The 71,080-nt window shown below is 44.2% G+C and overlaps 1 protein-coding gene across 3 annotated transcripts; it reads left to right on the plus strand.

Moving 5' to 3' along the window:
- Positions 1-4,290: 4,290 nt before the first annotated feature.
- On the plus strand, positions 4,291-48,070 carry PUM3 (pumilio RNA binding family member 3). Of its 3 annotated transcripts, none has more exons than XM_049633017.1 (18): positions 4,291-4,369; positions 10,207-10,298; positions 11,610-11,828; positions 14,565-14,700; positions 15,304-15,379; positions 16,619-16,712; positions 16,976-17,042; positions 18,256-18,430; positions 19,354-19,457; positions 20,474-20,552; positions 22,470-22,568; positions 23,451-23,504; positions 27,429-27,509; positions 32,642-32,784; positions 39,754-39,976; positions 41,474-41,561; positions 44,340-44,430; positions 47,782-48,070. In XM_049633017.1, the coding sequence occupies exons 2-18, from the start codon at positions 10,217-10,219 to the stop codon at positions 47,912-47,914; spliced, it is 1,944 nt and encodes a 647-aa protein (XP_049488974.1). In that variant the 5' UTR covers positions 4,291-4,369; positions 10,207-10,216; the 3' UTR covers positions 47,915-48,070. The 3 variants fall into 3 exon arrangements, with proteins under 3 accessions (XP_049488974.1, XP_049488990.1, XP_049488982.1); XM_049633025.1 differs by lacking the exon at positions 4,291-4,369 and adding an exon at positions 4,410-8,355; XM_049633033.1 differs by lacking the exons at positions 32,642-32,784; positions 39,754-39,976.
- Positions 48,071-71,080: the final 23,010 nt, after the last annotated feature.

Raw genomic sequence — 71,080 nt, forward strand, 5'->3', positions numbered from 1 at the left:
TTTTTTTCCTTTCTTTTCAAGGGAGGAGGAAATCGGGGTGGCTAGAAGGAGGGCATCACGGTAACGCCTGATGTGTACTTCCTATTGTTTTTAAATTTTTTTTTTAACGTTTATTTATTTTTGAGACAGAGAGAGACAGAGCATGAAGGGGGGAGGGGCAGAGAGAGAGGGAGACACAGAATCTGAAACAGGCTCCAGGCTCTGAGCTGTCAGCACAGAGCCCGACGCGGGACTTGAACTCACGGACCGCGAGATCATGACCTGAGCCGAAGTCGGACGCTTAACCGACTGAGCCACCCAGGTGCCCCATTAAAAGTTAAATGAGAATATTGGGAAAATGTAGAATTACTAATATGCTTGGTTATCAAGTCTTTATTGCTCACAAATCCAGGAAATCGGACGTTAAAACCAGTCACTGCTTTCCAAAGGGAACACCTCTTATCGAGCCTATAAAGAAAATTTAAACAAAAGTATATTACATATAAATGGTAACTCGTGGGCTTTATGTGATATTAATTAGTTTTGGTTTTTATGTCTCCATCACCTGCTGACAGGATCTTTCATTAAAAGTGATACTTTATACTACAGTCAGATAAACTTTTATTTTGGTCATGTCTTTTTCATGCTGCCCTTAAGCGTGTAACCAAAGAAAGTAAATTAGGACAAAATCGGTTTTCTGCTTCTAAGATAGCAACCAGGACATTAGGAGTGCACGATTAATGTTTGGACTATATTAGTGTACTTTTAAGCAAATCTATGGTATTGAAAAACATAATCTACTCTACTCAGAAGCAGTGCTTTTTTACTAAAGGAAAATGTGTTGGCAACTGTTCCGTTTCCATGGATTTGTGATTCTAATAGGCCCTGAAAATAAAACTCAATCTTTGCCAAAATCTCACTTATGCTTTATATCAATAACATGCCCTTTATCCCTGCTTACACATTTGGGAAGCAGAGAAACAACACCAATTAGTTAAAAATCCATTAATTAGAACTCTAAAGAACTGATTTTAGGAAAGGGGAGATGTGTGGGAGCAAACACCTAACACTTTATTTTTATGAAAAAGAGAAAAATTGCACAAAATCATGAGGAATTGAAAAAAAAAAGCAAACATCTTTCAGAATACATTTAACAGTAGATATTTCAAATTTAAGCCATTTTCAACATATAATAATATTAAATAACTAATGGCGACCTCAAGCAGCAAGGAGGATACAGTTATGCCCAAGACATTCTACTTCCAGAAACAAATGTATTATACATTTAATTCTTTAATTCTGATCATGCAAAAGGAAGGACCAGAAGATTAAAGGGTTTAATCCTCAGTTAACTAGGAAATCAAATCAACAACTAGAAATCCATTCTTTAAACGAGTGGCTCTTAATTTAGCTACATGGTAGCCCGATCTGGGGAATTTTCAAAATCCTCAATGCCTAGGTCCTACTTTGGACTAATTAAATCAGCATTACTGGTTTGTTTTGTTTTGCTTTTTTGACTCCACAGGTGATTCTGATGTGTGGCCAAGATTGAGATCCACCACCTTGAATACTACAATTATTTTAATTTTTAGCTTACTACAGTTATTTTAAGTCTTAAACCAGATTAGTTTACATTGTAGATTAAATCTCTACTGCTGGATGGAAGCATATTTGCCAAGTGACCTTTAATTTTACTAGAGTACTGGAAAAATAATTACATCCAAATGCCATGATTAACATTATGTTTGATGGTCTTCCAGTCCTGAGGGTGGCCGTGTAACCCAGTTCTGGGCTCTGAAATAGAAGGTAAATGCTGCTCGTTTTTTTTCCTTCTGGGATAGAAAGACAGAGTCCTATTTGGGTGGAAAAGTAGATTTCATCCCTTTCCCCATTCTCCTAGTCCTAAACTCTAATATATATCCTGAAACTGAGTACATCTGGCTTCAGAAAGCAACAGTGAAATAAGTCAGAGAAAAACAAATATGGTATGCTTTCACTTTTGTGTGGAATCTAAAAAATCCAAGGTCATAGAAACAGAGAACAGATTGGTGGTTGCCAGAGTGGGGGAGGGGGCACTCAGGGGGAGAATGGCTGAGGGTGAACAAAGGACGGGGGTGGAGGGAGAAAATAAATAAAAGCAACAAGTGAGAACATTAGAAGTCAACACACTAAGGGTGGCGGAGCCCAGAAATTGAAAGAGCTTGGGTCTTTGATGACACTTGTATCACTGAACTAGAAAACTACCTTTAGAATTTTTGTTGTGAAGAAAATTACCGCTTAAGCCACTATTAGCGGAAATTTCCATTCCTTGCCCCCAAGAGCATTTCTAATGGATACAGCTTGGTTCTCTCTCTGTGTCTTTCTCCTAGATCAAGGTATGAATCACTCAACATTTACTACTGGCTAATAACTTTACAGTTATTTCTTGAGTCATGTAAGCAACCTCAAAAGATAAATACTACTTTTCTCATTTTATGTAAGCAGAAACCGAGGCCCGTACAAATTAACTGTCTTGTCCATGGCCCTATGGACCTTGGATTCTAAGCCAGATTCATTTGATTCCAGTACCAAGCATCTTAATTACAGTGCTATAAAACCTCTTAGATGTGTACAAGTCTGATGGTTCTGATTAAGTTACATGCTCTATCATTTAACAAGAGCATTTTATGCTTGTAGGAATACACATATTCTTAATGCTCGACATTTAGATTATTAGATATTTGAAGAATTAATGGGCTTAATTTGGTTCATTGCAAGGTTATAGACAAGCTTTTTTGTTGTTGTTGTTGCTGTTCTGCAAAGACAGGAGACGCTTTAGACTCATTCCAAACAAAATTGACTCAAGTCAATTCATTTTTTGGTAGCACAAAGGACTTGATAAATAGCATTATTAGTAATAATCTAGGACTTTGGTATGTGATCATTATTTTTCCTCCCTAGTGAAAATACAAATGAATAGTAAGTAGGGTTTTGATGTCTATGTTTAAGGTATTTACATGGACGTGTTTGAGAGGATATGCGGTGCCACTGTCTGTGGCCTTACAAAGAAAAATGTATCCGTTCCTGGTATTGTGTGGTAGGGTGTATCTCTGCTTTTGAGCATTTACTAGAGAACCAATGGATTAGGGAAAGCAGTCCAGGGGCAGTCATGTTGAGTTTGGAGTCAGGCTCACCCGATCAACTTTACTGTGTTTCCCCTTGTTTCCGTAAAATGAAGGGAGAGGCCTTACTGCAGTTGTTCTTATGAGACTTAAGTGAGCTGAAATGTAAACACACTTATAATACTTAGGGCAAACAGTAAGTACTTCCTAAACAGCTATGTGCTGAGTAGTGGGATGTGTGCGTGAATAATGACAGTCCTGCCCTCAGGAAGTCTAGAAAATTACCAGTCTTAAGCCTAATGCCTTAAGGGACAAGAGATGGTGTCGTTTGCAAGACAGTAAAATCTGACGCTTCACACACTTGGAATCATGTCCTAATTCCTCAACTTTCCGGGTCGTCAAAAGGTGTGTTATGTCCCAAACCCCAGAACCTGTTAAAGGGACTTTATTTGGGAAAAGAAGATCTTTGCCGTATCACTTAAGTCAGGACCTTCGGATGAGACCGTCCTGTATTATCTCAAAGGGTCTTAAATCCAATGACAAGTATCATAACCAAATATGTGGTGTTAGTTTCTCCAGCTGAAAAGTGGGGATAATATCCTAATTATAGTCTCATTTCCTAGAGTGGAAAATGGGATAATGCAGCCTGGAGACACGAGGAGGCGTTAAAAATGACATTTAATGAGCGCTTACCAGGTTCATTCACTGTGCTAAGCGCTATGTATGATTTATTGATCTCTATTTTATCGAGCTGGTAACAAACATTCAGAGACATAATTTGCCAAAGCCACAAAGCGAAAAAACCCGGGATTAAAATTCAAACCGACTTCCGAGAACACCCTTTTATCCTTCAGGCTAGACTACCAGAGATGGTGCAAATGAAAGCACTCTTAAAAAAAAAAAAAAAATCAATTATTTTGGTATCAGCTCAGTCGCCACCCCAGGACTCCGTTTCAACAGACGCGTGGGCGAGAAGCTGCCTTCCTTTCTCGGGCCTGGGAACGACAGGGTTAACGACGTCACTTTCAGGCGCCGGCGATACGCGATCGCCCTACGGATCCTGTCAAGGGCCAATACCCGCGCACGGCGCAGCCGTGGCGCCTCCAGAGGAAGTGCTGGAAGCGGACCAATAGAAATGCCGAATTTCCGTTTTCCTGGCTAAGGCCTCTCCTTTAACCCCAGCTCCGTTGCGCTAGAAGGAAAAGGCGGGCCTGGGGGCGGGGCAAGTCGAGGAAGCGGAAGCGGCGCCGCGGAGCGTGGCCCCCGCCCGCCTCGGCCCCACGTGTGCGGTGAGTAAGGCGGCCTCGGCGGCCGCCCCTGGAGGGGTTCGTTCGCCCCCTTCCCCGAGCTGCAGGGGGTGGGTCTGTCCGAGCCGCCAGAGGGTAGAGGTGCTCGCGCCTGTCACCCGCTGGATAGTCTTCTGTGGCCTTTTCTGTTCTGGGAGAGTCGGGGGAGACGGGAGACTGGCGACCGGGGCGGGTTCACGACTTGTCTTCCTCTTACTTTGCCCTGAGAGGGCTGCTGGGTTGGCCCGAGCTTCCTTCCCTCTAGGATCCCGGCCCGTGCCCGTGGCGGTCAGCCTTTCTGTAGTGTGTGGCAAACATCCACTCGACCCTGTGCACGCTGGGGGCCGAGGGTACAGGCTGAACGTAGTTGCACGTTATCAGCGCTAGGAAGGAAACGAGCTTGGTGCCGTGGTGGAGGATAGGGGAGTCTGAAGGGGTCTCTAAGCTGATACCTAAAGCGTAAGAGGCAACTCTGAAATCTGGAAGCCCAGGGAAAACTACTTTAAGCAGAGGCAGTAACTTGGGCTAAGTCCCTGCGGTGGCAGCTAGAGAAAGGGGACCAATGTGAGCTCGGAGTGCAGCGATACAAGATAAAGTTAGAGGGGTAGCGTGGCCGCGGTTCTGTAAGGCTTTAAAGGCCGTGATGAGTGGTTGAGATTCGATTTCTATACAGTGGGGAAACCCGTTTCTGTTCTCATTTGCAGAAAACATTGGAGGCTTGTAAGGAAGAAACCTGGTTGACCCAGGTTCTCTTTAGGAATTGTCTACAATTTCGATTATTATTGAGTATATCATTGAAAAGTATTGGTGTTTTCCATTAGGTGGGTGGTAGTGGAGGTGGAAGTTGACGAGTTGGAAGTATTTTTAAAAGCGGTGTCAAAAGAATTTATGGAAGGATTGAACATAGCAAACCAGGGAGAGCAAAATGTCAAGGGTAACTCTTAGGTTCTCCTGAGATGATGTGTGGCTGGCTGAGATGGCAAAAATAGGGTGGGGTGGATTAGATGAGGATGTTTTTCTTTGGGGGTGTTTTGCAGTGGAGTTATAGTTGAAGAATTTATTTTGGACTTATTAAGGCTGAAGTGCCTGTAAGACACGTAAACCAAGGTGTCAGGGAGGCAGTTAGATACACAAGTCTGGAACCCAAGGAGCAGTTCTGAGTGGGAAGTAATTTGGGAGTTCTCAGCATAGAAAGCCATGGGATTGGATGAGATCACTTAGGGAGGAACGTGGAGAGAGAGGGGGACACTTGAGAAATACCACTATTTGGAGGTTGCATATTGAAGGTTTACCTCTTTCATAGTTCCGTGCTAAGCTTGTTGAGAGGGTGGGATCAGTCACTTGCCCTTCTGGGAAAATCTTTGCTGTTTCATTCCACAAGGCAAAATTGGCCTCTTAGCTCTGTGGCTTTTTGAACGCTTTATATGTGATTCAGTTGTAACAGTTATGTTGTGTTTTATTATTTTTTTTTTAAAAAAACCTTTTAATGTTTTACTTATTTTTGAGAGAGAGAGTGTGTGAGCAGGGGAGGGGCAGAGATAGAGGGAGACACAGAATCCCAAGCAAGCTCCAGGCTCTGAGCTGCCAGCCCTGAGCCCGACGTGGGGCTCAAACCCACGAACCCACAAGATCATGACCTGAGCTGAAGTCGGATGCTTAACCAACTGAGCCACCCAGGCGCCCCGATTATGTTGTGTTTTAATTTTGTTTGCTTCTACTCCACCACTTTGAATTTCTTTTTCATCTATTTTATTCAACGCAGTAGTTTTCTAGCACAGAGTGTATAGGTATGCAGTATGTTTCAAGTCCAAGGTGTGAAATTGTAAGAAGGCCATCAAAATGTGCCAGAAAGATTAAGAATGAGAATCATTTGGGAAAGAAGGTAGGCGTGTGGAGAAGAAATAATAAATTCATTTAAGGACATATGGGTGGCTCATTCAGTTAAGCGTCCAACTCTTGAGTTTTGGCTCAGGTCGTAACCCCCCTGTTCGTGAGTTTGAGACCTGTGTTGGGCCCTGCGCTGACTGCCCTGAGCGTGCTTAGGATTTTCTCTCCCCCTTTCTCTATCCCTCCCGTGCTTGCTCTTTCTCTTGTGCGAGTGCGTGCTCTCTCTCTCTCTCTCTCTCTCTTGCTCTCCCTCTCTCTCAAAAATGAATAAACCAAAAAAAAAAAAAAGTTGTCATTTAAGCTGGATTTGAAGGGTGGGTAGGGTTAATATTTGATAGAATGGCTTTAAAGTTTGAAGACATTTGGCTTGGGTGTGTTGTTTGTGATGAGGGTATGTTAAGACTAAATTTTGGATGACGGTTTGAAGTATTTCGTGTTGTCAGTTAGGAAACTTTTGAAGCTGTTGGAGCAGCGAGGTGGTACGAAATTGGTGACTTTGTAGATCAGGCAGCGGAGAGTGGATCACAGCAGCTGGGATCCAACAGCAAAAACCAAGGTGAGCAAGAGATACAGAGCCTGAATGGGGAATAGCAGAAGGGGAAAAAGAGGAGACAGTTCCGAAAGCCAAAGAAAGGTGCTGATTAGATGTGATGGTACAGGCTCCCCAAGCAAATGCATCCTGCCAAGTGAAAGAAGTAAGACCCAAAAGGCTATCTACATGCAGCTTGACTTTGTTTATACGACCTGTTTGAAAAGAGGTGCAACCAGAGGGACGGAAAACAGATCAGTGATTGCCACGAGAGCCAGGAGGGGACGATGGCAGAGGGGCTCCCCTGGGGACTTTCTGGAGTTAAAACAGTACCCTAATGCACTTTGGGGGAGGAGACAGGACTCTGCATTTGTCAGAATCAGCGCCCTCCACCAAAGAGTGAGCTTGACTGCGGGTGCAAGAAAGTCAGCCGTCGTGTCTGGAAATGGAATGCAGACCGCGAAAACTAAATCTAACTTGTACAAACCTATAAAATGACCTCACTGAAGGGAGTGGTGGGGGAAGTTGACCTAAGTAATTTTGAAAAACAGTACTGTAAATGGATACTGTTGGGGGTGGGGGGGAAGAAAGTTGTCAATAAACTGTGGTGGAGTTGGGAAGTTCGTTTCCCATGGGCATACGGTGTGGCATTCTGAAACTACATGTGCTACGCAGATCACTGGTGGCAAGTTTCTCCCTGTCAAGAGAAAAAAGTGACAAGGCAAGAGGGGAAGACCAGAATGAACCCTGTGGCGCTTGATTAGAGTTGGAGACGTTAGTGCGAACTTACTTACCAGATAGACAAAGAAATGCAGGCTCCCGCGTCCACAGACGCTGGTATATGGACCTGGGTATCACCAGCCCCGTCTGGTGCAAAGCCCTAGAAGCAGTGACGTCAAGTGCGCCTCGCGCTCAGATCCTGCCATTCTCAATAAAAGGAACCAGGGTTCCTCGGAGAAGTGGCTGGTTTCAGGGCCAGTGCAGGGAAGTTGCAGGATGAACTTGGCACAAGTGCCAGGAGGTAAGGGCGTGGGAAACCAACGGGATGGGTCACGTCGCAAAGACCGAAGCAGCCTCTGAGATTTCCCGCTGGCCACAGCTGGCGCAGTTTGAGCAACGAAGCAACAACTATAGGATTGGGTTCGAACCCAAGGAGTAAAATGCGTGCGAGGCCATCTTGATGTAAATACGTGATTAAATAAGTAAATGAAGAAGGGACACACTTCTCCCTGCAGAAGAATTAAAAATATCATTGGTAGACGTAATGCCAGTCAGTACCACTGTGACCTGATGAGAAGGGCACTTAGCTCTGTGATACTCTTCAGAAAGATCCACACCAGTCCGATCACCAGCAAATTTCAGGCAAACCCCAAAGGAGAGTATTGTGCACAGTGACCAGTACTGTTGAGTAGCATCTCGGTCATGAGAAAGAAGAGCGAGACACTGTCACAGGTTGGTGGAAACTAAGGAGACCTGATGACTAACTACCGTGGATCCTGGTCCGGAAGGATGGGCAGAATCCGGAGTTAATAGTATTGTGCTGATCCTCTCTCAGTTTTGACAAAGCGCTGTGGTAAGATGCTAATGTCGGAGGAGTGGACTAGAACATTCGGTTTCTCTTTCCAAACTCTTGTGTAAAACGAAAACTATTTCAAAATGAACGGTGAAAACGTACAGAGAAAATATATAAATGTCTGCATTTTTAGACCAACAGCAGCACAGAATAAGGGATACAAGCGTCGTCGTGATAAAGCAGCCAAGTGCTGAAATGAGCCCACAGTTAACCAAGGAATGACCTAAGGAAACAGTAATTCAGGGGCCCTCCATTTTTCAGAATTATAATAGGAAAGACTGAAGTCAGCTGCACTTTCCAGAGAGTTCTTTGCAACCTTACTGGTCCCTTGAGATGTTTCAAGAAAAAGGGACTCAATTAGGGTTGGAAAAATCTTTCCTACTTTAGCCTGTGTTTGGTGATTGATGGCTTAAATTAGCAAATGAAAAGTCTGAAAAGCCTTTCTTTAAAAAGCCTAATTATTTTCATTTAATTCACTATTTCTCAAATACATGCCATCTTTGAACCCTTTTTTTTTTTTTTTTTTTAATGTTTATTTATTTTTCAGAGACAGGGAAAGTGAGCAGGGGAGGGGCAGAGAGCGAGAGGGAGACACAGAATCTGAAGCAGGCTCCGGTCTCCGAGCTGTCAGCACAGAGCCCAACATGGGGCTCAAACCCACAGTGAGATCGTGACCTGAACTGAAGTCGGACGCTTAGCCAAATGAGCCACCCAAGCGCCCCTGAACGCTTCTTTTTTCTTACACCCGTTAATAATCTTGCAAAATTAGTTGTTCTTGAGTAGAAAATTCTTGTTTTAGGAATATCTGGTATTGTCTAGGAATTTCTAACATCTACTCTAGAGTGTCAATGTCAGAACTTTAGAAATAAATGTACAACTTTGGAAGGTAGAGAAATAGGCAAGTGACATTTGCCCTTGACGTATTCTCTGAGCTTTCAGGAGCCTCGGGTAATCAAGGGGTTATCTGTTGCATGCCCTGTGTATAGTGAGCTCTCTGGACCCGGAAGTGACCTGTTAGATTTCTTCCAAATGAAATATTGAATATCCCAACATAACCTTACTTTGGAGATCACTGAAAATTACTGGTTGCTTCTAAAAGAATAGCAAATTAAGCATTTGAAGTTAGTCTTTGTTTTAGCTACAGTGGTATACATAGGGAACTTGTAGGTAACTTTGATTTTCTTTCGTTAAATTTGAATATATGGTTGAGTGCAATCTATTTTTTGTTCTGGACTTTTTAGGATGGAAACCAAGAAATCCACATGATGATATTGTCAGTTTATTTTTTTTTAATGTTTATTTATTTAAAATCTGTTTAATGTTAGAGAGTGCATGAGCTTAGAGGGGCAGAGAGAGAGGGAGACACAGAATCCAAAGCAGGCTTCAGGCTCCGAGCTGTCAGCACAGAGCCCGACGCAGGGCTCGAACTCATGAACGTGAGATCATGACCTGAGCCGAAGTCAGACGCTTGACTGACTGAGCCACCTAGGCATCCCTGTCAGTTTCTCATCACACAGTCTTCCTAAGTTATAAGAAACACAAACACTGACACTTGTGTCATATTAAATGTCATGGTCTGTTTTTACCCAGAATTATTGCTAATGTGTTGCCTCCACGTACATCACACGCTAGGTGTACATGTTCTTAATTTTTGTGTTGGTACCTTGTCATTTCTACTTTTAAAATCTTAGAAACCGTGACTGCGTAGTCCCTGGACTTGTTGACCCATGGTCTGTCCAGGTGATTTGTCCTGCATCCATGAAATCCAAGGACTAAATGTGGCTTGATTGATGACCCTTACTGGGTGAGAGCAATCCAGTGATCCCTTTTGCGTTTTGTTTTGTCTTCCAGAACTGCTACGATGGAAGTTAAAGGAAAAAAAAAAATCACAGGAAAAGATGTGAAGACCTCACAAGAAAAAAACATACTTCATAAAAACAGTGGTAAGATAGTCCTCCCAAACCATGTGGCCGTGTCCCTTGTAACCGGAGGGAGGGGGTGGTGGGATGAGGGGGCCTAGAGCAGATGTGGGTCTGTATTCCCGGGTTAGGATTAGGGGGAAGTACGAGTTCTTGTGTCCGAGTTTGCGAGTTCCCCGTGAAACTAAGACATTTAAGACATTGCCAGTAAAATCGGGGTGCTCTCTTCACGGAAGACCCCTGATCTCAGCTGCGGATGCTGCTGCCTCATTGTTGTCATTAATTTACCGCAACATTTTATGTTCGTGTTTGAGAAATTGTGCCTGAGCAATGCCTGCTACTGGTAACCCGGCTGACCTCCGGCTTCCAGATCTCTGGATGTGAAGTCGCTATTACGCCATCAGGTGTCAGTGTTGCAGAAGGGAATAGTCAGGGACTCTGTCCATGCCTAAGTGATTCATCTCGTTTGTGAGGTACTTAGTTTGCAAGCTTAGTTAGCCAAAGATTTTTATCAAATACCTGTATCATGGGCTTTGAAAAACTTTTTTCAAAGTTAGAAATTTGGAAAAATTAATGTCTTTAATTCAATGTGATCTTTAATAAAATAATAACGTCCTTAAGAAAAAAAAATAACCTTTAAATTTGATACATCATTTAATACATACTTTCTCCTTTTTTTGAAGTTTATTTATTTCTTTGGGGAGAGGCAGAGAGAGAGAGGTGAGGGGGGTGAAGAGAGAGAATCCCAAGCAGGCTCTATGCCCAGTGCAGAGCCCAACATAGGGCTCTATCTCACCACTGTGAAATCATGATCTGAGCCAAAATCAAGAGTTGGACCCTTCACCAACTGAGGACTGAGCCACCCAGTACCCGTAACATATATACTTTCTAAATTTTAAGTGTTCATTTTATTAGACCCCCTATTATGTTATTGAACCGCTGAAAATAACGTATGAGGACTTGAATGACAAGGTGTCATTAAAGTAGAATACAGGAGATAGAAATAAAATGTCATATTATCAAATTATATGCTTAAAGCAGAAATACGTGTGACTTACAACAGTGGTTTATCTGTAGAGTTTGTAGATAATTTTTATTATGCATTTCCCTGCTTTGTCGATTTTCTTTAGTGAACATGTATTCTAATTTTATAAATCAGAAAAAGCTTTAAAATTGTGTTTTGATTTTTTAAAAAATTCTGTTCTCCATATTTAAGAGTAAGACAAAGTGTGTTTCTCTAAAGAGCGTGTTCTTTTGTGTAACAAACACAGCCCAGTGGATAAAAGAGATCTAGGCTCCAGATCCCTGAACTCTCATAATTATTATTGTCCCTAGATTCTGGTTCGTCAAAGACCTTTCCAAGAAAAGTTGTCAAGGAAGGTGGACCTAAAATCACACCTAAGAACTTCGAGAAATGTGCCACAAAACCCGGGAAAAAAGGTGTAAAGCAGTTCAAAAATAAGCAGCAAGGGGATAAAATACCAAAGAACAAATTCCAGCAGGCAAATAAATTCAACAGGAAGAGAAAATTCCAGGCGGATGGTAAAAGTGATGGTAAGCACTGGTTCCTTGAGCATCGTCTTTGTGGACAGTGTGGACACCATTGTGCCATTGGTAGAGACCTTCCATTGTTCCTTGATAGGCAGCATTTGGGGTGGGGAGTACGTGGGGTTAGATAAACACCAGAAAGCACCTTCCCTGGGCACAGTTGTCTTCTGGTGCTTGGAGTGCCTAATCTCCTAGGCCCTTGCTCAGTTGTCCTGGCCATGGAGTTCAGCTGAGCTGTGACAGCTTTCTGCAGTAGAACCTCAGTGAAACGTCCCTTTCTGTAGGCCAGATTTTACTGATTGATTGAATGGTTCAACCAAGAAACGTGAGTTTTCTACTCACCTTGCCAGGAGATGGGGACGAAAAAGTGTAACAATCAGTAAGGGTATAGGCCCCGAATAAGCAACATAGAAGCTTAAAGAACCAGTGTGTTTCAGCTCAGTATCTCCCTTGGCTAAGGATGCCTTGGTCAACAGGAGGCGTGTAGAGCCTGCCCTCTGGGAGCTTGGGCCCGTCTAACAGAGTCCGCCCACCTGGTGGCTTGGATCTGGTGCACGGTTCTGGAGACGGGGCACGGCCATCGTAGTGGACACATGGCAGGTTGAGACTCAGGACCAGCTGCTGACTGCTGAAAGCGTTGGCAGGGCTCCTGTGCCCCTTGAAACAAATCGTTCTCTTCGTCGTTATGTTCGAGGGATGGTTCCTCACCCAGAGCTCTGCTGGCTGTTGTTCAGGGCGAACCCCCCCCCCCCACCTTCCTCCACTTGTGCGTGGTTTGGTCCTGGCCTCAGACAAGCTGTTCCCGGATGTCATGTGCTGACAGATGTTTACCCTTCTCTGCAGCATCACGAGGATCTCCAGTGTCCTCATTCTCTTCACCATGGCAGCTCCTAATACGGCTCCTTTGCTGCCAGCTGAGACCACTGCGGGGAGCCTTCTGAGTCTGGTGTCCCAGCCCGGGTCCTGGCTCTGCTCTGTGGAGCACTGCTCACCGGGGGACAGGAGGTGGGGACAGATGTGGAGGACCGCCCACGAGGGGGACGGGGAGGTGGGGACGGAAGAAGGAAGGGAAATCCCATTGTTTCTCATTCGGCTGGCAGGATCTCTTTATGCTCCAGCACGCATGTTTTCTCTCCATCCCTGTCTCTTCATCCTTCTCTCCACCCTGCCCGCCCCCCCCTCCCCCCCCAGCTGCTGTTTCTCGTAGCCTCTCTAGCAGGTGCTAAGTCTGTTTCCCTGCTAGAGTTCTCGCCACCGCATTTTGAACACGTGCCTGCTCACGTGAAGACCTGTGGCCCTGGTGCCTTCTGCTGTGGGAGATCGGCTCCTGACTCTGATTGGGTTTTCTCATGTTTTTATATCGGCAACTGAGGGAGGTTGGGTGCCAGAGATCCCGGAAGTTGTGAACGTGTGTTGCAACCTAGTGTGGCAGGTGTCAAGGGCGCCCAGAGCTTTGTGGAATTACACGAGCTCCGGAGCAGCCCTTGCCTTCTTCTATACAGTGCACCACGAACAGTGCACCTAGTATGAATGGGAAATGTGCCCGCTCTTTCCTGTCATCTCTGATTACCAGGCAGGGAACAAATAAGTAAACAGTAAAGGAAATAATTAAATACATTGTCGTAAATTGTACGGGCCGTTAAAAATTACTACAAATTACGCTCTTGAGAAATAATTTCGTTTCATGGAAGAATGCTTACAGTATAATAATGTTGAAATGAAGCAGTAAGATCTGGAATTTTTAAAGATGAATATAAAACAGGCATAGGGAAATGGCAAGAAGAAAATAGAAGTTGCCGGCCAATGTGTAGGTTTTGAGGTGATAGGATGTTGTTGCATTTTCTAGGTGTTTTATAAATGAGTGCATTTTCCAATCCGAGAAGGGGAGAGGTTTAGAAGTCAGTAATTCTCCAAAGGGTTCTTTGCAGGACACTCGCGTAAATAATACCCGTTTTATTAAATTGTTCTTTCTTAGGCCTTATGGGGTTTTTTGATTCAGTTGATAAGTTCCTTAGATTTTGAAGGAAACAAAATACTCATTGGAAGATACAAGATTTACAGAGCATTACTCTGGAGAAGACTTAGAAATTTTGATTATGCATAGGTCTGAGTAAGAGGGAGCAGGGCAGGAAGTTTGAGAGCGGTCTCTCGGGTTCCCACTGGTTCTACCACTTAGGATGTGCCTGACCTTGGACAAGGAACGGAACTATTTAGTGCCTTTGTTCCCCTGATGGGAAAAAGGGCATATTAATAGTGTTCTCCTCACAGCATTGTTGTAAAAGTTCAAAGGTACATAACAACCCTCAGAGTACTGAGAATGTTAATAATTTTTCCCCCCTTAGTTTGGACTGAATTTTGTTTACATTAAGAATTGATTATACCTGAAGTCCAATGATTGTGGTGTTTTAAAGTAGAATTTTTATTTTATAATTGAAAAAGAAGCTTAACCCTTTTCAGTTCCTTTTATAGTCCTTTTGGTTTTGTTTTTTTCTTAATAGGTGTCTTGTTAAGAATCGGTACAAAGCTGGTGACCGAATGGTTGATTGGTTTCAACTAAATTTACAATGTATAAACTGGTCCGAAAGTGAAGGAAAGTATAAGTTTACGGGGAACGACGTTTTTCCCCTTTTAGTTTTTACAAGGAGTGTTGATCCCGATAAGTGATTGCCCCGTGTACCTGACTGGTAGTGGTTTGTGGCACTTGGAACTAATGTAATTGAAAATAATTTCTTTACTGACCAGAATCAGCGTCCAAGAAACCGAAGTGGGATGACTTCAAAAAGAAGAAGAAGGAACTGAAACACAGCAGACAACTCAGTGATAAAACCAACTATGACATCGTTGTTCGTGCGAAGCAGATTTGGGAGACCTTACGACGGTAGTGCCACCTGACGGCCTCTTCGTTAGTCCCTCTGAGAGGGTGGAGGGGTGTGGGCACCCCTTGTTCATAGCGAGATGTCCTAAGGTAAACTGCGTGGCGCTTGGGATATTCGCGGAGAACCCAGCGCTCCAGGAGAGACCTTGGTATCAGATGTCTGCCCAACGGCACACACATGTGGGATCCATAGGATGATGTCACATATGTTTATGAAAACATATGAGAATTAGAATGGGTTGGAAATTTCTTCCTGGGAGAGTTCTGAGAAAATGAAGGACAATTTCCTACCAGCTAGGTTTTGAGATACTTAAGTCTTTGGTCTCTTGGACTTGTTTTATTGTTTTCTTGACATTTGAGGTTTGGGCCGTGAAGATGTAAGCTGATCATAAAATTATACCTTGTGACATGAGTTCTTGTCTTTGAGAAAATCACCTTTCTCCGGTTGCTCTGGAAGAGTAATTTTCACCTCGGAGGTCTGCTGCCTCCGGAGAGAAAAATCCCTCTAACTGGGCGAATGTACCCTGGTGTGGTTTTTACTTTCTTGTGTTGGAAATAACGTCTTTACTTCAGCCGTGATTCCTCCTCCTTTATTCTCGTTTGTAGAAAAGACTGTGACAAAGAAAAGAGAGTCAAGTTGATGGGTGATTTGCAGAAGCTGATTCAAGGGAAGATTAAAACAGTAAGTAGGGCAGGCTGGTAATGGCATTTGTAACAACTGAAACCAGCCCGCTCTCAGTAAAGTCTGGGTGACCGTTCACGATAGGCGCGATATGGTTTTAAATGTATTTGGCCCCAAATTTCAAATACCTTTTATGATACTGAGTAAATAAAACCTTTTGTAGTGAGGGACCTTACTCCTGGGGACTTAGTAAAATATCAATGATCTTTTAAAAATTCATTTTCAAAAATTTTACTTAAAGTAAATCAACGAGCCTGGCATGGGTCTCGAACTCACAAACCATGAGTTCATGACCTGAGCCGAAACCAAGAGTCAGACACTTAACTGAGCCATCCAGGCACCCTGAAAAGTTGTTGTATTTCATATACCACCTCCGCCCCCCTCAAAACTACTGGATAAATCAGATCCTCACTGCAGGACTCGTGGATCAATAAGCATAAATAATCAGTTATGCAAAATGATTCTTTCCTGTGCCATGTTATTTGCTTATTTTAATGTTTACTTTCTAGAGAGAGAGAAAGAGAGACAGTGTGAGCAGGGGAGGGGCAGAGAGAGAGGGAGACACTGAATCTGAAGCAGGCTCTAGGCTCTGAGCTATCAGCGCAGAGCCCGTTGCGGGGCTCGAACCCAGGAATCGCAAGATTATGATCTGAGCTGAAGTCAGATGCTTAACCAACTGAGCCACCTGGGCGCCCCACCAGTCTACTTTAATAGTGCTTTTTATTTGTTGCTCATTCTGGCTTTAAAATTTTTTAGTTCCAACAAGTCAAAAAATGACTTGCTACTCGTGTAGCAAGGCTTTTAGATTAGTCTTCTATCTATACCTTATGTTGCCAAGGCCAGACATTCTTAGATCACTTACGTAAACAGAAAAATCACAGAATAATAAAATTTTTGAATTGGAAAATTTCCTTTAGGCAAAGTAACTTTCAGAGCCGTGAGAAATAATAGTATGTATAACCATTAAAGAGGTTTGGTTTGATTTGCTTTGTTTTTAATTATAATGATAGGAATCTTGCAAGATGGTTAAATCTGTCCCAGTGTTGGATGGTAAGCGGCAGAACCAAGGAATGTCATTTTGTACAATTAAAATGAGCATTTCTGCTCCCGAGTAACCTAGGTTTGATTTTGTCCATGAAGACCCTCCCTCGTTCCGGGGAAGGAAAGTAGCAAAACAGAAGTGCTGGATAGAACTCTTCGGAGAGATCCTTCTAACAGCCCGAACTGTCTTCCCTGCAGATGGCATTTGCTCATGACTCTACTCGTGTGATCCAGTGTTACATTCAGTATGGTAACGAAGAACAGCGAAAACAGGCTTTTGAGGAGCTGCGAGGTAGGTCTCTTCTGTTAGAGATTAATCGTGATGCTTTACAGTAAGTCACTTTCTCTGGAGATACCAGGGACTGCCCTGGAAAATCATCCTTGTTGAGGGGAAGCAATGTGTTCTCTACAGGACCTCTTTTTGTTTCTATGGGTTCTTTGCGTGGGGTGAGTAAGAGAGTTGTTTGTTCCCAGGATTGTCTGTTTACACAGTTCTCTGATACTGGAGGGCGGACGTGAGCTTGTCAGCTCATGATAATGTATTTTGTTTTTCAGATGATTTTGTCCAATTGAGTAAAGCTAAGTATTCCAGAAATATTGTTAAGAAATTTCTCATGTACGGGTGAGTTTTGTTTATAACATATATTGTCGTTAGTCTTTTAAAGGCGTGGACAACACTTGGGCACTTGGTCTGGGATCATAATCACCAGCCCGGGGCAGATGCTTGTCGTGTTGCTGGGGAGCATGGTGTGAAAAACAATTATCCAAGTAATGTGAATGATGATACTGCCTTCTCCACTCTTATTTTGATGTCCTGGAAGAAGAGAAATTGAATGATTAGCTTAGAATTCATTACCCGCATTTAGAAGGTGCAGGGCTGGGAGGGGAAGGGGAGGAGGCCCGGCGGGGTCAGTGGGTTAGGGAACGTCCAGATGGGAACACTTCCTAAAGTAGCTGGAATTGCAGCTTGCCCTGACTTCTCTGTTTGAGCACCATGTGCCCAGATGTGCTAACCATAGAAAAGTTCAGTTGACAGAATTTTCAAAAAATGTGTTTCTGCCTATAATTATCAGCTGCTTGATCATGTTAGAATGTAACGTAAATACTTATAATGACGTCCTTTTTTTTTTTTTTAGTTTGTTTATTTTGAGAGAGACAGAGACAGCACAAGTGGGGAGGGGCAGAGAGAGGGAGAGAGAGAATCCCAAGCAGGCTCCATAGCATCGGCATGGAGCCCTGTGTGGGGCTTGAACCCATGAAGCTTCGAGATCATGACCTGAGCTAAAATTAAGAGTCAGACGCGTAACTGACTGAGCCACCCAGGCGCCCTGAAGTCCTGTTTCAATTAGACAATCCTGTTTCCTGGCCTCTTGGTCTTTCACCTTCCCTTTCTGTCCGTCTCCCCTACTTTTTCATGCCGAACAGTTTAATACGGGCTCCTGGCGCTAGGAACACAGTGCTGGCCACAGTTCTCTGTGCATTTAAGTCATTCACCTCTCACCTCGACCATGTTCTGTCTGTGACGTGACCAAAGAAGCTGAGTCACAGAATTCAAGTAACTTGCTCAGGATCTTTCAGCTGCTTGGCAAAGTCAGGTCTCAGCGGCCAGGAGCAAGTTGGCTCCTGAGCAGGCTGGGAGCTGGGGGAGGGGGGAGAGGACAAGGCCAATAAGGGATAATGGCGGGGGGGGGGGGTGTAGGACAAGGCGGGTGGCTCTCCTGCCCCAGGTGGGCCACCCCGCGTTCTAATGGGCCGGTTTCAGGAGAAGTTGGGTTTTGTGGCCGCCCCACTTCCTCCTCCTGTCGCTGATGTTCTCCCGCCATCCCCGGCTTTAGGAGTAAGCCGCAGATTGCAGAGATCGTGAGAAGTTTCAAAGGGCACGTGAGGAAGATGCTGCGGCACGCGGAGGCATCCTCCATCGTGGAGTATGCGTACAATGACAGGGCCGTCTTGGAGCAGAGGAACATGCTGACGGAGGAGCTCTACGGGAACACGTTTCAGCTCTACAAGGTGACCTTCCAGAACATTCTCGCTGGCGCTTTTACTTTTTCCGTGTGCCGTTCCTGACCTTCCAGTGCCCTGGTCTCAGAATGTTCTATTTTTGCTTTGTCTGGTCCATTAAGAGACTCTCCTACCCTTCGTTCTCTTGGATTATTTTGTCTCTGGTGCGATGAGCAAATGATCAGACTTCCATTTCCCTTTCTTCCGGGGCACGATGTCTGAATCCCCTTTAAATTAGACTGCACTGTTTCTCTCTCCCGAGTTCCCTGCGTAATGCTTCAGGACATCCGTTTCTGCTGGACTGAGGTAGAGGTCTCTTTCATAGCTAGCAGAGTTTTGTAACCACCCCCTAACCAGCTCGGGCTCACGTGTATCGGGCTCCCTGTAGCTGCCTTCTGTGTGTGGACTGTCCTTCTCTAGGTGGAATCCAGGGAGGAAAGGGAGTAGAGAGAACCAGCCTTGGGCACGGTACAGGGTTGAATCCATTAGAGGCCAATAAGGGGACTAGGACGATGAAAGGGTCTATTTCAGACCTTGGGACCTAAATGCGCCCATCTCTCTCCAGAGATTGCTTCCCCCAGTCAGGTCCAGCTCCTAGCTCGTTTGTTTTGTAACTGTCACTCTGGGAATATCCATGGTGGCAAGAATTTGTGAGCTGACTACCTGATCTTACGATGAAGTACGTGCTAGGTAAGGTGCCTGTTGACTGGCTGAGTTGGACGGTTGTTTAAATACGATGATGGGTGTATAGAGTGGGAACCAGAAAATCAGGTTACTCTGTGAGGGTATCTACAGCGGGGCGTTCGATATGGGAAATCGGAAATTTATATTGAGTTTATTTAAAATAACTATAATTGATTTGTCTTTGCTGTGATGTTGAAGAAACTCGATTAAATTTAAAGGAGTTTGATTTTTTTTTTTTCTCATTGCAGTCTACGGATCACCCAACTCTGGACAAAGTATTAGAGGTACAGCCCGAAAAGCTAGAGCTTATCATGGATGAAATGAAGCAGATTCTAACTCCAATGGCCCAAAAGTAAGAAAGCTGTTTTTGTCTTTTCTTAACAGATGGCATTCGAAGGAAGAAATTGTTCTATAACCCTTGCAGAGGAAAGGTAGATAGTTACCCAAATAGATTCAATTATTTGAATTGGATCATAAAACTTAAATGCTCAGGCATATGGCCTCCCTGGAGTTTGTACCATAGTGGAGTGGTTAAGGGGTATCCTTTGCGACCCAAACTGCCTGGTTGTGAATCCTGGTGCCCCCCTCAATTATTAGCTGTGACATTGAATAACTTAACCTCTGTGTGCCTCACTTTCCACATCTACAAGATTTGGGATAATAGTAGTACATGTTCCGAGGAGGATTATGAAGATTAAATGGGTTAATATTTCCAAAACACTCAGAAGCAGTGCTTTGCCCATAAAGGCCGCACGTGTTTGCCAGCTGCGTAGATACTTCTTATCAGCTCCAGGTCTTTGGTGCCTTGACCGTGGGCCTCCACCGTACGTCTGAATTCAGCACGTGTCGCGCTAAGAAGCTTAGATCGATGCGGTGTTGTTGAGGTCACTGATACTGTTCCCTTCTATTCACGTTTTAATTGTGCTAGGATTATTTTATGGAACTAAGCGTTGTGAAGGGCGCTTGACAGAAAGAAAATAGCTATAAAAAAATAGATGCACATAGGGATTCCTAATCACAAGTCCATTGTTGGGTAAGAAAATGCAGATGTCCTTATTGAAGATGGGAGAAAGTTATTTGGGATGATGATTTCCTCTAGAGATACTAGACATTTGTGCTCTGGTTTTGGTTCTAGTGGACGACACTAAAAGATTTTTATCATCTAAAAGTTTGTTGTTTGTTGTTGTTGTTGTCGTCGTTTTTAATTCTTAGTGTATTACTGAAAAGATGCACTCTGTCTTGTGACAGACAACATTTTCTAAAACCATTTTACTTGCTTTGATTATTTTAGGACGACTGAGGTTATCTGTGTCCCTATTATTGTAGTGCCAGATCTGACATATTCTCTTCTCCTTGTCTGTCTTTCAGGGAAGCTGTGATTAAGCACTCATTGGTGCATAAAGTATTCTTGGACTTCTTTACCTACGCACCTGCCAAGCTAAGATCAGTAAGTTCTTGCCTTTAGTTTTTTACCAAACATAGAGGAAGAGCCACATTAAAATGTAAAACACTGCTTTAATGGACATTGTCTTTTGGAAATTTTAAAGAGTTGTTTCCTTATTTAGAGAAGATAAGGCACTAAACTCCCTTTGAACGAGTCTACCAATTCCCTTTAGATATTTGCCAGAAGACTGTGGAATTGACTGTAGTTTTATGAATTTTGTTGGGTTTTTATATTTTAATTATAAGCCAGATACTTACTTTAATTATAAGCCAGTCCTCCAGCTAACCACACTGAAAATTAACGGATAGATACTCGGCATTCAAGTAGTTTGAAATTCACCCGTGCTGATACAAAATTCACATCGATGTGAAAAGGTTAGGGGAGGACATTCATGTAAAACTAAATGGACCATGAGAGACTGGACCTCATATGATAGAAGGTAAGGAACAGAGAGGGAAGGTAATTTGTACTGCCCTTCAGGTCAGCGATGGGAATACAAATGAGAATTCATCATTTACTTCCCTGAACTTTGCTTGCCTCATCAAACCGTGACCACATTGCCCACTCGTCCTCATTTTATTAGTAAGGGGTAACTAAAATAATAACCCTGACTGCTTTTTAACAAATACCCCAGATTAAACATTCATAGGAATTTTGACCCTCTCACAAGTTGGCATAGAGAAGAGAATTTTCCAAGAGTAAGCTGCTCACCTCAGCTTGTGGTTCAACGACTGTAGCAGGTGCTGCTTCGCTTTTGGGGATTTCTCTCTTTTCTGCAGGGCACAGTATCTCACAGTCCTGGATATTTTAAGGTGGGACAGTACTTTGAGATATGAGAATATGAGCACTGGAATATAGTCAGTGGTGGGAAATCTTTGTCATTATTATTTATTTTTTAGTGTTGAATGTATTAATCACAGAACATCATTAGGAACTTGGTGTGAATGTACAGTAATGGGACAAATCTTCCCTGGCCCTGGGGGCATTAACTCTCTAACTGGATAGCTTTGAATAGATTCATAAGTTTAGATATGTAAGCTGAGCGCTGTATTTCTGGGACCCATCCTGGGATAAGATTACAAAATCGTTACGGATGAAATCACGTATTTCTTATTGAAGAAAATAGTCTCTTTCCTGGTCGGAGACTTTGTATATGTTTTATTTATTTAATATAAATTTTTAAGTCGGGAACAGACTAACGTGGGGCCTAGCAGAACTGTCGGAACTCACTTACCTCTATGTGCTAGGCTTCCCAGATACAATTAAGAAATTAGGTACATTGACCATACAGAAAGATTAAAAATACACTAAATTACCTTGTAAGACATTAATAATTGGGATTTTACTAAAGGGGTCATTGATAAATGAGGACCTAGTCTAACAGACTCATTATTCTTAGGGAAATATCAGTTGAGTGTCTTTACGGTGAATTACGAAAATGATTTCTAGAAGTAATCCAGTGACAGACTGAAAAAGAGAAACTTTTTCAGCCCAAATTAGTGTTTTGTTTTCTGCTCATTACACACACGACCGTTTTAGGGAAGAATATTGTATCTTTTTTATCTGGCTTTACTATTAAAAACTCCCTCCTTCTACAGCCACTTTGTAGCTTTATTTCTCTTGAAAAATCTTTTAGAATATACAACACACATACATACTTATCTGAATAGATATTGGTAAAACTCCTCGGGTATTTTAATAGAAATCGCGTACCACCGGTATTCACTGCCCTCGATGGCGAAAAAGAGGTGTAGTTTGAAAAGGTTGTGTTTTCTGCACGCATCTCTATACAATTAAAAATGAACTTGTTCTCCACCTCTACTCTCTGTGATTCTCTGTGTATAACTGGTTCTCAGTAGAAGATTTTAAAAAGGCAGGAGGAAAGGACAAAATAAAGCCGTGGTGGCGTTTGTTCCCCAGGAAATGATCGAAGCCATCCGCGAGGCGGTAATATACCTGGCACACACACACGATGGCGCCAGAGTGGCCATGCACTGCCTGTGGCACGGCACGCCCAAGGTGAGTGTGTCGCTCGTGGCTTGAACCGCCTTCCCCTCCACTTTCCCGCTCCTTTGGTCTTTGCCCTGATGTGTATCAACATTATCTCTGCAAAGTTGAGCCTCAGGGCCTCCCAGGAATTGGATTTTCTTAGGGCCTAGTGTTTCTCTGTTGGAGTTTTCATTAAAGTACAAAAAGCTTGAGTTGTCTTTATTTGGGAAGGGACCTGTCAAGCAAGTAGAAACAATATATATATCAGGCTTACCCGTGTAGAAGTTTTGGTACCTGTCAGGTTCTTTGATTCCTCATTCAGTGATCTTAGTGGGGGAGGGAGAGGCAGGAGGAGGTGATGAACACGCGAGATGATGCTCTCGTGGGTGTTCGGTACTTTGAGGGATGAGGTAAAGATCCGTGTTAGTTGCAGGAGTTTAACACGAAATGATCCACATTTCCTTGATCAGTATAATTTTGTCTTGTAAAAGTGTTGTGCTTTGCCCATTTTTTAAATGAATACCACTTGAGTTTCTGGTGAACCAATAAGTATTGAATACCGTCTGTATGCTGCACCCTTACGCATTTCCAGTCAGTTCACACGCTGAAAGAGATCTCTCCGTTCTCCCTGTAAAAGAAGGTATTTCCACTGGGTTTGCCTCACAGCTAATAACTTTAGGGTTCCGTACTTGGGTCACGATGGATTGTCACGTACAGGTCTAATAGGATTGGAATAGCTCTGGAAGGACTTAAAGTATACTGCTGTTTTTTTGGTTCTGGCCACATACCTGTTTTCACTCATGAGAAAAGTGTACCAGACTGGTGGAAATTTAGCATTCTAGACATTTTTGGCCATGTAGTTTTTAATCCATAACTACAAGTTGTAAGACAAATTAACTTTTCTCTTTTAAGGACAGGAAAGTGATTGTGAAAACAATGAAGACTTACGTTGAAAAGGTGGCTAATGTAAGTATAAGAAAAGTACAATTTCTGTTATTTTTTGTTTGCTTTTTGTCTTTTTGTTATTTTTAATGAAATGAAATCACGTCTATTGTAGAAAATTTGAAAACGTCAGAAAATTGCCAACAAGAAAACTATTCATTATTTTAGTACAATCTCTTTCTGTGCATCTGCCTTTTTATGGCATTAAGTTTATACTAAATGAGATTTCTCCTTTTTGCATTTAATTTCATACTGTGACAACTTTCCATTTTTATTAGATATTTTTGAAGACCTGATATTTAACTTCTTTAATGAATCTGTCCATTTATGTTATTAAACGTGGAAATTACTGTCTAGAATAAATTTGTAAAGTCAGCAGAGAAAATTCCAGTTGTTAAGTTTTGTAGTTCTTTGGAACCCTTTGGAGATGCTATAAAAGCTCTCCTCATGAAATCATAGAGGGTATGAAAAGTTTTTTCCAGAGAGATTAATCGCCTCGAACGATAGTATTTCCATGTATTTAAATACTTACTAGTTTTCCATAGTATTTCTAGAATATACATAGTAGCAAACATATGTTAAAGCTTCTGATTTACTGGGGAACTAAAATTGGCCACAACAACTGTATCCTATGAAAAATGCAAAGAGAACTCCTAGCAGCTGGTGGCCACTTTGGACACCGATAAATTGGCGCTCTGTGCCTATGGACGATCGCAGCTGGAGACCGGGGAGGGAGTATAAGGCCATGTAAGGCAGCTAACTTTTCTGTAACAAAATGAAAGAAAAGATTCTCTAGTGAGTTGTTTCCAACATAGGAGATTTTACTATTTGTTTTTCATCGTGAAGTAAATCTTCTAACATTTTAATTTGAATATTTTAAATTAGAAATGAGTAAAAACCAAATGTTAGTAGAAAATTCTGAAAGGTATTAATAGTAAAAGACATTCTTTTCTTTTCTTTTCTTTTCTTTTCTTTTCTTTTCTTTTCTTTTCTTTTCTTTTTGAGAGAGAGAGTGAGGGGAGGGAGGGACAGAGAGAGAATCCTAAGCAGGCTCTGTCCTGTCAGTGTAGAACCCGATGCAGGGCTCGAACCCACAGACCATGAGTTCATGACCTGAGCTGAAATCTAGAGTCTAATGCTTACCCGACTGAGCCACCCAGGTAGCCCCAAAAGTAAAACACATTCTTAAATAATAAAATTAGATTTGTTTTAATTTTACAGTTGCATAAACAGCTTTGGGGTTTTTGTTTTTGTTTTGTTTTGGAGAACCTGATCCCAGCAAGGCATTATGATGGTAACAAGAAATGGACAGCGCGGTGCCTTTTTTATCTCACGGAGTTGCTTCTAAAGAGAGGAGATAAACTAGTAACTACCCATGGATTTAATTTATGGTTATTTAGACATGCTTAATTTTCCACGTATGGGGGGATTCTTGACATACTCGATTATTTCAGTCCTTTTACATGTATAAAGACTTACCATCTTGTGGCCTGGCCTGTGGTCTGTCACAGGATCTTGAGGAGAGTTTGTTTTGTGGAATTGGTGAGTGTGGTATTCCATAAATGTCACATCAGCGTGGTTGATAGCGTTGTTCATATCATCAGTGTTTTTTCTGATCTGTTTCTCCTTGGCTGCTTCCATCAGGTGCTGAGAAAAGTGTATTAAAAATCTCCAGCTGTAATTGTAGAGGTGTCTTTTTGTCACTGAAGTTCTGTTCCAGTTTCTTTTGTATTCACCCAGAGATACTGTGTATGTGGGCATGCTTCTGTGTGTGGGACTTAAAAAATCAGAGACTGGTGGTTGTGTGCTGTGTACACATTGTTATGCTTTGTTTGCTTCTCTTAATTCACCTCAGGGTCCTTTTCTTTCTTTTTTTTTTTTTAATGTTTATTTATTTTTGAGACAGAGAGAGACAGAGCATGAATGGGGGAGGGGCAGAGAGAGAGAGAGACACAGAATTGGAAGCAGGCTCCAGGCTCTGAGCCATCAGCCCAGAGCCTGACGCGGGGCTCGAACTCACGAACCGTGAGATCGTGACCTGAGCTGAAGTCGGACGCTCAACCGACTGAGCCACCCAGGCGCCCCACGGTCCTTTTATTTCTACACACACACTTTTTACCTCCCTCGTTCTTTTTCATGACCGGTTAGTGTTTCATTATAGGACTTCCATAACTCAGTTAACCAGGCCCTACTGTGGGATACTTGGGTAGTTTCTAGTTTTTTGTTATTTCTAGTAGTGCTAAAGAACATGCCCTTTGTGCCTTTGCAGAAGATAAATGCCTGGAGATAGAATTGCTAGATCTGAAAGTATGTGCATTTAAAGTTTTTATGAATGTTGTCACTTGGCTTTTCAAAGAAGTCGAATGACTGCACGTTCTCATCAGTGACCAGCACGCCTGTTTTTCTCAAACCTTTGTCAAGTTAGTATATTAGCAAGAGTTTTCACTTTTGCCTATACGATAGGTGGAAAATGGTATTTCGTTGTTTTAATTTTTGTCCTTAATTAATGAGTATTATTTCCTGTGCTTAAAGCCAGCTGTCCCATGTTTTCTGTGAACTATGTTCTTTGCCCATTTTTAGTAGTGTTGGTCTTTATGGTAACGATGTTAGACTTTGTCAGTTTTCTCCAGTTTTTTCTTTTTTAATGTTTAGTTATTTTGAGAAAGAGTGTGTGTGTGAGCAAGGGAGAGGGGTAGAAAGAGAGGGAGAGAGAGAATCTTAATCAGGCTTCACGCTCAGCATGGAGCCCTATATGGGGCTCGATCTCATGGCTGTGAGATCGTGACTCTGAGCTAAAATTAAGAGTCAGAAGCTTAACCCACGGGGTCACCCAGGCGTCCCTCTCTGGTTAGTTTCTAACTGAAACATTATTACCTGCCATGTTCTTTATATGTGGCTCTGAATGAGTATTTTCAGAAGTCACATACCCTCTCCAAGTAAAAATGATTGATATCATTACCTAGGACACAAAAAGAATATGCCACAAGCTGTGAAAACGCTTTTTTTCATAAAGTAGAAGTTCTTAAACTTTGGAACAGTGTCAGCATCGCGGAAGTAATTCTCTTATTCCAAGAGGTGACCTTTAAGTCACCACGGACGTGTTTTGATCTTGTGCTGCTATATTAAAAGGGGTTATTTTTACCTAATTCTCATATTCATTATATAAATATTTTTTTAGTTTATTTTTTTAGTGTTTCTATTCTAATTAAACAGGATTATTTTAAAGAAATTAGACAATAGGGGCACCGCCGTGGCTCAGTGGGTTGAGCATCCGACTTCGGCTCAGGTCATGATCTCGCAGTTTGTGAGTTCGAGCCCTCTGTCGGGCTCTGTGCTGACAGCTCGGAGCCTGGAGCCTGCTTTGGATTCTGTGTCTCCCTCTCCTCATGCCCTGTCTCTCTGTCTCAAAAATAAATAAACGTTAAAAAAAAAGAAAGAAATTAGACAATATACAAAAGAAGATGAAACTATTACAGTGTCCTTCCTTCCAGGATTTTCTATGTACACATGTGTATTTTGTATCTTATATGTGATTATGTCTGAGTTTATATACTTTCTTTTTCATGATTGAAATTATATATACGTAGTTCTACATTCTTGGGGTTTCTTCCCACTTCCACTTGAACTTTTTGAGTTTAATTTCAAGTAGTAATTTATTAACAGGATACTTATTTTTGAGAGGTGTTACATCCTGGTTAAACAAGTGAGTCTTGCCTATTTGATACTGAAGAATGTGCTTTTGCTTTTCTTTGCTTCTTGTAATCAACCTAGAATATCATTAACTAGGTCCTGATAAGAGAGGAAGTTCCTTTGAATGGCTTTTATCTGTCTTGTTTCTATCACTTTAGATAGTCGTTGGGTTGATAATCTTTATAAAGTGACTCCAAGTATACTAAAGGGGAGAGGCTATACATGTTTCTAACCTTTCCTGGCTTCCCTTTCTTACAGGGCCAGTACTCCCATTTGGTCTTATTGGCGGCATTTGATTGTATTGATGATACCAAGCTTGTGAAGCAGATAATCATATCAGTGAGTAATTAATTCTGATGGTCTTGGATAGAACTTAAATTTGTGGCTGTGTCAGTTTCACTTCATACCTATAAGTGTAAAGACCTGGAAGTGTGCTTTCTGCCAGTATTTTGTTCGTTTTATTTATTAATTTGTTTGTTTGTTTAGTATTTCATTTGTTTTTATTTGTTTTTCTGATTTTAATAAGATATAGTTGACACATAACATTATGTAAATTTAAGGAATACATTGTGTTGATTTGAGATACTCATTTATTGCAAAATGATTACCACCAAGTTTTTATTTATTTTTTTAGTTGACTCAGTTAAGTCTGTTTTGGACACTTGCTTCTTTCCTGTATGAAACAACAATATTGTAACTTGATATCAATAATATTATTTTAAATTTGCAAAAGACTGGTTAAATTAGGATAACATGGCTGTCAGACCACAGGACATGCTAAATGAAAAATGAGCAACGCAGTGCGCGGGTTTGCTCAGAAATTCATTGCCATAGTAATTGTGCAGTTAGTCAGGAACCCACAGAGCGGATGCCCATGACCTTTCTCTCCTTCTTTTGGAGGAATGACCTGTGCACAATTACCCAACTTATCAGTGCCCCTTCCTGGATGGAGCTGATAAAACTCCCTCAATTGCGATACTCCTTAGAGCTTCCGTGAAAGCTTTGTCGGAGTCCTATTAAAAATTCTCAGGAAATTCCTTTTCATTTCAGCAGTTTCTTGTAGCCTGGTCCAGCAACCACGAAGTGGTAATAAAGAAATGCAGTTCATCTAACCCTAAGTTTTCCAAGTCGTCCTTTTGGCATTCCGCGATGCCTGCCTCTTTTTCTGACTTCTGACTATGTGATCCTTTCTTCCCTTCCCTTCCTTTCTTTCTAGTGCATAAACGGTGTGGGGTACATGACAGAGGTCACGGGGGTAGGGATAAGCAGTATAGACTTGGATCACACGAACCTTTGTTTCATAAATACAGGTGGGCCCTTCGGCCAATCTTAGTGACAAAAGCAGCTTCTCCCTTGTGGACGTTCAGAAAGAGACTTTACCTGTTGGCATGCGGTGGTGCTGTGGCCTCTCTGTGCAGCCGGTCTGGACCGGTAGAGCTGGTGTAGTAGAAAAAAGGGACCAGCTGGTCCAGGGGTAGATGCCAGCTGTCCGTCCCAGTGTGTGTGAATTTCTCATGCCCTCGCTGTCATGTTGCGACTTTCCCCTTGACTGTTTTAAGATTGCGATGACTTTCTTTGGGGTAGGATTGTGGGAAGAAACAAGTTGGCAAGACTTTCATGTCACAAACTGAGTATTTTGGCATGTTCCTTGTGACTTTATTACCCTTTTGACTCCAATCAATAATGATTGTTTTTCATTCCGGTGACAGAGATGTGAGGCCATAAATTGGCAAAATGAATAAAGTTGTTTCACGAAAATGGAAACAGGCTGGGCTATTGAAAGTTCGCTTTTGTTTTAATATTTTCACAACAACTGCAATTTGCATAAGTGTTCCAAATGGATTTCAAGAGAGGCCAGACTCCCTTCAGGATTTGCCTCCGTTGTCTGCTAGATTAATTTTTGCCCAAGCATTCATCCCACTTAGAAGTTGCTTGTGAAACAGTGTTGATTCCTTGTGCTTACCGGTTTGATTCCCACAACTACTTAAGCTACATTCCTGATGACTTGCTCATACTTGGGGCAGCTTTCCCTGAGCGTGGCCTCATGTGCTGAACTCTTGCTTCTAACTGACGAAACTGTGTATCCTTACGCTCTGTTCTAGCTGGCGACGGAACTCGGGAATGCCGATACCACCACGAAACCTGGTGTGGCGTTCAGTGCTTTTCACAAATACCCAAGAAAGCGTAGCGTGGCCACTAAGCATTCTTCTGTTCAGGGGTAACCAGACTTCCTGAAACGTCAGGTTGAAACCACAGCCCGGTCATCTGACCCTTCCTCTTTCTCCACCTGCTTCACTTTCCAAAATAAACACGCTTCTAAAATTGATCCGTTTTTACCCTGGAATCGTGGGTGTGGTGCGGCTGCTTTGACGGCACGTTCCTCTGAAAAGGACGTGGGCAAACCGGCCAGTTGCTGTTTGAAAGTGAAGAAGTATTGATGCGTGCTTTAAAATATATTATCTTCTAAATGTACACAAAGGTACAAAGGATGACGCAGCAGACACCCAGCCTCCCAGCATCTGACCAGAAGTAAAGCCTGACAGGCACACTGAAGTTCGAGCCTTTTGTGGACCTGTCCTGTGTATCCCACCCTCCCCCATACCCACTGGGATGAATTCTCTGTTGTTTGGGAGCCTTGCCCTTTCACTGTATGTAAATCTATATGGTATTGTTTTGCATGTTTACAGATTCTCCATAAACGATGCCTTGTCTGTTTTTTTCTGCACCTTGCTTTTTTCTTTTGGCATTGCCTTTGTGCGATTCAGGAGGGGTCGGCAAGTTTTTCATAAAGGGCCAGATTGTAATTATTTTAGGATTTGTGAGCCACTTTATGATCTCTCTTCCCTAGTCTTGGTTTTTTTGTGTGTTTTGTTTTGTTTTGTTTTGTCTTTGTCTTTAACGACCCTTCAAAATATGAAAACCACTCTTATCTCCTTGGATATGTGAAAGCAAGCTGCGGGTTGGATTTGACCCACGGGCCATGGCTTGCCCGCCCTGTTCTAAATCCCTGATTTTCAGTGCCAAATAGTATTGTACTATGAGTAGAATAATTTTTCCAGTTTTCTGTTGGAGACTTAGATTGTTTATCATTTTAAAAATACTTCAGTTCTCTTTAGATTTTGCTGTCCCACGTGATTTTATGAGCATTCGTGTAGGTCTCCATGTTTTTCTAAGGCGTTTACGTAGCAGAATGGATGGGTTGCCAGATACCCTGCACAGATGTTTACAAAGAGTCACGTGTGGTATTTGCCACCCAGACACCACAAAACCTGTTGCATTATGCAGTGCTTTTAAAAATAGCCAAGACAGCTTAGTGTTACTAAGCATTCTGTTCACAGTAACTGGCTTTCCTGAAATGTCAGGTGGAAGTCACAGCCTACGCTCTCCTTTTTTATGACCAAGCCCCAGTTCAGTCTCTAGACAGCGCTCTCTGCTCTCCCAGCCAGACCTGCTCTCCACATCCTTGCAGTTTGTCCTTGCTCTCCATCCATTCATTCAGCGGTTAATCATGATGTGACCCGGGGCTCACAGAGTCAGACGCGTTCACAGACCAGGAGGGCACATGAGGAGCCCCGCCGGGTGTGGGGGGGTGGGCTATGGGGAAAGGAGGAGGTAGCTGCCAGCTTCTAGGAACTTGAGCTCCATAGGGATAGAGACTCCTGGTTTTGTGTTCTTTTTTTTTTTTTTTTTTTTCTATTTAATTGCGGTACAATACATATAATATCAAACTTAACCATCTTAACCTTTCCCTGTGTTTTTGCATAGTTTTTTTTTTTTTATTGAAGTAAAGTTGGCATACAATATTATGTTACTTTCAGGTGTATAGCATAATGATTCCACTGTTATTTACATTCCTCAGTGCTCCTCATGGTGATGCGTCCCCATTGGTCCCCAACAAGGTCATGACAATATTGTTGACTCTGTACCCTATGCTGTACTTTACAGCCCTGTGACTTGCTCATTATAAAACACAAAATAAACATCAGAAATATACTCAAATACAAAGAACAAACTGGTGATGAGTGACCTTTATACTTCTCCTGCAAGTCACTTCACTCGTGTAAACCTTGGGCTTCTTATTAGTGAAATGGAAGGAGCCCTAGTACCTCTATCAAGGTGCTGTGAAGAGTATTTAAGATGAAGTGTGTTCTGCTCACAGCACTGGCTCTGGTTCCTGGTAAGCTCTTAACAAGTGTTAGCTTCTTTTGGTGATCACAGGAAGCACCATACACTTTTGCGCAGATAATGAGGGAAGCTTGGGATCTTAAAAAGAGAACCGTGGCTCTTGCGTGGAATCTGGAGCTGGCATTGCCAATGGCTGGGTCACAGATTTGGTAGCGTTGTGATCTCCTCGATGACCAACTTCATCTTTGGCTCGGTTCCTTGCATTAAATTACTAACCTCACTGTAATCAGTAGTTACTTAAGAGATCAGAACATCTAAGAATATATTATCTCACGGAGAATTCCTTTCCATGGAGTCAGAGCCCTGCCACTGTCCTCGGGCAGGTCAGCTGTCCCGTTTATGGGTTCCTCATCTGAAAACCTCAAGTGTTGGACTGAATTCTTTCTGTGGCCCCAGCCACTTCTGCAGAAATCCCTGCTGCTCAAACACGTATGGCTTTGAATATCTATTAGGGCTTGTTGCAAGAAATAGGAATGTTGGGGTAGGGGGGGAATGATTTTTTTCTGTTGCAGATTCTCTCTTAAGAATACAGGAATTTTTTCACAGTGACTTTCCTGTCTGAAAACATCAGGGCATTTATACAGGAGCTTAGTTGGGGTGGGGATGACATTGCCTTTGTTACTTAAATTCAGACAACTAGAAAAGGAGATTATTGTTCTTGGTTAGTTGATTGGAAATGTCATAGAGTGTAATTATTTGTAACTGCTCCGTGGAGTCTTTCTGCATTTATTTCCTTCCCCGCCCATTTTTGTTTTCAATGCAATCCTTAAACAGCCTTCGTTTGCCATGAATAAGCAGCTAACTTTAAAAGCCTTTATTCACTTGTGCGATTTAACAGAGTTCCTTTATCTGTCTTCACATACATCTCAGTGGGGAAATTCTAATAAGAATGTTCTTCATCGATGCTGATGCTGCATTTAAAGCAGCTGCAAATTGACTGTATCTGCTCAGTGACCCCAGCAAGCGGTGTCCCTAGTAATAGTGGCCTAAGAACTATTGGTCATGGTGAATGAAGAGAAGTCCGTTAAATATTTTTTTTAAGTCCTTGAGCTCGGTCACTTATATAAATGGATTTGTTCAGTAATGCTAGTCACAGTGCAGACTCCAGTCTGTGTTCTGAGTGTAAATCCTTGTGCTTTAATGACATGATTTCAAACTTAGCTCCACATTTTCTTTTACGTCCATTGGGAAAAATAGTGGAGAATGTACCCTTCTGTACCGCTTGGATTTCAAGTGCACATTATTTTAAGCACCTAGATTCATTTTTTGTGTCTTTGATTTCACAGGAAATTATTAGTTCCTTGCCTAACATAATAAATGACAAATACGGAAGGAAGGTCCTCTTGTATTTACTGAGCCCCAGAGATCCTGCACACACAGTGCGGGAAATTATTGAGGTTCTGCAGAGAGGAGATGGGAACGCACACAGGTAAGAATAGTACAGAGGCTTGAGCCCTTTGTTTTCTGGTGTGGTTGCTTATTTTGAGTAGCTTACATTTCCAGAAATCTCCTCACGCATGCATGTCCTCTATTGTGCTTCTCTAAAACTTGGAAGGTGAATCCCATTTTTAAGCCTGTGATTTTGGCAGATTCTTTAAAGTTTTTATCTAGAAAAGGAGATAAATGTATTGTGCCAAAAGAATGCCTCTGAGTGCCTGGCACAGAGTAGGCATTCATTGTGTGGTCCGTTTTGGTTTTGCTGCATTTATTTGTTTTAAACTGGAGCAGTTTGTTTTTTGTTTTTGTTTTTTTTTTTAATTTTACTTATTTTTTTTAGCTCTGGTATGGCTATCATACAGTGTTATTTTAGTTTCAGGGGTACAATATAGTGATTCAGCAATTCTATACATTCTTCAGTGCTCATCATCGTAAGTGTTCTTCACCTATTTCATCCACTCCCGTCCCCGCCTCCCCTCTGGGTAGGTAACCATCAGTTTGTTTCCTATAGGTGAGAGTCTGTTTTTTGGTTTGTCTCTCTCTCTTGTTTTTTCTTAGTTGATTTGATTTATTTCTTAAATTCTGCATATGAGTGCCATCATATGTTATTTTATTTGTCTTTCTCAGACTTATTTCACTTAGCATTATACTCTGTGACTCCATCCATGTTGGTGCACATGGCAAGATTTTACTCTTTTTATGGCTGGGCAACATTCCATTGTCTCTATACACCACATCTTCTTTGTCCGTTCATCTATTGATGGATACTTGAGCTGCTTCCATAGTTTGGCTATTATAAATAACGCTGCAATAAACACAGGGGTGTATTTATCTTTTCAAATTAGTGTTTTCGTACTCGTTGGGTATATACCCATTAGTGGAATCACTGGATCATACGATAACTCTGTTTGTAATTTTTTGAGGAACCTCTGTACTCTTTTCCACAGTGGCTGCACCAGTTTGCATTCCCACCAACAGGGTTCCTTTTTCTCGACATCCTCACCAGCACTTACTGTTTCTTGTGTTTCTGATTTTAGCCATTCTGACAGGTGTGAGGTGATATCGTCGTTTTAGATTTGCGTTTCCCTAATGATTAGTGATGTTGAGCATCATTTCATGTGCCTGTTGTCTTTCTGTAGGTCTTCTTTGGAGAAATGTCTGTTCATGTCTTTTGCCCTTTTTTAATTTGATTCTTTGTTTCTCTGGTGTTGAGTTGTGCAAGTTCTTTATATGTTTTGGATACTAACCCCTTATCAGATATGTCACTGGCAAATAACTCCTTCCATTCCGTGGACTGTCTTTTAGTTTTGTTGATTGTTTCCTTTGCTGTGCAGAAGCTTTTTCTTTTCATGTAGCCCCGGTAGTTTATTTTTGTTTGCATTTCCCTTGCCTCAAGAGACATATCTAGAAAGATGTTGCTCTGGCCGATGTCAGAGAAACTACTGCCTGTGCTCTCTTCTAGGATTTTTATGGTTTCAGGTGTCCAGTTTAGGTTCTTAACCTATTTTTAGTTTATTTTTGTGTATGATATGAGAAAGTGGTCCAGTTTCATTCTTTTGCATATAGCTGTCCAGTTTCGCAATATCTTTGTTGAAGAGACTGTCATTGTCCCATTGCATATTCTTGCCTTGCAATCCTTTGTTGAAGATTAGTTGACCGTATAATTGTGGGTTCATTTCTAGGCTCTCTCTTCTGTTCCGTTGTTCTATGTATCTGTTTTCTGTGCCTGTGCCATACTGTTTTGATTCTATAGCTTTATAGTATATTTTGAAATCTGGGATTGTGATACCTCCAGTTGTGTTCTGTTTCAAGATTGCTTTGGTTATTCAGGGTCTTTTGTAGTTCCATACAAATTTTAGGATTATTTCTTCAAGTTCCGGGGAAAATGCTATTGGTATTTTGGTAGGGATTACATTAAATCTGTAGATTGCTTTGGGTAGCCTGGCCATTTTAACAATTTTTGTTCTTCTAATCCATGAGCATGAAATGGTTTTTCCATTTGTTTGTGTCTTCAGTTTCTTTCAGCAGTGTTTTATAGTTTTCAGAGTATAGGTCTTTCACCACCTTGCTCAAGTTTATTCCTACATATTCTTTTTGGTACAATTGTAAATGGAGTTTTTTTCCTTAATTTCTCTTTCTGCTACTTCATTATTAGTGTATAGAAATGCAGTGGATTTCTGATTGTTAATTTTGTATCCTGTGACCCTAACTCATTTATCCGTTTTGGTAGTTCTTTGCTAGAGTCTTTAAGGTTTACTCTGTATCGTATCATGTCCTCTGCGAACAGTGACAGTTACACGTCTTCCTTACCAATTTAGATTCCTTTTATTTCTTTAGTATTGTCTCATTGCTGTGGCTAGGACTTCCAGTACTCTTGAATAAAAGTGCTGAGCGTGGACATCCTTGTCTTATTCCTGATCTTAGGGAAAAGCTGTTTTTCATCATTGATGATGAGGTTAGCTGTGGGTTTTTGTTGTATATGGCCTTTATTATCTTGAGGTATGTTCCCTCTAAACCTGCTTTGTTGAGGGTTTCTATCATGAACGGATGTTGTATTTTGTCACATCTTTTTTCTGCATCTATTGAAACATCTTTTCTCTTGTTGATGCATTATTTTGATTGATTTGTGAATATTGAACCACCCTTTGCATCCCAAGAATAAATCCCACTTGATTGTGGTGAATGTTTTTTTAGTGTATTATTGGATTTGATTTGCTATTTTGTGGAGTGTTTTTGCATCTGTGTTCATCAGAAATAATTGGCCTGTGATTCTCTGTATTTTTCTGTAGTGCCTTTATCTGGTTTGGTATCAGAGTAATGCTGGCCTCATACAATGAATTTAGAAGCGTTCCTTCTTCTATTTTTTGGAGTAGTTTGAAAAGAATAGGTAGTATTAACTCTTCATTAAATGTTTGGTAGAATTCACCTGTGAAGTCCTCTGGTCCTGAACTTGTGTTTGCTGGAAGTCTTTTGATCACGGCTTCAGTTTCATTGCTGGTAATCAGCCTGTTCAAATTTTCCGTTTCTTCCAGATTTAGTTTTGGAAGGTTCTATGTTTCTGGGAATTCATGCATTTCTTCTAACTTGTCCAATTTGTGGGCACACAAGTTTTTATACTATTATATTGTAACCCTGTGTATTTCTGTGGTATCAGTTGTTATTTCTCCTTTTTCATTTCTGATTTTGTTTATTTGAGGCTGCCTAAAGGTTTATCAATTTTGTTCATCTTTTCAAAGAACAAGCTCCTGGTTTCATCTGTTTTATTGGGTTTTTTTAGTTTCTGTTGTGTTTATTTCTGCTCTGTTTATTATTTCCTTCTTTATACTGGTTTTGGGTTTTGTTTGTTGTTCTTATCTAGCTCTTTTAGGTGTAAAATTAAATTGTTGTTTTGAGATTTTTCTTGCTTTTTGAGGTATGCCTGTATTGCTGTATACTTCCCTCTTAGAACCACCTTTGCTGCATCTCGAAGATTTTGGATTGTTGTGTCTTCATTTTCATTTGTCTCCATGAATTTTTTACTTCCTCTTTGATTTCTTAGTTGACTCATTCATTCTTTAGTAGCATGTTAATTCAGCGTCCATCTGTTTGTGTTCTTTCCTGATTTTTTCGTGTGGTTGATTGCTAGTTTCATAGCATTGTGGTCAGAAAAGATACGTGGTATATGACATCAGTCTTTTTGAATTTGTTGAGACCTGTTTTGTGGCCTAATATGATGTATTAGGGAGACTATTCCATATAAATTTGAAAAGAATGTGTATTGTTTTAGGATGGAATGTTCTGAGTATATGTTAAATCCATCTGGTCTAAACTGTTATTCAAAGCCACTGTTTCCTTGTTGATTTGCTATTTAAATCATCTGTCTGTTAATGTAAATGGATTCTCAAAGTCCTCTATTGTTAATGTATTATCAATTTCCTTTATGTCTGTTATTAGCTGCTGTATGTATTTGAGTGCTTCCACATTGGGTGCATGGATATTTACAATTGCTATCTCTTCTTGTTGGATTGTCCCCTTTATAATTTTGCAGTATCCTTGTGTGTCTCTTGTTACAGTCTTGTAAGTTTTAAAGTCTGTTTTGTCCAATACAGGTATTGCCACCCCAGCTCTCTTTTTATTTCCATTTCGTTGATAAATGCTGTTCCATCCCTTTATTTTCATTGTGCATGTGTCTTTAGGTCTGAAATGAGTCTTGTAGGCAGCATATAGATGAATCTTTTTTTATCCGTTCTGTCACCCTGTGTCTTTTGATTGGAGTGTTTCATCCATTTGCGTCCAAAGTAAATATCGATAGGCACGTACTTATTGCCATTTTGTTACTTGCTTTATGATTGTTTTGTAGTTCTGTTCCTTCCCATTGCTCTTTTCTCTCACAGTTTGCTGGCTTTCTGTAGTGTGATATACTTGGATTCCTTTTTCTTTATTTTAGTCATATCTATTACCGGTTTTTAAATCGGGGTTATCATTAGGTTTATATATGACATCTTATGCATCTAGGAATCTGTTAAGTTGATGGTCACTTGAGTTTAAACCCATTTTAAAAGCACCAAATTGTTTCTTTTCTCCTCTTTCCCTTCCTCGTTTTAGGCATGGTGTCATACTTTACATCCTTTTATTTTGTGACTCCCTCAACTGATTGGTATAAATATACTTAATTTTGCTGCCTTTATGTTTCCTACTTTTCTTACTCCTGCTTACGGTCTTTCCTTTTCACTCAGGGTGTGTCTCCTTTTGCATTTCTTGCAGGGCTGGTTTAGTGGTGATGAATTCCTTTAACTTTTGTTTGTCTGGGAAACTCTTAATCTCTCTATTCTGAATGATATCCTTGCTGGTTCGAGTATTGTTGGTAGCATGTTTTTTTCTTTCAGAACTTTGAATATATCATGCCTCTCCCTTCTGGCATGCAGAGTTTCTGCTGAAAAATCAACTGATAGCCTGAGGGGGCTTCCCTTGTATGTAAATGTTTTCTTTTCTCTTGTTTCTTTAAAAAGTCTCCGGCCCGTTTTGCCATTTTAATTACTGTGCGTCTTGGTGTGGACCTCCTTGGGCTGATTTTGTTGAGGTTCACTCTGCCTCCTGGATCTGGGGATCTGTTTCCTTTGGGAGATTTGGGAAGTTTTGAGCTGTTAACCTCTGTAAGTAAGTTTTCTGCCCCTTTTTCTGTCTCTTTTTCCAGGATCTTTATAATGCAAATATTATTACACTTGGTGATGTTGCTGATTCCCTTAATCTCTTTTCATTTCTCTTGTTGTTTGGCCCCTGTGTTAGTGGGGCCGCCTCGGGCTCGATTTGAGTCAGACCAGGTGTCTGCCAGGGTGCAGTAGCCCCGACCTGCAGTGGTGCCTTCCCTGTGTTGTCCCCTGAGAAGCTTTCCCCGGGGCGGGACCCACTGTCAGACCAGAGGTCTTCACCAAGACCCTGCTGGCGCTGCCTTGGACCCCGTGTGGTTAACTTCCCCTCTCCCCAGGGCGGGAGTCGCTGCGGAGTGGTGCCGGCCCCTGTCAGAGCTGCTCACACACAGCCTCAGCTTGTGGCCCTGCCTCGGATGGTCTCTGGGCCAAGAGCGTGTTGGAGGAGGGAGGTCTGCAAGAGGACACGGCGTGGAGCTAGTCTGTTTGGCGGGGGGGGGTGCCGGAGCTGTGGCCTAGCCGGGAGGGCTGTGTCTGCAGAAGTGCTCAGAGATGGGGGGCGCTGTTAGCAAGTCAGGTAGACGGTGTTGCGTGGGCACCGTTCCCACAGGGGTCCGTGTGCCTCGGCCAGGGGACGGGGGAGGGAAGTGGCGCCCTCCAGCTTCTTCTTTCCTGTAGAAGTCTCCCGAAGATCCCTGCCCCTCCATCCCAGGCTGTGAGCTTAGTAAGCGGATTTCCCTCCCGCATATCCCGGGTGCTTTTCGAACTGCTGCTTCTATGTTGTGTATCTCCACAGGCCTTTTTGTCGTGCTGTCTCTAAGGTGGGGACTCCGTTTTCTGTCACCCTCCCTGCTCTCCCAGAGCCAAGCATGCTGAAAGTTCCGGGTGTTAAGCCCCACTGATTGTAAGAACCCATGAGATTATGCCCCGCTGATTGTCAAAGCCACATGTTTCAATCCCACATGTTACAGGGATTCGTCTTCCCCAGGCAGACACCCCGTGTAGGGCCCGCCTCGCGTGAGGGGCTGTTTCTCTCCCTCCTCCACCCCCACTGCAGACAGTCCTGGGCATCCTTTCAGCTTCCGACCCGCGTCTCCTCCCTTCCTGTCCTCACCAGTATGGCCTCATCTCTAGATTTAGCGGTTTAGACGCTGTTCTGCCAGTCCTCTGGTCGTTCTCTGGGTTGTTCACCCTGATGTGGGTGTTATCGAGTGTATCCACGGGAGGAGGAGGTGGGCTTAGGGTCCTCTTCTGCTGTCCTCCCGGAGATCAGTTTTGCTTTATTTTTAAAGCTATTGGTATCACATAATTCGATATTGTAGAGAGTAGAGTCCATAAAGTAGTCTAATCCTGTCTTCTAACTGTTGTTGTTTGGGTATTACATCGGGCAAGGTTCACTTATTAAGTGCTAATTCTGTGACAGGCACTGTTCAGATCCTGGAGACACAAAGATGAAAGCGAGGTATCCCACCCTTAAGTTGCTTACTACCTGCACACCACAGAGAGAGCAACGATTACGCCAAGTTGGACCAAGACTGTTTCTTAAAAATGTTTAGTGTGTATTTTTGAGAGAGAGAGAGTGTGTGTATGAGCAGGGGTGGGGCAGAGAGAGACATGCAGAATCTAGGGCAGGGTCCAGGCCGCCCGACGTGGGGGTCGAGCCCGCGAACCGTGAGATCATGATCTGGGCCGAAGTCGGATGCTTAACCGACTGAGCCACCCAGGCGCCCCTGACGCAGATTGTTTAAAGCCCGTAGAGGTTTTTGTGGTGATAAGATCACTCTTTCCTTCGCCACTCATCTCACCTGAGTGCCTCGTTCGCCACGCTCCTACAGTAAGAAGGACACCGCCATCCGCCGGCGAGAGCTCCTGGAGGCCGTCTCTCCGGCTTTGTTAAGCTACCTGCAAGGACACGCCCGCGAAGTGGTGCTGGATAAGTCTGCGTGCGTGTTGGTGCCCGGCATTCTGGGAGCTGCCACGGGAGACCTCCAGCCCGCCATGAGCGCCATCGCCGGCTTGGCGGCCGCAGAGTTGCACCCGGGCGGCCAGGACGGAGAGGTAACGTGCTGTCGCGAGACGGGTGGAAAGCTGCAGCGTCGCACAGACGCCGGCCACCGAGATCAGGGCTCGAAGAGAATTCCGATGCTGACTGCCTCCCCTCAGCCCGAACCCGCAGCACATCTGATCCTGCGGATTTGGAACATGGTGCCGCTGCAGGGCTGTCCTTCTCAGAGCTTCCCGTGACTTCCTCTTACCCACAGAGTCGAGACCGTCGTCTTAACGCGGCTCTCTGCGGCCCGTGATTGGCACCAGGCTGCCTTCCTAGCTTTTGCTGTGTTCTTCACTCTGTTTTGAATTCACTGTGGATTTTTGCACCTCTCTGCATTCGCACGCGCCTCTTTCCTCACCCTGGATGCTACCTGTGTCCCCGTTTTGCTGTGCTGTCCCTGTAGAAAGCCTCACTCATCCTAGAAGTTCCCCAGAGTCCCTCTCCTTGAAGTCTTCCCAAGTTCCCTCCCATTAAAAAAGTCCGCTCTTTCTGATAGCTCCCCTGCCTGCCTGCCTTGGCCCGGGACTCCTTCTGCATTACCTCTTAAGTTCCTTGATCCACGCGCCTCATCTGTGCTGGGCGGAGGTCAGCCCTGTTCCCCCATCCCCCAAAGCTTACCGTTTTGCTGAGCACAACATAGAGACGAATACGTACCCAGATAATTACCCACTAGAGGATGGAGATACCTGCTGTAAAGGACACGTACGTGTTCTCTGGAGCCGTATAAGAATGGGAGCCAGCCTGTCCCCAGGAAGGCTTCCCGAGGCAGTGAAGGTTACACTGAGGCCGGAGGATCGTAGCTCAGTGAAGAAAGGCAGAGGGAGGAACATGGGCCACAGTTGGAAGGAGGGAAGGGTCTCGGCTCATTTGGGGACAGAGGGCTCAGGGGAGGTCAGCTGGCAGAGGGAAGAAGAGGCAGAGGTCAGACCGGGCAGGGCCTGTGTGTTGGGGAGTCTATTTCCTGCTGCGGGCCCTGGGTCTGGACCCTCCCCTCGCAGGGCAGAGCATAGAAACCAGCCAGGAGGATGCAAGCGTGATGAGTTTTCTCTGCAAGGGATGGACGTTGTCTCCCGTGCTTGATAAGGAGAGATCCTAGGTGCTGTGGGACCCATGGGGACCAAGTGTCAGTGTTTCTGCTGTCACGCTTCGTCCCACAGGTTCATTTGCACTCAGAACTGCCTATTGCAGCCTGAACAGTGGTTGGCAGGACGTTGGGACGAGGGCCGTGTGGTGCTATTCAGCGTGGAGGTCATGAGGCCACGCCTGAAGTGCCTTTTAGTGGCGCTGGCCGCGGTGTCCCTCTTCCTCTCAGTCTGGGGATTGGGCTACATCTCTGGTCCCTCCAGGCGTTCAGGGCCACTCCTGATCATGACCTCCCTCCTGAGTGTTGTCGAACTTCCAACTTGTCTGAGTCCTCACCTGTGTGCGGTGATAGAGAATGGATTGTCAGCCAAGGCGTGGCTGAAGACTGCTGTTTAAGTCCCTGCCTTCTTGCCCCCTTACAGCTTCACGTCGCAGAGCATCCTGCGGGACATCTCGTTCTGAAGTGGTTAATAGAACAAGATAAGAAGATGAAGGAAAGCGGAAGAGGAGGTAGGCTGTGAAACTTGACCTTTTCCTGTATCTCATGTGGAATTTCAGTAATTCCTGACGTCCCTGAACTGTATGCCGGTCGTTCATGTTCAAGTGAAACTTGCTGAGTGTTTACAAATGATGTCTATGAATGAGAAGTAATTTAGGGGTTGCAAATAATGCTCTAGTAGATGTTGGAAATTTATGTCCCATAATCCTTTAATTTCCTTTCTCTGTCCACCCTCCCTCACTGTCTCACCTCCCTCGCTACTTCAGGCTTTGGATCTGGCTGGCCAGAGCCCTAAAATGCCATTCTGTTCCTTGAGGGGGTGGGGGCGGGAAGGGGGGGAAGATTTGTGAGTGTCACTACCCCCAGCTGAAAAGTGTATTTATCTCTACTTTGGAGGAAAGGATAAGCAGAAGAAAACTATCCTCCTCAGAATTTTGAGCTAATGCCTGTTTGGCATTGAAAATACATATGACCAAAGAGCAAGCCAGTGCTTGGCCACTTGCTGCTCTGCAGAAAGTCAGCTTTCAAGAGAAGGACAGCATCTTTTATCCACCTGAAAAGTGGCATCCCATTCCTGTCTCGGTCCTGTCTTTGACCAGACCTTCTGTTACTAAGTTCGAGCTCCATCCAGTATTGTAGCCACTGAAGGGCTTTCCCCCCTCATTGTGTCTGGACAAAGTGACAGATCATGAATTTCTGTCTTGAGGCAAGTTGCAGTCCTGATGGCCAGTGGGGCGATCAGTACAGTAGTACAGTTGTCACTTCTCACTCTCCCTTGAAGATCAGAGACTTGGGGCTGTTTTTCATTGCACGCTTCCCGTAAAGGAGACAGCTTGTAACACAGTTTGAAGGGAAAATAATGTATTGAATCATCTTTTTCATTATTAAGAATTCAGTGCTCTGTTGAGCTGAGTTTATGTCAGAAAAGTTGTCTGGTTTACTTTTAAAATCCAAAGAATTTTCAAGTGACTTTTGTCCCTAATTCGGTTACACTGGCAGCCTTATAACATGCTTGTGTGGACCTGTCGTGTTCCACGGAGCTCCGAATGGGCGTGGCTGGCTGTCTTGGTCCTCTGTCGCCGTGTAACAAGCCACCCCAAAACTTGGTAGTTCGCAAACAACATCTGATCGGGGTTTGGTTTTGTTCTCCTCACTGTCACCTGGGGCAGCTCGGCTTAGGGTCGGAGTATCTCTGCACTTGGACGATAGCTGGCGGTGGCCAAGTCCAGCAGCCTCGTGCCATCCCGCCAGGCTGCTTGGGCTTCCTCACAACATGGTGGGTGGGCTCTAAGAGAAGAAAGCAGGTACGTGGTGCTTTTATGATTTAGCCATAGAAGTTACTTAACATCACTCTTTCCCTTCTCTCTTGGTTAAGCCCGTCACAGGCCCACCAGAGTTCAAAAGAAGACATTGATTTCAGCTCCGGGTGGGGGTGGGCGTGTGCAACATTCTAGAAGAGCACACAGGACAGGGATACTGTCGTGGTCAGTCACCTTTGGAAAACACCATCTGCCTCACTGGCCAATTGCTGTCCTTCGGCCTGTGCCGTGAAGAGCTAAATAGTCCTAGGCCTCTTGGCTTTTAAAGGGTCCTCACATTTGAGTATCTTCTGAGTGAATTATATATGCAGCCACCCAAGATACTTACCTTCAAGGTAGGTTTGCCTTCACTTCCATCTGTACCCAACCCTAGCTTTCAGAATTTCTTCTTTGTCCAAGAATTAGTTACATACACTTCCATCGCACGGTGAATAAGATAATATAGCAAGCCCTTGGGAATCTGATAATGACAAGCAAGCTAATAACACAAGATGAGTAACATTTTTGACGGGTGAATGGCTAGCTTTGTAGACAGAAATTACCAGGTGTCAATCACAATAGTCACGTGACCGCTAGTCACCTCCTGAGTGAGCATTTTTCACGAGGGAGAACTTGCTCTCCTCCAAGCACGAGGTGTTGCTGTCAAACGTTCACTTCCTGAATGCCTTTCAGGTCAGGGTTAAATCATTAAATAGTACAAAGAGATGCAAGCACGACCAAGTGCTCATTTTATAGGAATTCATTGTTTGTCCTGAGTAATTATTTCTAAACACAGTCTAAAACCTGGATCGGAGTAGAAGGAAATGGCTGTATTGGAAACACATTAAACAGGGGCGCCTGGGTGGCTCCGTCGGTTGAGCGTCCGACTTCGGCTCAGGTCGTGATCTCGTGGCTCAAGAGTTCAAGCCTGGAGTCAGGCTCTGTGCGGACAGCTCGGAGCCTGGAGCCTGCTTCCCATTCTGTCTCTCCTCCTCTCTCCACCACCCCTGCACTCTGTCTCTCTCAAAAATAAATAAAACATTTTGTAAAAAAGAAGAGAATTTAGGACATTAGTGGCTTTTTAAAATAAAAATGAGGGGCACCTGGGTGGCTCAGTTGGTTAAGCGCCAGACTTCAGCTCAAGTCATGATCTCACAGTTTGTGGGTTTGAGCCCCGCCCACATCGCGCTCTGTGCTGACAGCTCAGAGCCTGGAGCCTGCTTCCGATTCTGTGTCTCCCTCCCTGTCTGCCCCTCCCCCACTCGCACTCTGACTCACTCTCTCTCTCTCCGAGAAATAAACAAAAAAATTTAAAAACACACATCAAATAAATCAGAGCTGGAATTTTTAGTATTAAGGAAGATTGAGTTAGAACTCTATTCGCTTTTTTATTAGAATATTTGTAGATTTAAGGGCGGTAGAGAAGTAGATTGGGAGTTTAAATCTTGGTGTGATGTTCACTAAGCTTCAGTGTATTTTTCAATTTTTCAGGTTGTTTCGCAAAAACACTTGTCGAGCATGTTGGTGTGAAGAACCTGAGGTCCTGGGCCAGTGTAAACCGAGGTGCCATTATTCTTGCTAGGTACGTACGTGTGTGCCTTGGCCGCACAGGCCCCTCCTCCTGCCCGTTGGCGCAGAAGCCCCTTCCTCCACATTCTTCCTTGGGTCTGCCCTTGGTGTCTGATCGCTGGCCATCGCTCCCGGTCCCTCAGAGTGCAGACGGGCACAGCAAATAGCAGAGGCCAGACGTAACTCTTTCAGTTGGTTCTTAAAAGTTTATTTTATGGCTTTGACCAAAATAGAATTGGATTCTCTCTCTTGCTCCCTCGCTCTACTCAGGAAAGCGCTTTACCTCTGATTAATGTGTAGGGGTCACTTTCACGACCTCCTTTTCTCCCCAGATTATGGAGCCCTCTGACACCCGATTATTATAAATTATGTAATTCATAGGATTTGCCAAGTATATACGTTTTCTGGAACATTATTACGGCCATTGGGAATTATAGATCTCAAAAAAAAAAAAAAAAGGGATCTGTAGCAACTAGTTCACCTTTTGGTATTTCGCATTCGTTGGGCTTAAACTGTACGTCCCGAAGTAATAAGCCATCAGTCCAGCCAGTGTCACATCTCCTCACCTGGTCCTTGTTCCTGGAAGGCTGTGTTGGCAACCCCTGTACATTTTGCCTTTTGACCCTCCTCGTGCATATGCACGGTCTCCCCCTCGCACACACCCTTCCTGCCTCTGGCAGCAACCTATCTGTTCTCTGTATTTATGAGCTGGGTTTTGTTTTGTTCTGTTTTTGTTTTTGTTTTAAATTAGACTCCACGTGTAAATAAGAGATCACACAGTGTATCATTTGATTGTTTCATCACATTTATGGTTTTGACCAAAATTGTAATTGCATTCTTTTTAATGAATTAGTCTTGTCCCTGTGAAAACTGACAAACTTGCTTTTTAAATCATGCCTGACTTTACGTGTAATTTTTCTTACTTTCCAGTATTCTTAAAAGGATTCTGGGAGCATTTGCTACTGAAGTCTGCATGCTAATTGTTTATTTCTAATTAAAATGATAGAATACTGATGATTTGTGAATTGAGGCATGTGCTCAACTTGTCTGTTGTTCTCCAGAGTTACTTGGAGTTTATAATTAACAGGTCATTGAAACTTACGTACGTTCTGTTCCTGGATGTGAAACCCTTCTATTAACAGCATTCATTTAAAATAGATTGGTTTGTTGTGAAGTAATCACTGCTGATTTTTTTTTCCCCTGCTGTGTTACTGAGGTTTGGAAAAGGGGATACGTTTGAATTTCCCACAGTATGTCACATGCAGCATGCTGTGTAATTTGATCTGTTTTGTTTGTAAAAGTTAGAAGTCTTTCTTCGCTCTACAGTTTGATTTTGGTGCACATATACCCATAAACACGGTCCATACAGACATCCGTTACTTCAGGTAGATCAGGATCTCCAAATATATGGGTGGTGCGGTTCATTTTGTTCATTTCTTATGAAAATTAGTTCATTTTCCAGTTGAAGTTGAACAGCCAGAATCCATTAGCCGAAACATGAACTTTTTAAATATGAGTTTCTTTACCAGGCGTTTGGAGTGTTAACACCTACTGACATATTCTTTCATTAACGCTCAATTAACTAAAAATTTCAACCGTGCCGTGAAATTAATTTGTAAAGATTGCTCATCAATCAAAGCTGCTCTTGGGTGGATCTCAAACATTAGAAGGATACTACAGATTTATTTTGGAACACTAGCATGTCAGATATTTGAGGTTGTGAAGGGATGCTGAACTACATATAACCTAATAATTAATACAATAATCAGTTTTAATGGTTTTAGAACAGTCATGTGCTTGACTTGTTTGGCAAAATTCTCTGCTTGTGTATTTTACTTCAAACTTGTGCAGTATTCCCTAGATCTTTTTTACAGTAAGTGAAAAGGCATCCTTGGTGAGAAAGAGTATCAGCCTTGTCGGCTATCTGAAAAACGACTCGGGGCAGCAGAATCCTCTAGCATTTAGATCATCGTGGGTTCTAGACACCCTGCCTGGGTTTCGATCCCAGCTCACTGTGCGGTCTTGGGCAAATCACTCAGCTTCTGTGGACCTTCATTTTCTTGGTTGTAAAATTAGATTAGTAATAATCATAGGCTGTTATGCAAACTATAGGAGATGGCGTATGTAAAATTCTCAGCTTTACGTCCAGCGCGTGTGTTCAGGAAATACTTTTATTACGTCCACGCGTTGTGTGAGTGCGTGCTTAGCCAGAAACTACCCGGTGAGTCACGACTCTGTTAAAAGGGCACTTCACTTCGCACCTTTGCAAGTGGCAAGCTGGGCCTTGTCCCCCGCCAACGGCAGAGTGCTGCTCGGCGCTGCTGACCTAACTGTCCTCTTTGTGGACATGCCGCAAGTTATCAGGACCAGGGACTTGGGGAAATGCCAAGTGGTTTGTTTCTAGGATGTGTTTCTGAGGTCGGCATTAAATGTGGTCGTACAGAGCGGGGAGCCCTGGTCTTCTACAGTCGGGTGCCTGTGCCCCAGCCCCTGTTTAAAGAGAAAGGGGTCTCGCGGGCTCTTGGTAGCAGCCTCCGGGACTCCGTTCCCTTGTGGGGATAAGGCTCCAGCAGGCTTCCAGGAAGCAGAGCTGACTGGTTTGTTTTAGCGGCTCCCGTTCACGAAGTACTCGCTAAGTGCCGTGCCCTGGCGAGGAACCTCCCATATGTGGTCATTTGAGCCTCAAGAAATCTCTCCGGTAGGGGGTGGCTCGTGTTGTTGATCCTGTCTCTAGGTCAGGAAACAGACATTTTAAATAGCACGCTCTGGTGGGTACAGTTACCGAGTGGCTGAGGGAGGTTTCAAATCTAGGCCCTTAAGCTCCTCACCCTTTTGGATGTTTTAGCCACGGAGTTTAGAAGGAAGGCTCTTAGCTGCTTCCCTCTCGGGCCCTCCACCTTTCCTGCGTGGCCCCTGGTCACTGGTGCTACGCGGTCGCTCAGGGAAGTCTTCTCGGTCGTTTGTGTGCCCCATGGTACCGTGAAATAGAGAAGTAAAACACAAGGTTTGTGTTCTTGAGTTTCATCTGGGTAGGAAAGAGGGTCTAGAATCCATGCAGTAAACACATTTAAGACCGGGTGTTAGTCCTAAGATAACCAGCGAATGTAGGACCCATTCTGTACGGCACGGAGTTCCGTGTGATCTGCCAGCAAGATTATAAAACGTTTTCTATTTACGTGCTCTAAGAATATAGGCTCCCAGCCCCCCTCATTCATCTGGTGAATTAAAAAGAGGTATTTACGAATGTCAGGCTTGTCTCACAAATCAGTGAACTTTTTCTACCTTGGGTGGAGATAGTATTGGCAGATGGTTAGGGGTTTTTATGAAGTGTCATTTTTTTATTGGTTGATTGTTGTCTCCTCAGCCTTCTCCAGAGCTCCGATCAAGAAGTTGCAAACAAAGTCAAGGCTGGACTCAAAGGCCTCATTCCCACATTGGAGAAAAACAAAAATGCCAGCAAAGGAATAGAAACGCTGCTTGAAAAACTGGCCGCATAGTGGAGATAGTTAAGAATAAGATGGAATCTTCTTTCCTGTTCTCTTTTCCCAGAGTGGGAAAGAAGGGCCAGGGGCCGCCTTCCTGGGAGTCTGGGTGCTCTGTATATGTGCTTCTTGTTTGTATAAGAGTCTATTTATAAAACAGTTTTCTAAAAATGGTCTTTTTTTTTTTTTTTTTTTTTTTAATCCCAGCCCAGTCTTCTGTCTTTGGAGTGCTGAGCAGATCACACGAGGCTGTAACATAAAAGGCTTAACCATCGTATACAGGGGGACCAACCAGATACATCCCAAGTAGAAGCAAGAGTTGATTCAAGGGAGAAGAGGTCTCCTTGAGCAGTGGTCTGAGAGGGCTTCAGGGAGGGGGTGGCACTTGGGGACCTTGAAGGAAGTCAGGGTGTAGAAAAAGGGAGCCCTGGGGAGTCTGTTGGGAGCAGTGAGGTGAAAATTAAGCGTTTTGCAGGCACTTCAGGAAGCCTTATGACCCAGAGACAGGATGGCCTGAGGCGACAGCAGCCGCCACATTCCCTGCTGCTTTGGGGATTGGGTTTGGGGATTGGGTTTCGGGTTAGATTTTGTTGGCCAGGCCTTCAGGTAAGTTCAGGCTCCTGAGAGGAAATGTGCTATAAGAATGAGGGGGTCACAGTGGGGGCTGGGTGAAGGTCAAGGTCACCGGGAAAGTCTCCCTATCTTGGGAGCCGCGCCTTCCCAGTAAATATCTCCCTGTGATCAGGCGTTTTTCCTTAGGACTTTGCCTTAAGCAGCTGAAGACTTGACAGGGTTCGAGTTAGAAGAAAGGCGATGCGAATTTGTGAACAGTGCAGAAATTTAAATTTAGGCGCGGGTAGGTTGTTTGAATTTTAAAACTGTGCTTGGCGTTTAGCAACAAAGTTGAAGGGTTGGTAGACTCATCGTCACCATGGACACCGAGCCCCAAAGCTTCCTCTCAGTAGCCTGTCCGGACACGCCCTGGGGTCTGTCACCGCAGGACACCTGCTGCGGAGTTGCTGTGCCTTACCTGGCTGGACTGTGGCGGTCCAGCACTGCCCCCCACCGCACCCTCACAGGATACCAGCATCCCACCTGCCAGGGACAGGGAGACCTGGCCCTGGAGCCCGAGAGCCCACGCCTGTAACTTGGGGGTCCTCTCCCCAACCCCCACCGGGTCTCAGGGTGGTGGGGGATTGAGGTGAGGAGGTAAATACAGAAAAGCCAACAGCAGAGCTTGCTTCTGTTTGACGAACACACTGGGAGCTTGTGTTGTCCACGGAAAGGGCGCGTGTTCACCAAGAGGAGGAAAAAATCCCTACTGTTCTGTCTACGAGACTAAACAAACATATAAAATTAGAGTAGAGTGGGGCCAACGCAGCCTGTGTTCCTCTGCCCGCTCCTCCACACCCCTGCTTTTGCCCAGCTGGGAAGGAACTACTTCCCCTTCTTTACAGCTCCACTGCGTTTTGAAACGCTTTGGTTTTTATTGCGGGTTTTACTTGTTCCCTTTCAAATGTTGGTTGTGGGCATTACAGATGGAGACCTTTCCCCAGCCCTGGTCCCCATCTTCTCTCCGTCTTCCCAGGAGACCGGCATCATTTTGGAGAAGTCCGTGTTCAGGTCTTACGTGGTGATGCTGCCCTAGGTTGGTAAACAATTAAGCAGTGAACTGCCCTTACGTGGCCCATACCATTTCAGTTTTCCTGGTGTTAATCAACTTGCTTCCTTCATTTTCATTTGCTTATTTTTCTACATCCTTCCTAGTTTTTCCCAACCTTCTCATCAGAATTGCTTCAACGTTTCTAGTAGGTACCATTTTCCTCCTTTCTTCAGCCTGGAAAGGCTCCCATGTTACTCAGGTGTCCCCACTTTTCCCTGTGGCTCCGGTGTCCTAACTGGTGTGCTTTGGTGCCACTGTGCCACACGTGGGTCCTAGAAGTGCTGAGGTTTTAGCAGCCTCCTCCGTCACTCCGCAGGGCCACGCAAACACTTCGTGGTGTGGCTTGTCCAAAAGAACTCTGGTGTGAACTAATCCCAGGGGCCTATTCCTTGAGTCACCGGTGGATTGAAGGCGGCTGGCCAGTGAACCTTGGAAGTGGGGTTCCTGGGGAAGGTTTCTTAGATCACAGGCCCCCCGCCCCAGGAAGGGTCCCTCTCCTGCCAGCCAACCTTGGATGTGCTCACTGGACGCTCAGAGCAGGCGTGCTATCACAGCCGTAGAAGACAGCATGCTGACCATGGCTCAGCCAAAGATGGAAAGTCGATCTTCGGGAGAGATCAACCCTTGGGAGATGCCCTGCTACTGGACTCCTGGTTCCGTGAGGCAATAAGCCCACTCATCAGGCCATTTTGAATTGGGTCCTTAGACACCTGCTGCCAAGAGTGTGCTAACCTGACTCCCAATATTAGTTTCCACACTATAACACATTGAGCCGACTAGCATTCCCATTTTCCCTTAGAGACACCCCTCCTGGAGGCAGCTGGCTTTCTGAATGTCCTGAGGACCTGCTATACAACCACCATCATCATCCTGGCTGTCTCTTCGTTTCTCCTACGGAAAGTCCATTTCCAGGATCCCGTGCATTTTTTTCTTGCTTAAGCCCCTCTTGGATGGGGCATAATCTCTAGTAACTTGCTATGAAAGAACGCAGGTGAGAGTGAATGTCTTCATTACACACCCTTTCACACCTGGGTGACTAGTTGAGCTGGATATAGAATTTTGGTTGGAAATTAATTTTGCCTCAAAATTTCAAGGACGTGGGTCAATATTTTCTTTGATTTAGGGTTGCTATGGAACCCTTACACCACCCTCATTCCCACCCTATTTTATATGTGCCCTTTTGCGGGGCAGTGCTTCTCCGGAAGGTGACAGAACACTTTTTAATCCCCAGCTGCCTTATCTTGCAGGTCATTGTGCATTGGTGTATGAGGTGTGTCTGTTTTCCATCCTTCATGCTGGGCATTTGGAGATGTTTTAGAAAATTTCAGTTCTTCCCTTCTGAGAGTTGCATTTGTATCATTTCCGTCTCTCTCTTTTTTTTTTTCCTGTTTTCTTTATTCTTTGGAATTGCTGTTAACTACCATTTTGAATGCTGGTTTGATCCTCTAGTTTTCTATTTTCATTTCTTTGGCTTTTTGTTTTGCCCAGAAATGAGAGACCTATTTCCTCTCCATCTTCTGCCAGCCTTTCCACTCAAGTGTCTTTTTTTTTTTTTGTGCCTTGGATGAACTCTCTCTTAACTTCTCGGGATGTTGTATTTTATGTTCATTTTGCTTTGTTTTGTTTTACTTTGCTTTGTTTCTTTTCTATTGTCTGCTCTTTGGTTTACTTTGGTCTCTTTCGTTTGAGGCTTTGCTGGGGAGATCTTTGGTTCTCTGTATATTTAAGACCCTGGAACCTGATTAGAAACGGGCAGGCCTAGCCTGTTATTATAGCACAGGTGTAGGGGCTGCTGTTTCACTGAAGTCCTCCAGACCTCAGGATGTCTAGGCCTTTTGTCTGGGGCCCTTAAGTGCCTCTGGAGAGAAATCCACCTGCCTGCCAGTTTTCTAGTTGCTCAGCACTCATTGTGCAGATCTGAATTAACCCATATACTTACCATAAGGACAGTGCCTCTCCGTCATGCTGTCTTCTCCCCCGGGGCCCTAGCCTAGTGGAATGGAACCAATGCAAGTCCAGACGAGGACTTCTGCCAAGGTTTGGAGTGGTAGTAAACCAGTTTGAAGCAGTCCCCCGTTTTCCATCCCACGTCTCTCCCCAGTACCTAGAACCTCGAACTGCTGACATGTCGTTTATACCACGCGGAGAATTCACCTGCTCTTCTGCATTCACCTTTCTCAGCCCTGCCTCCTCCTTCATTGCTCTCTGTTCCTCCAGATATTTGTTGCAAGTGCACACTCACCGGTGGCTTCTCTCCCAGGCACTTTGTTCCAGTGAGCGTGTACCGTTTTTGTTCTTAGCAGAAATCTACACATAGTTTCAAACCAAACTGAAAAGAACCTGGCTGGCTGTGGCGGGGGAGATTATTTTCCATGGAAGAGCTTGATTTGAGAATGTCTTTCATTGCAAGATTCAGCTTTTTGCAGTTTTCAGATTGCACCAACCCCACACTTTCCCCAGGGATCAGACTCTGCCTACAAAGAAGGAAGAACCCTGTTTTCCTTTTAAGCCTGGGGTGCCATGCCTTTGTGTAATGGAATAAGGACCCTTACAGGAAACTTCCTGCATGCTTGATCTCAGAGGATTGGCTCTTCTAGGACATGGCGCTTCTGTTACTATGTTCAAAGAAATTTTGAAAAGATTACATCTTAATTATAGCAGGTTAATCACTCTTAAGTCTGAGAAAGATGAGGGTGTGTGCGTATTTTTAGACTAAGAGAGCACAAGGTCTCAAAAACAGCAGTTAATACTGAGCCACTAACCATAAACTTTCTACGCCAGAACTAATGAACTAAACAAACATAAAAATCTGCTGCTTGAGCTCTTTTCTCACTTCTGATCTTGCTTAACCTAAGGAAACTAAATTTATAATAATCTCTACCTGATACATGTTCAATTAAGCCCCTTTGAGTTGGTGAGTTGAAATCCTAACCCCCCCTATAAGTCAGAATGTACTGTATTTGGAGACAGAGCCTTTAAAGAGGTAACATAGGTGAAATGAAGTCATACGGGTGTACCCCAATCCAATACGGCTGTTGTCCTTAGAAGGAGATGAGACCCCACTCACGTAAGAGGAGACCACGTGAAGACAGCCAAGGAGGGAAGCCACTCAGTGAAACCTACCTTGCTGACACCTTGATCTTGAACTTCTGGCCTCCAGTCCTGGGAGGAGATAAATCTCTGTTGTTTAATGCACCCAGTCTGTGGTATTTGTTATGGCCACCCTAGCAAACTAATTCATCTTTTCTGTTTAAAAAAATTTTTTTTAATGTTTATTTATTTTTGAGAGAGAGACAGGGTGTGAACAGGGGAGGGACAGAGAGAGAGGGAGCCACCCAACCTAAAATCTGAGCTGTCAGCGCAGACCCCCCCACGAGGGGTCGAGCCCACGGACCGTGAGATCATGACCTGAGAAGTCAGACGTTTAACCAGTCGAGCCACCCAGGCGCCTCATGTCTTTTCTTAAATTTTAAAACACCACCACTAAAGGGACCTAACCCGAATTCCCTAACCTGCTCCCTTGCGAATTCTTAAGTCTTTTAAATGAACATTCTTAAGCAGGAGACACAGCATGCTCCTTGGATCCCATGACTTTCCTGCACAGTAACTAAAGGGCTCCTCTGTGTGCATTCCCAAGTGTGCAAACACGCTGCCCGCCGTGTCCGTGTTTGTACCCCAGAGAGTGCCTTGCAGGATACGCTGCTGTTCCCACTCCCATCCCTATAAAGGAATGATGTTTGGACTCTTCGATCAAAACGTTTTATCCAACTTTTAAACATGGGTTCGTGCCCGCTGCTGAATCTAAGTGGACAAAGCTGCAGAAATGTGACAGTGAGAAATTTTGGTCCGTGCTCTCTTGTTGTTCTGAGGGGAATTAATTATGTCTTGAGGGAAAATGATTAGCACTTAGTTGTGCCTGTTGTGTGATGACCGCTTGAATGGAGCTGGTGGGAACCCGGTGAGGTTATGAGAATCATCTGACTGTGCTCTTGATGGCTGTAATTAAGCATAATGAATAATTCAGATATTTTACATGACTTCCAGATGTTTGAAAACAGACTTTCCTTTTAGAAACCCTCGTGCATTTAGAACTCATATTTTTATTGTTAAACCTACCAGTAAAGACATGTGCTGGACTTGCTGTTAACCTTTAGCCGTTTGCAGTGGACAAAAGAAAGACCGTGTTTTTTTTGAGAGAGAGAGAGAGAGAGAGAGAACACTGGCAGGGGAGGGGCAGAGAGAGGGAGACAGAGAATCCCAAGCAGGCTCCACGCTGTCAGTGCAGAGCCAATGCAGGGCTCCAACTCGTGAACCGTGAGATCACGACCGGAGCCAAAATCCGGAGTCAGATGCTTAGCAGACTGAGCCACCCAGGCACCCCAAGAAACATCATGATTCTTAAAGATGTGTGTGTGTGTGACAGCAAGAAAGCCACATGGGGGAAAAGGACAAGTCCGGGCTCATTTCTGTTGCCAAATGGACTCCTCTGCTCTATCTTTATTGCTTAATACCTGAGTCTAGTTCCGAATAGAGAACTGTTGTGTCTGCTTGTGTCAATAACCCAGCAGATACAGGGTTCCCCTCCCACATTTCACAGTCACTTTCTTTGGGGAAGGTGAACCATCATGACCTGCCTCCACCTGGTGCAGATGACCCAGGTGTTGCAAATCACACCACCTTTCTTTCCCTTGGCCACAGTTAGCGGGTGTTGATACTCTTCTGAACTAGCATCTGGTTAGAATGTGGGAGAACGTTAAAACCAGGACATGGGAGTGTGGCGGGCCTTTGCAGGAGATGCTGCGGAAGCTCCTTCCCCTGGGTCTCAAGCTTTTTGGTCTGCTTGCCTGGATCTTACTGTATTTCATCAGTGCTAAAAATGCACATCTTTTGGGGGCGCCTGGGAGGCTCCGTCAGTTAAGCGTCTGACTTCGGCTCAGGTCATGATCTCACGGTCCCTGAGTTGGAGCCCCGCGTCGGGCTCTGCACTGACAGCTCGGAGCCTGGAGCCTCTTCAGATTCTGTGTCTCCCCCTCTCTGCCTGTCCCCCACTCATGCTCTGTCTCTCTCAAAAGTAAATATTAAAAAGTGCACATCTGTTTTTTTCCTAGTCGGACAAATCTGAAAGGATGCATCTTAGAGTTGATGGCATCTTGGCCTGGCCATTTTTAACAGGCAGCTGTGTTTGTTAGTGACACGTAAAATCATGGGTCTTAGAATCCAGGCTGATTACAGATGGGAAAATACAACGTCCCATCTTTTCCTCTGGACCTTAGCCTGCTTTGGTTTTCCATAATAGCTTTCCACTGCCTTCAAAACTTTTGTTTATTGCTGGACTCCTAGAGGTGAACAGGGTTAGGGTGAGGTATCTTCTATATATTTGCACACAAAACACACCCCTTTGGAAAAGGAAAATCCAGTCAAGTTAGAAGCAGTGTAGCATAGTGGCTAGGAGCATCCGCCCAGAGCCCCATTGTGATTTGAAGCCTGGCTTGTAGCTGGGCTTCCTTGGAAAAGTCACATAATCTCTCTGCTTCAGCTTCCTCATTTATAAAAACATAATGCACAGGTCATTGTCACTGTGAGAATTACATGAGCTTATATATGTGGGGTTTTGGTTTTTTTTTTGGGCTTAAAAATTTTTTTTTAGATGTTACATTGAGATAACTGACATGTGGCATTGTATAAACAGGTTGATGGGTAAATGTATATATTTCCACAGGAGTGCTATTGTAGCATTAGCTAACACCTCCATCAGTCACACAATTACTATTTTTTGTGGTGAGGAATAGCAAGATCTAGTCTCTGCAAGTTGGATGTTTATAATACGAGATTGCTGCCCGAAATCACCATACCGTATTTTAGTTCATTTCAGGTTTATTTACAATAGCCAAGATGGAAACCAACTAAGTGTCCGTCAATGGAAGAATATATAAGGAAAATATGGTAGGTGTGTATGCATACATACATCTATCTATATCTAATCTATATCTATATATCGACATCAATATATAGATACACATGGTGTGGCATTATTCAGCCATGAGAAAGAAACTCCCACCATTTGCAACAACACGGATGGATCTTGAAGGCATTCATGCCAAATGAGAGCTGTCCGACAGCAAAGAACAAATACTGTTATGCTATCACTTATATGTAAAGTCTAAAAAAGCCAAACTTGTAAAAAACACCGAGCCAACGATGGTGGTTACCAGGCTGGGGGAGGAGGAAAATAGGTCAGAGGTCGTTTAAATATACAAACTCCAGGGGCGCCTGGGTGGCGCAGTCGGTTAAGCGTCCGACTTCAGCCAGGTCACGATCTTGCGGTCCGTGAGTTCGAGCCCCGCGTCAGGCTCTGGGCTGATGGCTCGGAGCCTGGAGCCTGTTTCCGATTCTGTGTCTCCCTCTCTCTCTGCCCCTCCCCCGTTCATGCTCTGTCTCTCTCTGTCCCAAAAATAAATAAAAAACGTTTAAAAAAATTAAAAATAAATAAATAAATAAATAAATAAATATACAAACTCCAAACCAGTGGGTAAGTCCTGAAAATGAAATATGTAAAGGACCTTCAGCTGGGCCTGACACAGCCCAGGCGGGGCTCCCTCAGGGCCAGGCTTTGGGGATGGCCAGAAAGGCCTTTGTGACGGCTCTGGAACCTTCCATCAACATCAAACATTTCAGGGGACCCTGGGGGGGCTCAGTCGGTTAAGCTTCCGACTTCGGCTCAGGTCATGATCTTGCAGTTCGTGGGATTGAGCCCTGTGTCAGGCTCTTTGCTGACAGCTCAAAGCCTGGAGCCTGCGTCAGATTCTGTGTCTCCCTCTCTCCCTCTCTGCCCCTCCCCAGCTCACGCACTGTCTCTCTGTGTCTCAAAAATAAATAAACATTAAAAAAAAACAACAACAATCAAAACATTTCAGCAATCCTTGCCCTAGAAGGCAAAATATACTTGTTCGTTTGGGTATATATTGGCTAAGAAATCACCTAGAAACTTCCATGAACTCATTACCACTTTCAGGTACATATTTTACAGTTTAAAACATCAGCGAGGTTCCTTAGGCAAGTAGTCACAGGTGTAAGTCATGGTTTTATTTGTAGCTGGTGCCCAGGGTAGGAGGGTAGTAAGATCGGGTTTGCAGGCCCCTTAGTTCATCTCTTCTCCCCACAGGGTGGGCTGAGAGGGAAAACACTTGAGCTCAACTCAGCTCCTGTTAAGATGCAAATGACCTGGATGGGAACAGCACCTTCAGCGGCGGCCTGTGACCCCACCTTCCTGCAGAGTCTATCAGCCAGCTCCAGTAGGAGGCAAAGAGCTAGACAGGTTGGGAAGGGCTGTTTGTTTGCTCAGGGTAGGCAAGAGCAAAGAAGTGGGGGGATTTCAGCTCGTACAGTAGCCTTGGCCTCCAGGGGTGGAGTGTGGGTCTGGCCCAGAGACAACACGGCTGACTCCAGGGGGGTTTCTGGAGGGCACATGGGCCCTGCTTGAGTTCTGCCTTTGCTAGGGAGGTGATCTCACTCTTCAGTGTCTCATCTACGACACAGGCCACCTGCCTCCTATTCCCTCAATTTACAAAGGCTTTTGCAAACAAGATTCCCTACAAATGTGAGGGGATGTGGAGGGTCGTATCACGGAGAAACGGCTTGGTGTTTGCGGAAGATCTGGCTTTGAGGCTGGGCCCTGTCTCCGACCAGGAATGTAAGTAAATCACAATCTTTGTGAACCTTTGTTTGCTTATGTGTCAGATTCAAGATGATATCTGAAGATAGGAGGGGGTTGGGGTCAGAAGCCCGTGAGATTTGCATGTGAGTGGAGCCTGTCACAGTGTATGTTTATGATTCCTCTGGATAACCCCTTGCCTTGTTTACTTACCAAGTCACAGGGCTGCAGTATACAAAACTATGTTAGGTAAAATTATCAAAAGTCTAGAAATAGGGCAAAAAAGATGTGCCCCGTTTAAAGGCCTACCAGAGCGTTATCTACAAAACCACAAGGTTCTTTGATTTTTCTAGGGGGATATAATGTTGCTTGACACACTGTTCATTAGAGCTCAGATTCGGGAAAGGTGGGTTGTAAAATGTCGAGATCAATATGCCACAAATACTTTCTGTCCAAAGTGGAGACAACTCAAGAGAGGACTTCTATTGCCCTGTAAATGTTGATGTAACTTTGTCATTTTATTCTAGTAGTCTTTCATTGAACACAAATGCGTCTGTGTTAGAGGAGGGAAAAATAATCTTTTTCTGTATTCTTCTGAGTCCTTCCAAGCTACCCTTTCTAAGCTGGAGCTCCGGTAGCAAAAGAGGAGCAGGGGAAAAGTGCACAAATTGATGTAAGCTCTCCATGACACAAGAGCCTTGGTGAGAAAATTCAGACCCAAAGAAGTAGTAAACCTGGGCGTTTTGAGAGGAAAGTCACGGGAAGATGTAATAAAACAAAAAGGATAGGAGCGTAGTCGGAGCGTAGTCAACTGGGGGAAACAAGTCCCGCTCCTTAGGATTTCTCTTGGCGTCCCTCCATTTGGGACACCAGGGTGATCGTTTTCCAGCAGGTGGAGGGAGGGAACGTCTTCCGTGCGGGTCTTAGGACCTGCTTGGAGAAGGTCAGAAAGTCGTCCTACCCCTGCTGCTCCCCAGATTCCTCCAGCGCCTGTGTCCTGAGCCCCATCCACATACAGAGCTTGACCGTCCTGCTTTTTTCCTCCTTCAACGCGTTCTTCCATACTTGTAGGAGAACCATGTTTTTCCTGTTCTGAAAATATTTCTGACCTGACCCCTTGGCTTCTCGTTTCTGCCTTGCACCTCCGATGTAATGATCCGTTTGTCTGCGACCTTGCAGGACAAAAAACCCTGGGAGATGGATTCCCCCTTTCTAGAAGGTAGCCGTCAGGGGATGCCCATTTCCAAATAGGAGAAACGAGTACAGGATTTCCCACTCTCTGAAAGTAATGCGATCCTGTGAGCCCTTGTGGAAGCAAAATGGGATCAAGTGGAGGAAGCAAGTACCATTAATCAATCCGGAAGGCTTTCTGAGTGTTTCCAGATCCCTGGAAATAACCGGCCTGAGGCTTTTTTGTTAGGTTAGGACTTCTGCTCAGGGGTGAGTGAAATAAATCGAGGCTAAGCACACCTGCTCGCGGACACAGTTTAATAAATACTAGGGCGGCCCGCCCGTGGGAAAGGCTGGGTGCTGCTGCCCTGGGCCGGAACTTGGTGGGGGCACTGCCCGCTGCCGGGGTGCCCCCCTTCCACAGAGGCTCGGCACAAACACCCTGAACGCCGCAGCCTTCTGTAGCTTTCTGCTTCCCTAAGAGCGAAATCCCTCTTGTATTTCTTTCAGTTAGCAAAAAACAGGTACTAACGCAGGTCTTCTGTGAAAGCAACGTAGCGTGAGAAAGTTGAGGATAGCAGAGATCCTTGCATTTCTGCTTGAATTTTGTCCACTGCAGTTAGGATACGGCCATTCTGTAGAAGACCCTGTTATATTCAGATGGCATTTTACTTTTTAATTTTTTTAAACATTTTTTGAAACGTATTTTTGAGAGATTGCAGTTCCAAGAGCTGGGGAGGGGCGGCGGCAGGGGCGGGGCGGGGGACAGAGGATCTGAAGCGGGTCCGGACAGAGCCCGATGTGGGCCTCGAACTCCCACACCATGAAATCATGACCTGCGCTGAAGTCCGATGCTCAACCGACTGAGCCACCCAGGTGCCCACCAGCTTGCGAATTTTCAGGGCAATTTAATCACTGAGAAAAGGGCCCGATAAGAGAATTTCCCCTTTGTGATGAGAAGACCTAAGTCGTAGCCACAGAGAACTCCTGGAGACGTGGATGAACCAAGAAAAGTGGTGAAGGACAGAGCAGGCCACTTGATGGGCAAGTGTGTACCCCGAGACTGAAGTGGGCAAAACGTACAGCCATCCTTGAATGGGAAGGAGCTACTTCAAGTTAACTGTCGAGAGAAGTTTCTCGGAGTTCTGCCCAGACCCGAAGCGCAGTCAGAAAGACTTGAAATCCCAGCGAGTAGAGAGTAATCCGTGTGCAGTCTGTATGTAAGTCCACCAGCAATAAAAATCCCAGACAGAAGAGAAAATCTCTATGGTGCCTATGTGCAGTATGCCTTAAATCCTTTCTTTTTTCACGGTATTAAGATAGCTTCTCTCTCTGCTCATTTATAAGCACCCTGGATATTCCTGTGACCCCAGGGTGCCTACTCTTCTTTCCCCTGCCTGGTAAAAATGCCAGCTAAGGCCATTCCCTGCCTCTTCCCTTCCCCCGTGTGTGCCAGGGGGAGAAAGGCCCAGCAGTCTGGGGGGAATGGCCTCCCGGGACCTGAGCAGAAGTACCTGGCCTTCCCCGTCCAGGACTGCGGGGCGGGGAGCTGGGTGTCCTGAGTCACCATTGAAACACCAAGGCAACACCTTGTGCTTTGATTCTATGGTACAACAAATCCTGCACTGGGGACAAGGTGTGAGAGCACTCGGTACACGGTTTTCAAGGGTTGGCCTAGGAATTGAAGAATTGTCATGGGAGAAGGAAAAGATCTGTGGGCAGGGAGGAGTTCAAGTCCCCAGCTTGCCAACCACAAAGTCGTGTGACTTACGGGCTGAGCTCTGTATCTTAACTCTGTCTCCTGTAAGAAGAGGGGCTTGGAAATTCTCCCTCCCCTGCCCTTCCCCCTCTGTGTGTGTGTCTGTGTGGGTGCAGGCGTGTCTCGGGGTGTCCTGTGTGTGTGTGTGTGTGTGTGTCTCTCTCTCTCTCTCTCTCTCTCTCTCTCTCTCTGAAAAATAAAACGTTAAGAACAAACAAAAAGCCCGGGGAGCCCTGAGATGCCTTGGGAGCCGGGATGCGGTGGGAGGTAGGGACAGAGCAAATGGGGGTCCTGATCACCCGCCTGGGCTCCAGTCAGAGCAGCAGCACTTAGATCTGTGTGATGTGCTCAGATGTGGAGCGAGATTGCCGCTTCGAACTGGGTTCAGCTGTTAACAAAACACTGAGTTAGAAAACCGTTGGCCGATGTCCTCTCCAACGGCCCTTCGAAGTGAAACAGTTGGCGATTGCCTGCTGGCCCCCCCCCCCCCGCTGTGTGTCCCCAGTGCCACACTGGGTCAGCCAGCAGTGCCAGAAGGGAAGCATTAGGCTGGAAGCCGATTTCTTGTGAAGCCAGTGGGGCTTATGTATCAGAGCCCTTGACCGTTGGACATTCTCAAGCCTGCTTCTAAATTTGTATTCATAATCTTCAGGGGAGATGCTAACTTGTCAGGCTTCAGGCCCCACAAAACCTGGATTCTCCTTCCTATTAGGCCTGCGCCGCTTTTTATTAAAAAAAGTTTTAGGTTTATTTTTGAGAGAGCATGTGAGCAGGGGTGGGGCAGAGAGAGAGGGAGACAGAATCCGAAGCAGGCTCCAGGCTCTGAGCTGTCAGCACAGGGCCCGATGCGGGGCTCGAACCCACAAACCACGAGATCATGACTTGAGCCAAAGTCGGATGCTCAACTGACCGAGCCACCCAGGCACCCCAGGCTTGAGCTTCTTAATGTGCAGGCACCCTGTTCACCTGTCCTAGTCAATTGAAAAGTGAGTCTGAAAAAGAAGAAACCAGCATATAGAATAAGGGGAGGGTTGCTATACAAGCTCAACCTCCTTCAGGAATGGCAACACCACAGCTAGGTTGTTGATGCCAATGAGGAATGGATAGGAGGTAAGTTACAACTCCTCTCCTCCACCAACAGTTGTATCAGCAGCATAGCTTTGGGGCCAAGAACCGGCTGCTGATGAACTGCCTCGGTTGAAATTCTCCACCCACTTCCTAGTTTGGTGACCTCAGGCACAGGAACCCGCCCCTTCAAATCCCAGTTACCGCATCTACAAAAAGAGTAACAATGCCTCATGGAATCAAGATGTTAAACAAGATACTGTCCTAGCATACATCTAATGCAGCGCTTGGACACAGGGAGAGCACCCCTAAGTTTGGGTTTTCCCTAGTATCCTTGTTGAGTGCTTAATTAAGGCAGAACGACTAGTTGACTCAATACCTCAGAAACAGAACCCCAAGTCTTAGGTGGATGGTCTGTGCCCAATTCAAAGACGGTATTTCTAAGCTCCGCCACAGAAAAGATTTTTGCCAGGGAGAGGAATTCCTGCTTAAGGTGAGTGCCTGTCTCTGGTCTCTTCTCCGTGCTACTCCTTTCGACTTAGATGTGATGGCTGGGACTCCAGCAGCCATGTCTGAAGCCTGTGGACAAGGTTGGTACCCTTGGGATGAAAATGGTGAGCAGAAGAGAGCCTGAGTCCCTGACGACTTCATGGGGTCACTATTCTATTCTTGGTCTGCCAAATCTCAAATTCTTTGATGAAGGCAGGGTTCCCAAATCACCCGTAGGGGTTGTTAAAATGAGTTTCTGGGCTCCGTTCACCAAATTTCTGATTCAGTAGGTATGGTTTGGAGCCTAAGCATCTGCGTTTTCAACAAGTTTCCAGGTGATTGGGATCGTGCTAGTCCCAGGACCATGTTTGGAAAGCCAGGGTTTTATTTATAGGCTAGGGAAATAAACTCTTCGCGGTTGAAAGCACTACTATTTTGGGGGTATTCTGTTATTGAAGAGGTGTCTAATTTAACTTTAGTAACAAACTCTCCTTGCTCTGCTAAGTTACAAAGAGCAGCAAAATGATGAAAATGCTACTCAAAGTGAAGGAGGCGGGTGGTGCATGGCCAATTGAATTTTTGTCTTGTGGACCATTCGTGAAATGGGGACCGAGAACCTAGTTAATGTGCTTGGCATGTACCAACCCAACGTGAAGACGTGGGCCATGATTCAACCACAGCTCCCTCCTCACTGATCACTCCGGTGGAATTCAGTGGAGTCCGATTCATCATAACCAGTGTCTGCCAGAGAGTGGTGAGCTAAGCCAGAGATTGCCTGTGACTTAATTAGGCTGGAAATGGGGGGTGGGGGGGAGACCCAGGCACAGGGCTGGGGGGGGCGGTCCTTCAAGACCGTCAGAGGCAGTGGTAAACAGCCTCACCTGCACACTGGCCTCACCTCAGGAGCTTAAACATCCTGACGCCTGGACCCTGTCTCCCTGAATTCTGATGGCGTTGGTGTTTGGCGGGACCTGGGTATGTGGATTGTTGAAAAGTGCCCTTGGTGATTCTCAGTTGCAAACCGCTGATAGAAACCCCTTCAGAAAGGTGTGGTGACTGCCCCAAAGTGACGGAGGGTCAGAGGCAGGACTCCTGCTATCCCTCGGAGCACTCCTCAGATGCCTGGCTGGGCCGTGGAACCTGCTGGAGGCCGGGTATGCCTCCAGGCTAATTCCCACCCCCCACCCCCCCCACCCCCACCCGTAATTGGCACTGACCTGGGACGTGGGGAGCTGTAAGCACGTATCAGCTCCCAGCTCGGTGACACAGTTTACTGCAGTTTGTCTGTTTCCCTAACAAGATTTTCCTTGGTGACAGCGAAACAAATCATTTTAATTAGCATTAGATAATGAATTTAAATGGCATTGAAGTAATTCCAAAATCTCCCTTAACTGCCCTAAATAACATCCTGCAGGAGGAATTCTGGAAGGATTGATTGTAGAGAAACGGGTGGTGGGGACCCAGCTGGAGGGTTTCCTTATGTGGGATGATTGTCCCTGGTTTTCCCTTGTACCGACAGTCCGGTGAGCCCGGAAGCTGCCCGAGCTGCAAAGGATTGGTGTCCTTACTGCCCCCTCCCCCATCACGTGTCTATCCTTGTCCGCCTGTCCTCGTGATGTGGCTGTGACCCTCGGCTTACACCATGCTGGTCACAGGGAGTTCATTCTCCATCTCCTGAGGAGGCTCTTCCCCTTGGAAAGTCCTTCCTTAGGTCAGATGAGACTGTACCCCTGTCACCGTGCCTTTGACTCTAATTCTCCTTAGGAATGGGTTCCCTGCCCTCGAGTGTCAGGTGTGCAGGCAGGAGCCCTGAGTGTCCTAAGGGATAGGAATAGACACCTTGTTTGGGATGTGTGTTGCTGCTGTTAGCTTTTGACTGGAGGGACTGGGAAAAGCCTGCCTTGTCCTTGTGGCCCCGAGAGAGACTGCGAGGGGGCTCCCCCTCACCTTAAATGTCTGTGAAATTGACTGTGGGTATTTGTGATGCCCATTTCTCTGAAACAAAAAGGGAAAAGCACAACCTTAAAACCATTGGGTCATCGATGTACCTACCTCGTTATTACAGTTATTAGTGTCTCTCAGGTTCTGTTGTGATTTAGAAAGAGGGGCTGGGGGCACCTGGATGCTCAGTCATTTAAGCGTTCGACTTCGGCTCAGGTCATGATCTCAGGTTGGTTGGTGGGTTTGAGCCCCGCATCGGGCTCTGTGCTGACAGCCCAGAGCCTGGAACCTGCTTCAGATTCTGTGTCTCCCTTTCTCTGCCCCTCCTGGCTCGTGCTCTCTGCCTCTCAAAAATATTAAAATGCTCTTTGATACAAAAAAGAGGAGCTCTGCCGCCTTTCTCTAATTGGCCAGACCTTCCTGCAGGTGATCGGTTCTGTCACTAGGCTGGCGTTGGTTTACAGTAACATGACATTGCATGAGCACGAGACTCCTAAATGACAGTTGTGTGGCATCTTTTAAATGTAGAGTTTCTAAAGTGAGATAGCAGAAGACCATTACCTAATGGCTTTTCTAGGGGCAAAGGTCAGGGTATTAATTTTGTCTGGTCCCTACTTTGAAACGGTAGTGTTTCTGGAGTTATGACCCCAGAAGTACTGTGCCCTCACATTCCGTGTTTCTCGAACTTCTGATAGCTCGCACACCAACTGCTATACAACTTAGATGCCAATTACGTGGTGTTAGTGTCAGGCTCCATGGGTTCAAGGGCATGGTTCCCAACAAGATTGCCCTTTCTTCAGATGACAGCCATGTGTGAGGAGTCCCCAGGCCACTGTGCTTCTGACAGCTCCACCCTGTCCATATACATTCTCATGTTCACCAATCAGGAAGTTCCACTCATTTCCATGTCTAGAGTTCTTACTGGGGTTTTGTTACATGGGCGTACCTGGTTGGATCATTGGCTGCGTGATGCAACTTGATCTCCGTCCCTCTTCCCTCCTTCGAGGTTGGGCTGGCTCAAAGTCCCAACGCTCAAATCCCATCTCTTATTGGTGACCAGCACCATCCAGGCTGTGGCATCTCTTAGCATAAACTCGGGTGTTTATAAATAACAAAGACACTTGTATTACTTGGGGAAATGCCAAGATTTCAATTCTCCCAGGAACAAACGCTGGTTAAAATTTTTATACAACTGACCGAGTCCGCTAAATGTGCTTTAGAGGGAGGGGTGAGTGGGGTGCTGTCGACAACACACCCACTATTCCACTCCATTGCCATGTGCCCCAAAGTGGATGTGAAATAGGAGAATGGTTTTATTTGCTCACCATACATTTTTATAGGGTTTTGTGATACTGGTGTTTAAATGACTGTACTCTTCATTAGGTTGTACGTTATTAATGTTTGTTGGACAGTGAGAGAGTGCTCAGAGGAGGGCAGAGAGAGAGGGAGAGCGAGAATCCCAAGCGAGGTCCTCACTGGTAGCACAGAGCCTGATGCAAGGCTTGAGCTCACAAACCGTGAGATGATGACCCAAGTCGAAATCAGGAGTCAGATACCTAACCGATTGAGCCACCCAGACATCTGTATTATATTGTGCATTATTAAGTACATGATACATTTATACATCTATGTCACATGTACCAGCCCATCGTCTGTATTACCATGCTTCATAGGTAATTTTCAAGGAGACTTTGGCTAGATGTGATTTTTGTCTTACCCACTGACTTGAGAACCTAACTTCCGAGTAAATTGCCATTCTACTATACAATATCCACTTCTTCTATAGCTTTCCAGAAATTGGGTCCTTTTCCCCTAAGCAAACATTCGCTAGTTTCCTCAACCATTTTTCGTCTGTTTTTCTACATACATCGCTGTAGGACAAACTCATGGATATTCCTGTAAATATCTAATGTCCCTTGTAAAAAACAGTGCCAAGAACTGAATACAATACTCTTAAGAGTGGCTGAACACTTGGAGCATAGCTCTTACATTTCCTGTTCTGCCCTTCTAGGCCCATTGATTCAATCATCCTGTGATTATACATGTTTAGCTGAATTATCATTTCTCTGCCTTCTCACAGAGGAAGCAAATGTACTGGGTTGCCACGTGCTCCTTGGACGTCCAGCATCCATCTCCCTTCCTCCTGGTCACTGCATCATCATTTTCCTTTGGCCATTCACTTCCCCATTCTCAGTGTCTCTACCCAGAGATGAAAACGTAACCCAGACTAAACAATCAGTGTTGTCTTCCCCTTACCAAAGTGAAAGGATCTTTTGCTCAAAGTATTGAGAAAGAGGAGTTGTCCTTCCACTGGGGCTGCCATACTGATAGAAGACCCTTGAATTACTACTGGATGAAGCCAGTGTGGTAGGGAGCAGAGGAGGGGGAGAGCAAGAGAGGAAGAGAAACTGAGTCTTGGGATGTCAGGTGCCCAGCCTCCAACTCTGCCTGAAACCAGATCTAACCTGGACTTAACAGTGACTTGAGATTTGTTTAAGCAAACGGGCAAAAAAATCCCCAACAATCTTATTTTTAGGCGAGTCCTAAGTAATCCACCTGTTTTCTATTCAGTGGTTTGGTGGTAAATGTTTAACAGCCAATTCTTGCAGGGAGGAGAAAGGAAAGGCCCTGATTTATAGTGCTTACTAATTTCTGTAGTCGAAATACCCACCATGAACAATTACAAGCTAACAGCATGATGTCAACATCATAAATTTTCTGAGAACTTAGCTATCAGTTCTCATAAGGTAGCTTCACACTATGCTTCTATGTCTGTACTCAAGTTATTAATAGAAACATTGGCCAAGACTAAACAAAGGATTAAGCTCCAAAGCCAACTAGAGAACTTTCCTCTGTGGCCCAACTGGATGTGGACACAGCAATCAACTTTCCTTGGGCAAGTCCAACAAGCTACAAATTTAGCTCTTTTTCCCAACATCCAGCCCATGTTTCCACTTTGTCCGTTACCATGAGAAAATGTCAGACATTTTGCTAATGGCAAGTCTTCTGCATCCTTAAATCTCTCAGCTCTGTCCGTTCATTTGCCATGAGAAATAAAGTCACCAGGCCATGACTTGCTCTTAATGACCCATGCTGCCTCCTGAAGATTGCCGCTTTCCTTTCTAAATGGCAAAGCACCTGCTAAATGCTCTGGTAGGATTTTTATTGCTTGCCAGTGGTTTATTGTTTTTGGAATCTGTCCTTCTTCCCACTTGGAAAACTTGGACACTGCCTGTGTCTTCCCTCACTTTTACAGATTATTTTGGGTATACGCCATGGGAGAAATCAGAAATGATTAAGGTCAGAATTTTTCTAACGTTGGTCATTTTCATTTTTGTAATTTTGCCAACATCTCTTTTCCTTCTAACTGATTGGTTAACTCTTAGGGGCCAAGAGGACTGCGTTATGGAAAGGGACTGGAGGTCTTTTCTAATCTGTTCTCCAATCTTGAGATGCATGTGTCTCTCAACAACGTATAGACAGGTTGATTAGAAGCATACTCGTACTGGTAGAATTTTGGTTTCTCTCTCCTTGTGCTTTACCTGTATCCTCTTGATGGTCTATTTCAGGTTATGATTTCCAAATAAGACTATACCCTCCAGGCATTTCATGTGATTGCCTTTTCCCTTCTGCTAGAGATTTCTTTTGAAAGATTCAAGTTTCCATTGGCTCTCATCATTAGATGAGAATCTAAACCCACCAAATGTTCTTAATACCTAGAAGACTGGTTTCCATCTTGGATTGAAAATCTGTGATCATTCCTACATATTTTTGTGTGTGTGTGTGCATTGATGTAAAGACTTCTGAGGCCACCATCACTGTGGCTAAACCCATGCTCTAAGGCTTCCTAGTGAGCATTATTGCCATTTTATCTGGCCCTTTTAATTTTGTATTTTCATCTTTCAGTTTAAGGAACTCTTTCTCATGTTAGAAATCACCAACTGGCAAACGCATTTTTCCTGATTCCCTGGTGGTGGTGGTATCCCCACACCCCTGGCCTGGCCCGGCCTGCAGTTTTCTCATGGCTTTGTTACAGCCTTTATAGTCAAAATACTGTTCCTGGACATCATCCATATAGCTGGCTCTTTACTTGCTAAGGCCTCTTCGCTCCAGTTATCCTTCGGCAGGGGAAAAGGGCATGAAAGGAAGGCCTCTGGAACCAAGTTCCTTGGTCACCAAACCAGGAAGCAGTAGGGCACGATGGCTGTAACATTCCAAAGGGAATCCTTCGTTATCTTGAGGTTCTTGTTGCACCCTGGCTACTTGCTGACTCTGTGATCTTGGACAAGCATGGCTTTGCTTTTCTCATCTGATGGGGGTGGGGGTGGGGGTGGAAGTAAAGTCTGCTCTGCCCTTATCTTAGAAGGTTAAGTTTCAAATGAAGTGATGAAAGAGTTTGTGAGTTGAGCATTATACACAGGGGACAGGCAACATTATTGAGGCTTCTTGGGAAATGCAAGTTGTAAACTTGAACCAGATTTGCGGAATTTCAACATTTCCTCCACTTGGGATCAGAAAGTCTTAAGTCCCTAATGGAACATCACAATGGAAGGAGAAGTAAGACTTACCAATTAGCTCAACTCCTGAATCTTCATTTGACCTTTAGTTGGCATCTCTACTAGGAAAGCACTCTGCTGAACAGAGCAAGGCAGTTTTGGGACCAGCAGGATTGTCGTCACTTACAAGCCTCAATGAAACGGTGCCCACTGATAGGTAGCAGTTAACTGCAATGCTTATCACTTTAAATAAAGCTTCTGGCCTTCCCCAGCCCCTGGGGAGAGAAGGAGGGGAAGAGAGAAAAATACTGGCTTGTGTTCTTTGTGGTAACTTAATGTTGGTAATTTATAACTGATAAAAATGTATTGCTGCCGCTTCCCGTGGGTTGTCTAGAAGGTTTGTTTAAAATCCACTGGTGACTCCTAAAGTCTCAAGGAAGGGAGAGGTGCCAGGTTGGGGTCTGGCCTGTACAGAATTCCTTACCGATTTGACATGAAGACTTGGAATCAGGCAAGGGACTTATAAGTTAAAGCAAAGTAACTTAAAAGTCATGGATTACATGTGAATATAATTTTGTGAATAATACTCAGAATGAAAAATGATTGTGAAGACCTACCCAATTCTTTTTTTTTCAATATATGAAATTTATTGTCAAATTGGTTTCCATACAACACCCAGTGCTCATCCCAAAAGGTGCCCTCCTCAATACCCATCACCCACCCTCCCCTCCCTCCCACCCCCCATCAGCCCTCAGTTTGTTCTGTTTTTAAGAGTCTCTTATGCTTTGGCTCTCTCCCACTCTAACCTCTTTTTTTTTTTTTTTCCTTCCCCTCCCCCCTGGGTTCCTGTTAAATTTGTCAGGATCCACGTAAGAGTGAAAACATACAGTATCTGTCTTTCTCTGTATGGCTTGTTTCACTTAGCATAACACTCTCCAGTTCCATCCACGTTGCTACAAAGGACCATATTTCATTTTTTCTCATTGCCACGTAGTATTCCATTGTGTATATAAACCACAGTTTCTTTATCCATTCATCAGTTGATGGACATTTAGGCTCTTTCCATAATTTGGCTATTGTTGAGAGTGCTGCTATAAACATTGGGGTACAAGTGCCCCTATGCGTCAGTACTCCTGTACCCCTTGGGTAAATAAGACCTACCCAATTCTGCTGGTTCACTCAAGGCACCCCCTTTATCAGCTACTACTTGTATTTTTGTTTGTTTGTTTTTGTTTTTTGGGTTTTTTTGCATAATCTTACTCCCTCAACTTCCAAATAAAAAGCCATATAATGGAGACTTCTGATCATTCTTGATTTTGATCCTGAAATACCAAAGTCACAAAAAACTCAGAGTCCAGAGCATCAAAACTACCAAAAACAAAACAAAACAACAACAACAAAAAATCAACAAATATTTGGTTATAGTACTTAGGAAGAAGGAAGGAGTGGTACAGATGACTTTTTCATTCTAAGAGGCTTCTATGTTAGCAAAAATCAGTTTTAGTGGCAAAAATTACCAAAATAAATCTGTCATAGACACATAAATGTAAAAATGTGAACCTAACATTTGATGTCCTGCCTAATGGTTTGAGAAATGAGGCAAGGTGAGAAAGCTGTAGAGGGAAGCCAGCTTGTGGCCAGCGCTGGGCTCTCGGGAGGCCTGGTCTTGGTGATGTCATGAACATTTACAGGTGGTCAGCTTTGTAAATTCTACATCATAATTCTGTCCTTCTCCAGCGGACGGTTGATCTCGGACTGTTCAACCAGCACACAGAGCCCAGTGCATAAGCCAGAATGTCAACCTACTGATTTGTATCACAAACATGTAACTGTCAGGCAGATCAAAGCTTGTGTAAGGTTAATTAATGAAGATTCATCAAGTGTCTGCTGTGCACCAAGTGTTAGAAATATAACTGTGACCATGACAAACAGGGTCTCTGGCCTTGCCTGGTTAGAATCTGTTGGTCGTTCGTACTCTCTCTGTAGGAAAGCTACACCAAAGGCCAATTTGTGATCAGAAAGCTGCTTTGTGAGCCTGAAATTAAAGGTGGTGAAGCACCTGACCTTGAACAGCCAGTGGTATGTTGATACTCCTGCTGATAGTCTGAGAGTACACCTGTCTAAATGTGGGTCTATGGGTCCAGACCCATTCTTCTGGAAGATGATAGAAACAATGTCTAATTTGGGGTCCCCAAGCTTTATTAACTCTATCCAGACTTCTCATTAAAAATATATACATATATTTTAAAAGTCAAAAGATAAAATGATAATCATCCATACTGAGGTTAACCACTTGTACCATTTATTTTCAATCTTCCTTTATTTTCTTTTTATATAATTGTCAAATTGGTTTCCATACAATACCCAGTGCTCATCCCAACATTCAATCTTCTTTAAAAGAAAACCATTGTAGGGATGCCTGGGTGGCTCAGTTGGTTAAGTGTCCAACTTCAGCTCAGGTCATGATCTCACGGCTCGTGGGTTTGAGCCCCGAGTCAGGCTATGTGCTGACATCTTAAAGCCTGGAGCCTGCTTTGGATTCTGTATCTCCCTGTCTCTCTGCCCCTCCCCACTTGTGCTCTGTCTCTGTCTCTCTCAAAAATATTAAAAATTTTTTTAAAAGAAAACCATTTTTTTAAATATGCTCAATGATGCAGACAAGTGCATAGATACTAAATGAACAGCCACCCTAAATATGTCACCCAGAAATAGCCATCGCTGACATTACTTGAACAATTTCCTATGAATACACACAGTTTGAGGAATATATGGATAGACTGAGAGGAACACTTATTTAAAAATGTCCTGCTATACATGTTATCTTTGGATGAAAATGGTTAAATGGAAGTTTACTTGAATTAACAGAATAGAAAGACGTAAGCAAAGTTTATTTTTTAACTACAAGAGATAGTATTTCTTGAAAGATCATATACTTTTTTTAAAAAGC

Source organism: Panthera uncia, chromosome D4, assembly GCF_023721935.1.
Source record: "Panthera uncia isolate 11264 chromosome D4, Puncia_PCG_1.0, whole genome shotgun sequence".
Classification (NCBI taxonomy): Eukaryota; Metazoa; Chordata; class Mammalia; order Carnivora; family Felidae; genus Panthera; species Panthera uncia.

Coding starts and splice junctions, on each gene's coding strand:
- PUM3 (XM_049633017.1), top strand. CDS start 10,217: ATGGAAGTTAAAGGAAAAAAAAAAATCACAGGAAAAGATGTGAAGACC. Junction 19,458..20,473: donor CTAACTCCAATGGCCCAAAA/GTAAGAAAGCTG, acceptor TCTGTCTTTCAG/GGAAGCTGTGATTAAGCACT. Junction 39,977..41,473: donor CGGGCGGCCAGGACGGAGAG/GTAACGTGCTGT, acceptor GCCCCCTTACAG/CTTCACGTCGCAGAGCATCC.